Source organism: Leuresthes tenuis, unplaced genomic scaffold, assembly GCF_036924035.1.
Source record: "Leuresthes tenuis unplaced genomic scaffold, fLeuTen1.0.hap1 SCAF_2, whole genome shotgun sequence".
NCBI classification, from domain to species: domain Eukaryota; kingdom Metazoa; phylum Chordata; class Actinopteri; order Atheriniformes; family Atherinopsidae; genus Leuresthes; species Leuresthes tenuis.
In genome coordinates this window covers 12,152,025-12,212,972 of record NW_027325356.1, presented here as the reverse complement: position 1 = coordinate 12,212,972, position 60,948 = coordinate 12,152,025, and the positions used below count along the sequence as shown (strand labels likewise).

Genomic DNA, 60,948 nt, shown 5'->3' with positions numbered 1-60,948 from the left:
ACTTCCCCAGTTCATTCACTCCTTGTCAGATTGTCTTTGCTGTGCCTATGCAAGACCTTCCAGCCTTTTTTTTCGCTGGTTTGATCACCTGTTGCCAACTGTGCCCATGTCGTATACATCCTCTCTGTCTACGCCTTGTGCTTCTCTCTACGAGTATTGCATTATGGACTTGTCTCAGCATTTTTGGTGTTTCTGTGATTTTGACTGCTGGCTTTTCTTTGTCTGCCTGATTCCTGTGGAGTTTTTTGCCTGCTTGGATTGTTAATCTGGTTCGGACTTGTTTTTTACTGCTCCACTCATTCAGAACTTTAGGCAATAAATTATATTTAGAACTGAGACATCTTGGCAGTTTAATGCAATTGTGTCTTAACAGCTCCTGTTATACAAAATAGACCAAGATATAAATATATAAAGTAATACAAAATGGCTTAACTATATCAATATTTCACGTAAGCGTAAGCATGTCAAGGCACAGATGAGTAACAAAGGAAGAGACATGGAATGGTTATTCGTAGTAAGCTGTTATGAAACACCCTTAGCTCTAAAACCAAATGTGTTTATCAAGTTCCTCACAGGACCAACATTAAAGCGAAGCTGAAATCACATGGCCATGAGGTGTGTTTAAGAGAAATTTTTTATTCTTGTTGTGTGAATACTTAAGACTTCTTTTTTTACAGTTGTCACTCACGTTCAACAGGATATTGGTATTGAACACAGTATTTCTGTAAACATGATCCATGAGATCCAGGGTGTATTTGCTCACACTCATACGTGACAAAGTAGCCCAAGGTAACACTGAAGATTTTCTTTTTTTCTCAATAGTTCATCTTAGCTTTACATCAAACACCATTTTTTGACTATGGACAGTTACGTTTAAAATACTTTACATTCACAATTTGCTATAAACAATTTGATAAATACAAGATTAGATATAACAAAAGAATATATTTTTATGTCTCCTTATATAGTCCACATATGGTTTTTTTTTATTAGTGGCTTTAATCCTTTGAGTAAGGGTGTTTTATCATGATTAAAGATTCAATTTAGCTTAATTCCAATAAATAAAAAAAAGAGAAAAAAATATTCATATCACATCTAAAGGAACATGCTTGCAGTTCCATGGTGATGAAAAACACCACAAGTTACTCTATGTTGACAACTAAAATGCAAAAGGTGCTGCCGTGCAGTTATCAAAATTAATATACAGTACAGCGAAAAGTCTTTTTCGGTTTTCATTTCTCAGTGTACTGTACACCAACAACAAACTGTATGGTGGCAACAAATCCCAACACACACACACACACACCTCTCATTGTTCCTTTGGAGGAAAAGCCACAGATATTCTTTAGAAAAACGGAAAAGACAAAAATTTGAAATCACATAACTATAATACAAAACTATCTGTAACAGTAACGCCATTTGTTTTGGTGAATTTTCCCACTGCACTCTGATCAGCTAGGCGCTGACCAAGTTCCACATTAGTCTGTCTTTCGGACTGGGCTTGATAGATAGTCCAGCTTTTCGAAGCATGAAAGTTCATGAAGTCTGCTGAAGTTCTTTAAAAGCTTGGCACGGCATATGTATTATTCCCTTTTCTGTAATACAATGTGACACAAAAACTTTATGTCTGGCCTGTTTTTCCTTTACTGAATAGCTTGAACTTGATTAGCTGTTGATCTCCAGCTCTTTAATGTTAACGTCAAAGAGTTGAGTCAAACACAAGAGATTGCCATCCACAAATAATTTAGACTTTTGTGGGTTCCTGAGTCAGCACAGTTTATTCTATCTCTTTCTGTATGGACTATAGGAAAGATGGAGAGTCTCACTTAATAAGGCACTGACAGAGATAGGTCACTGTGCTAACAGAATGGGAAGAACAAAATCTTTTTTCCTATAATAAAGCAATAATAATTTATCACTGACCTTGATTATATTATTATGATCCTTGTATAGTGATACACAGAGAAGTTAAGGAGTGGTTTGGGTTCAAATTGTATTTCTTATCCCTCCCAAGAGGTAATAGTGTCAACACAATTTGTCTAACATCATGACTAAAGCTATGATTTGTCATAGTAATACTTTAAAACTATAATTATGTCCATGTGGAAGTATCTGTAAATTTCCTCATGACTTTCCCCTCCCTTATGAGCTGACGCAGTAGTTAAATTTGGTGAATGGTTTGAGAAACTCTGAAATCAAAGTACTTAAAGCTGCTGCTGACAACAAAGGCCTTGTGTGGTAAATGCACAGGAAGAAGAATGAGGCTGCTGAGAGAGACTGGAGCCTGTTGATCTCCTTGTTTGTCTGACCACCGTTGGCACACAGGAACTCCAAATGATGGATGGCAGTTCTGGGTATTTGTGATCAAATGGCCAACCAGTGCTTGAGCTGGAAAACAGAACAGAGTCTTACTTTTTTTGTGACCTTATGAAATACAGCATTCTCGTTTACTTGTCACAATTGTCTTGCTTAGCAGCTCATGTTGTCAGGAATGAAAATAGATATATGAATAAGAATTAAAAAAGTAATATTGCTAACTCTTTTGCCTGCTCCTCGGCATTTTAATTTCAATACATTAGCAAAATTCAGTGCAGAAGTGAATTCACAAACAACTGCATGTTTTCAAATCTGCATTACTAGCAGCTGCTCACATTATTTCCAGAGTTGTCCTGTAAGAAAAGCACAAAATGTTGCACTTACTTTGAACTGCCTTATATTTCCTTCAGCCACCAAATGATGTTCATGTTCTGGAGTGATGCAGTACGCTATCCTCTGCAACACAAACAATATGGTAATAACACATCCTTCCCGTTTCCTCTTACAATAGATATATTTTCTAAAAACTATAAAGAAACCACACTTATTGTTTCTTCTTTTTTGAACAGTTGCAATGTAAAATAGTTGAGATAATATGAGACATTCAAGAGGAAATGCAATCGATTGTCATCAGAATAGTTTTTGCCAAATTCTTCTCAAGAACATTACAACAATTTCTTCTGACACAAGAACTTCATTAGCGATGTCAGATTTTTCATGGAGATTATATTGTGTCTATCCTGAGAACCAATGAGAAATCTTCAACCTCAACTATCAACAGGAAATACCAATTGGATGTGGGGATTGTGACAGCAGAGTGAAGATGACACCGGTTGGCTGCTGAGAAATAAAAATAGCTGTGCTCTACTTTGATGATTACAATCATAAACTCTCAAAGCTTGTGTTTGTTTAAATTTTTCCCACAAAAGTGCTAGACCTTGAAAATATATATTTTTTTCCTGTGCTTTTTCCTTGTCACTGAACATCAGCCAAAACTTTAAGTCAACATATTTATTTCTCAGATAGCTACACAAATGTTTTCAATTGCTGTACTTTGTCATACTTTGTAGCAAAAATGCTTAGATACAGACCTCTTTGAACGTTCCTGGTACTGTGCAGAATTTGTACACGGCATAAAAGGGAACAAACAGCATGGAGGACATCGCCACACCCCAGCCCAGAACGTTGGACCAGTGAGGGAAGATGTAATCATCATACTTCAGGCCTGTTGAATTCACAGTACTAGCTATTACCACAAACTGTGAAAGAGAGAAGAAAAAAAAGAAAACAGACACATTTGAAGTGTTGCATATGTTTGTACTGGCAATGCTTGTAACATTCGAAGTTCCAGACATTAGAGGGGCAGAAAGTAAAAAGTAAGAGATTGAGAGAAGGAAAGAAAATGTAACGACAAGCGTGGAACAGAGTTAGTGAGGTCAATGGTGAGAATATTTTAATGGACCACATTAAAGTCCCTGTTTTAAGTTCTATAAAATTCTTTTTTTTGGGGGGGGGGTATTTGAACTCAGTCAGTCGACCCTGACTTGGATCTGAGTTGTCCAAGATTTAGTACCGCTGGTAAGTATCCGCTGAATTATGTGTAAATATTATGTGTTAATAGATTATCTTTATATTTTTTTAGAGGGTGTGATCTCACCAATTTATTTTTCTTTTTAATTCAACTGATTGAAATTGAACATAATTGGTTAAAAAAATACTACCAACACCATTCTTTTTTCAAAATTGTACTTTCTGTGCCTTAAACTGCACGGCGCTGTAAATGTTAGGCACTGTTTACATGTTTTTGAAGGTCTAATCCAGTCTAACTATCAAGTGAATAAGAACGGTGTTTTGTTGTTGTTTTTTTTTTTATCCTTGTGCACTGCACATTCACAGGTTGCACGAAAAAAGCTTACTGTAAATGTACTGGAGTATCACGCGTGGTGAGCTATCTTGACAGAAAAACTAAGCCAATATCCAGAAGGAGTCAGTGAACAACTGCACACTTAATGTTTTTAATGGGAAGAAAGAGGGCAAGTAGCAACCATCCGCAAATATGACCACATAGCAGCAGGATGTGTGTTAACACACTGCCAATATATAAAGATTTCATGAATGATCTTAGAGAAGCTGGTACTTGTCAGTATAGGGAGGATTGTAAGATAATTTAAAAAAAAAATAAGGAGTCCATCATTCTATATTGAAAAGTGAAAAATATTCAATGTAGTTTTACAATATTCTCAGAATATTTGTGTCTGAAATAATTTTTGAAACCACAAAAGAAAAGAAAAAAAATAGGAGCTACAGGTGTCAGTTAGCAAGCTAACTCTTAAAGTTAATGGCTGTGCAGTAACAAAAACACTGAACAAGTATGGTTTGTTTTTGGAAAACGAACATGGCAGGACAAAGTTTGCAAAGTTGCATTTGAAAAAGCCACAAGACTTCTGAAACAATGTCGTTTGGACAAAGGAGACCAAAATAAAGTTGTTTGGTCAAGACACACAATGGCATGTTTGGAGAGAACCAAACACAGCATATGAGCACAAACACCTCATCCCAACTGTTAAGCATGGTGGTGGAGGGATGATGATATGGGCTTGTTTTGCAGTCACATGACCCAGTCACCTTGCAGTCTTTGAGTCAACAATGAATTCTGCATACCAGAGTTAAATATAAGGTCATCTATTTGACTGCCAGGCAAATTTGATACAAAATGACTATAAAAAGAAAATAATCAAAGTCTCATACTAACTCAGTAAATGTCCAGATGTCAAATGAATACAAGTGCATGGTAAGAGTGAGAGTTGACCAAAATTCCTTCATAACAATGTGAAAGACTGATAACATCATGAACAAAGGTGGTTTTACAAGCTCCAAAATCATTTTTGTGTACTTAGTTTTGCACACACTACCTCTGCATGTTGGCTTACCTGTTGGTAAATGAATAATGACACTGTAATAATGTTGTATTGCGTTTCATCTGAGAAGGCATTTACCTAATTTCAGAAACGGGAAGGACCAGATGATTTTTATCATGTTCTGATAAGCAGAATTTTAGTGGAAGAGGATGGACTTTCTTTTTCACATGGCTGTATATATAAAGTAGGTAGTACAAAGGCTTCCAACGTATGAAGATATATCTGGAAACAATGGTAATTTATTTTAGAGTTTTTCCTTTTTCTCACAGCGTGCAGTGACATATTAACCTTAATCCTGCAAACTTCCACTGTTGCCCAGGCGAGGGTGCAGACAGTCAATTGTATGAAAGGAAGCACATGGCTGTCGACATCCACCCCAGGATAACAGTGGACTCGTCCATGTGCTTCCTCTAATGCACGTGGAGTCACACACAACTAAGTTTACCTGCCAGCCAGGAACTTGCTAGGAGGTTGGTTCAAACTATCTTCCCCTTTCTCATCATCTCTCTGGTTACAAGCAATAATCTTGACTGCTTATGATTTTATCTGGAGGTCTGTGGTGATGAATGATTGCATTTTCCTGTGTGCTATTTATCTTATTGCATTACTTTAATTAACTTTAGCTGTTGATTCTGATAAAGATGCAAGTCTAATTCCCCATTAAATGTTTGAAATGAGGCAGTCTACATTGTGTTATCGAGGGTCTTATCTGCTCAGTCTGAGTTTTGCTGTAGACATTCTTATGTTGGGATTCCAGTCTCAACTTTTTTCTTTTTTTTTCCTCACCAGCAGAAAAACTGGGCTGACAAATTTCCAGCACAGCCTCCAGTATAGTCCTGGCTTAAAGCCCATCATGCGCTCGATATCTTCGCTGAAGCGGTCCACACCTGCAGAGAGCATGAAAAGTTGAACAGAGTGGTGATAAACAATCAATATTCAGTCGCCGTAGGCTACAGCAAGTTCTTTGTGCCAAGTATGCTGTCTCACTGGAGAGTAGGAGGAAATCTAACATGTGATGGTCTACATCCTCATCTATTGATAGTTTTCTGTTCTGACATGAGTTGACCTTAACCTGCAACAAAAAAATCATGTGCTCTTGACGTTATTACTTAATGTTCTTATCAAGATTACCATGTTGTTTTCCATGTTTATTTAGTTGTTTCTGTCTTCCGGGCAATCCCTCTTTCAAGGATTTTGGATTGGTATCATTCTTGTACTGCTTAAAAGATAAGCCTTTTATGTCATACACTATTCAAATATGAGCCTTCCTACAGTGCTGAATCCCCCCAAATATATGTTGTTTTATTTCCTTGAAATTATGACAACTGGGAGAGTGTTTAAAATGTCTAAACTAAATTCATTGTCATTTACAAACTCATGACAAATGATGTGTTGGAAGTGTTTAATAAGGAAAATATTCTTAATTAGTAGTGAATTTCTTACCATAAAACCATGACACTCCAATGGCCTCGATCAACACACCAAATAGTATAGAGGTCCCTGCTGCATACTTATCAAGCAAGGTCAGAACATAGATCCCACCCTACAGAGGAGGAGGGAGGAAAAAAAATTTAATGTGCCTGAGCGTGTGGCCTGTCTGTAAACCTTTACCCTTTAAGATAAGTAGACCCTTGCATGCCATCAATCAACAAGTGTTCTTCCCACTTTAAAGAGTGTACTGAACTGTTTGTGCTTTTATTGCACTTTGGGGGGTCTGCAGGTCCACCTTCTAGAAAGTCTGTCTCGAAACACATAAAGATACTCCCTGTGCATTTGAGTTTGTGCACAATAAATCTTTTATATGTATCCTGAGCAGTACAATCTTGTACCTGGCAACTTGGATGCAAAAGAAATGATTGTCTTTCTCAGTCATTTTTATTAATTTGATTAGGGGAAGAAACCATGTGAATCACTAACACAATTTTTCATAAACCATTCTGTCTCCAGACTTTGCATGTCTGTAATGGCTAAGGTTTTTCCTTGCTGCTGAGGCCATGTGAATGAACAGGGACCATAGAGAAAGAAAAAACATTTGTTGGCTTCCTGAACACAGCTTTTATTTAATTGCAATTCTTCATAAGAGTGTGATGCAGTAGCTCTTCTGATCATTTCTTTGAGCGAGTACTGTGGCTCTGTTAAACAATTTTAAAAGATCATACAACATGAAAGGCAAGTGTAGTTCTAACCCCAATATTTATCATATTTGAGACTGCAGAACTTTAAGCATATTACCGAATCAAAATATTCAAGACTGTATTCACTCCTGTTTATGAATATAATCAAGTTGATAACTAAATGTAAAGACCATAAAATGTGATACTGACATTAGTAATGCAGATCAGGGCAACAAGGAAGGTTCCAAAAGCAGTGGCAAAGGTGAAGAGCTTTCTATTCCGCTTGAGAATCTTAAAGTCGTCTGTCAGGCCTGTGATCACTGCTTCCATCCCACCCATCTGTGGGACACAAATAGACATTTATATAGACATTTAATCGACATTATCATGAAAAGTTGCTCCCAACTGGAAATGTACTCCGATGGTCAATACAACCAATTTGCTGTCAGTAATTAGGCCAAGTGTGACTGTTGGATACCTGCGCATACCATGGTTGAAATTAAACAGCCAGTATTTTCAGCTCCACCTGAACACCCAAGCTAGGGCTTGCTGCAAGGCAATTATATTTTTAAGGTTACCAATTGCCTTATGATATAAAGGGCCAGATGACAATGACTCCGGCTGTTATATGAATAAGTAGACAACATTGAACTTAGTTTAATATACTATACATTATAACATAAATATTTGGTAAGATTTTCTGAATTACATCCATTTGATAAAAATGAACAGTTCAGATGTAACTTTAACTTGTTTCAGAGGACATACATATGTCTGCATTCTTATGTAATTTTAGTTTAGTTAAATTTTTAGCAACATCCATCCATCCACTTTCTATACTCGCTTAACTCAACCCAGGGTCGTGGGGGGGTAGAGCCTATCCCAGCTGCCATTTGGTGAGAGGCTGGGTACACCCTGTACAGGTTGCCAGTCTATCACAGGGCCACACAGAGGCAAACGAGTCAAACAACCATCCATGCTTCATCTCAACGCAGTCAAAGCAATCGTTTGTTTTTTTACCAAATAATTTCACATTTTCTTAACAACAAACAATGAATATAAAGTTCTCATTTGTCCAGACTAAATCTTTGCCATGTTTCAGGAGTCATCTAGATGCCTTGTGGTAAACCCTCTCCCCCTTTGTTACCTCTCTGATTAATGCTAGCAGGTTTGTTGTGGCGGTGAATCCTTTTTTAATAATGAATTTAACGGTTTTCAATTATTTATTTATTTGCCTCTCATGTATCTTGTCAATATCTTTCAATATGTGTGTTGAAATATATCAATTTGACTATTCCAAGAAGATTTCTACCTTTAATTATATCATTTAATACTAAGGAGTTGTCAAAGTGGTCAGTGGTACTCACCGAGCTGTCAATGCCCAGAGTCAGCAACATGACGAAAAACACAATAGCCCAAATTGTTGAGCCGGGTAGTGTAGAAATTGCCTCAGGATAGATGATAAACACCAGACCCGCTCCTGTACATACAACAGATATTTTGATTTTAATTACTGAAAGATACAAAATCACAGTAATGACAGCTGTGTATGTTTTTAAGCTGGTGATGTAGATCAGGAGTGTGAGCAGTATTTTTTGAATGGGAAATACCAGAACTCACCTTCTGTTGCCACGTCCTCTATTTTCACCCCATGTTTGTAAGCCATGTATCCAAGCACTGAGAAAATGGCAAACCCTGAGAAGAAACTGGTGACGCAGTTCACGGTGCTGGTCAAGAGAGCATCCCTAGTGTAAGAAAATGAAAAAATAAGAAAATTAAAAAGAACTCTGGTTTTCTTATTATGAACATTATACATTCCTAAAAGATCTGAACTGATTTCAGCTTTAGTTTGGCAAATGACTCAATAAGGATTTACCAAAAATATATTCATCCTTCAATACTCTTTATGTAACATTTTTGAACTGCTAAAATCTGTGCTGCTCTTTTAAGTAATGTTAAATGTGTTACTTGACATCTTTCAAGGGTGTCATGGGCTGATCACCACAACACTGTTGATTAAACTGAAGCTTTTGTTCTCTGCTCCTGGTTGGTAGCTTGCTCAGTAATTAGAGCGCTGTTCCATGGCCACTGACAGAATGAATAGGGTCAACTTGACCCCAGCCACCTTCAGGTTTAGGGAACAGAAACATCTCAATGAACAATTTCCTTCCATTTGACTTCCCCTCTTACTTTTCTTCTTTTTTCTATTGTGTATAGGCCGTGAACATTTTTTAAATGTTTTTAACCGACGCTGACCTCCTGTCTGGTCATTCAGGTCACTGGACAAGTACACAAACATGATCAGACAAAGATCATTAAGGCGAAGGAGAAATAAAGCATATTCTATTTTTTTATCCCCCTGCCTAGTCTTCATATTCTCAGCGTTGTTAGTTTTACTTTTAGTTTTTGTTAAGCATAACAATGTGGTCTATTTGCCACTAAACTATGTGATGCACTGATTAATTGTGCTATACCTCTTTTTTACCTTTAAAAAAAAAAAAAGTCTGTTTTTTTCAGTTGTTCTTTTCCAAACATCACTGGCCCAGTCTGGGGTTGAAGAGAATGAAGGGAATGAAACAAGACAAATGAGGAGGATTTCATATTGCTTATAGCATGTAGTACATCACCAAATAATCTTGGAAGGCTCTGTGATGACACTTTCTATTATGTGACACCTACAGGGAGGTCATGTATTTGATAATAACCGTTATATACCATAGTTAACAGTACAGTCGTTGTGAAATTATTTGAACAATCAATGTTGTTGAGAGGTGTGTTGCTACAGTAAGATGTATTTTGTCTTCTGTTTGGTCAACAGCATCTGCCTCCAACAACACCACCACAACCTATCAACATGGCAAAAGATAAGCAAAGCTCACAATGTAAAGTCTGGTTTCTTCTGAGGAAGAGCAGCTATATGACAACAGCCAGTGTGCAGCCTTTGGCTAGTATCTGGCAACCTTTTCTGGCCTGTGGTTTATCTGTCCTTGTACATCCGCACAGTGGAATAAGCAGGGCAGATTAGCATCACCTCTGCTGTGTTATCCAGACACAAAATGAAAAAAGGCAGGCTGCAGGATGTTGCTGTGGACTTTTTTTTCTTTCAACAATTCAGTATAAAGCCCCTACCTGTAGCAGTTGTTGTCAAACTTGTTATAGCTGGCAAATGCAATGAGCACACCAAAGCCTGCTCCTAGTGAGTAAAATATTTGGGTGGCAGCATCAGTCCACACCTATGGGTGGCCAAGAAAAGCAGAGAAAGAAGAGAGCCTTTTTATCAAAGCTAAAATACTTCATAGACACAGACTGAATTCAAAATAAGTTGTAATCTTTATCAATTAATGTTCATTACTCTAAAAATGTAAACCCGTTACACTGATTTCCTTGGAAAACACATTTCTTTTTACCATTTTATCAGCCAGGACGTCCTGGCTCTGGTTTGCAAAATAAGTTGATCACATTTAAGGTGCACAAATGTTTTGCAAAACATAAAGTTTTCTCAACCCTTTCAACATACATGAGATCTGCTGGTGGAAAATTGTATCTTAACAAGGGTTTATAAAGTGTGTTCATTCACATTCTGTACATACAGTCAGTATGGGAGGCACCAATGGAATTTAGCCTTTAGCCCTCAGAACACAATACCTCACCCAGTGGATTACAGTAAAAATGGGAGGGGGCACTTTAGATCAACCTGGACACAAATGTTACATGTAGTATATAAGATAGATGAACAGATGAAATACTTTCAAACAAAAGGTCTGTCCAGCAATGAAATCTGGATATTTAACAGCCTAATCTCTCAAACAAATAATCTTCCACTCTCACTGATAAAAATAATTGTAGTTGACAGGCACAGTCTCTAACCTCTAGATTCTTGAGACGCTTGAAGTCAATGTGAAGGTAGGCTCTGATGCCATCACCAGACCCTGGTAGTGTTATGCCTCGGATGAGCAACACAAACAAGACCACGTAGGGCATAGTAGCTGTGATGTACACCACCTGAGTACAAACACAGATCAAACACGTGAACCCCCCCACCCTTTTCAATGTAGTAATCTTAAAAGGCACAGATAGTGGTTGACAATGTACATTAAGAAAATAAAATCACACTTTAATTTTCTTACTATCTAAGACTATAAGTATTTCATGAATATTTAAAGATATGCAGTTAATTTGTGTTAGGAATCACTGCAGTGGCACTGGGATACATGAGACAAAGTAACTTTGTATTATATAATACATGAAATTATCAAAGAAGAGAAAAGTAACAGTGTTTGTTTGTCTCTTCACTGAATTTATTTGTTCTTTTCTTTCAATAATCTATAGTTGAAAAAGTTGAGCGAGCTAAAAGTAGATTATTTTTCTGACATAAGTCAGCATGAAATGATTCAGGTCTAAGAAATCAACAGTTGTTGTTTGGTGTTCCAATGCTGTACCTTTCCTGAAGACTTGACACCTTTCCACAGGCTGAAGTAGAGGATGAAGACGACCACAACCAAACACAAAGTTAACTCCCAGCGGGGCAATCCCAGGTCATGGATCCCACGACTTTGATGGAGGTTAAGCACACCCCGTCTGCATAAGACCAAGCAGAAAGAATAAAATGCATTTGGGAAGTTTTCTAAAATGCAATTAAATGAATCTCTAATTCTACATTTGGACCGTTTTTTTTCACAGACACAAGTACAATGTAAATGACTTTCAGGATCTTTAGTGATGAACTTAATTTACAAAATATAAACAAATTCAAGATTTGATTCCAGCAACAAACTTAGATGTTAGAGGCAAAGAAATACAGAAAAGTTCATAGAAGATAGAAGTAACATCATTCTGACAGATTCTACAGTCAGCACATTAGTTGGTGAGAGGTTAGGGTGTCAGAATTAGATATAAAAGGAGCACTCACCAAAGGTTTAGTCTGTCAAAACAAGATTGGGAAGTGGCTCACCACTTGGTGGTTTTTCTTTTTTACATTCTCTTTTTCAGAGAATCATTGATCAGTTCAAGTTCAAAATTGAAAACAACTGTGGTCTTTTAACATCTACAGTGCATTCAATTATGAAAAGATTTGGAGATTCTTAGGAAATCTCAGTGTGTAAAGACCAAGACCAAAAACCACTGTTGGTTGCATGTAACATTTGAGCCCTCAGGTGGCACTGCATGAGTAAATATGCCAACATGATAAATACATGGATTACTATGTGTACTGAGATATGCATACTGCATACATACTGAGGTACTATCGATGCAAAGTCACATATATTTCAATTCTAGAGAAACATTTTCCCGAAAGTTTCATAGTTATTTCAGCAACACAATACCAGGACTCATCCTGCATGAGCTGAAACATCATAGCTTCACAGACATGAGTAGAGGGAAGAGAGAGTGTGTTTCACTGGCCTGCTTGCAGTCCAGATCTGTCTCCTATCAAGAATATATGGTACATATTATGAGAAGAATGACTCTGGTTGTCTCATTAAGACCCTTTGGTCCTTTTCAAGCTGGTCAAAAAACTAACTAACACCCGCTAACATTGACTCTTGAAAGTAATGTGAAAGTGTTTCATTTGCACTCAGTCCAGTCCCAAATGACTCTGTAATAGTCATGGGTTTTAATTTATTTTTCTAACCTGTTGTTAAAACTGCTGACGGCTGACATCTGCAGTACAATCAAAATTAACTAGCCTGATTATCTGAAAGAGTTGTGATTATTAAAAACACGTCCTGCAGGATCCAGTGTAATACCATCACTTTTAGACACAAACAGACATGTTAGTATTACAAAAAAGGTACAAAATGGTATAAGAAGTATATAAATGGTAAAGCAAACTCAAGAGTGGTGGAGCACTGTTGTACTATGCAGTAACACAGTCTATGAAGGTAACAAGAAGTATTTGCAACTGTGATGTTAGTATGTATTGATATTGTAGGATGGCCACACTTTTGCTTCTAGCACTTTTACAAATCAAAATGCAACAGTAAACATACTTTGAGATAAAAAAAACTCTGGAAAGTCACTCCAAGCACCTTAAGAATGCATCTATGTATGCATGTAAATAGTCTGAGGTATTGCATGTTGTTCTGTTTTTTTTGGATAGCATGAAACTGTTAGGTTTGTTTTGTTTTTAAGCAGATCCACCCAAGAAATACATCAGTTATGTGAGTCTTTAAAAGCTGCCCAGATGGAAGTAGCAGAGGTGAATGTGGGAGTACAAGGATGAGGGAAGCTCTCTCAGGCGAATCATGACAGCACTCCACCCTCAGTCAACATTTCTGAGTGCTGCTTTTCACATACCCTGAGTTTATCACCTCACTGAGTATTCATTTCAATAACTACAAATAACCTTCAATAACCTACAAATACATTTAAATGTTTAGCAGCGCCTATGTACATTAGTCATATTTTATCTTCAATAAAGGTATCAGTATGGGTGAAAGCAAGGTATATCTAGATTAAAATGCAATTTGTTTATTGGCTCTCAAGATTAATTTTTCTCACCCACATTCACACAAATGCTTTGGCACCATCAGTAATGACTTTTTAGTGGTATTCTTCCACTTTTATCAGCAATTTTCCTTCAGTCAAACATGCCATCATGTCAAGGTGATGGCATGAATAGTGTTATGATATAATGAAACAAGGGAAGACAAATGGTGTCTCTCCCTTCCCTATGCAATTATTGTTTATAGCTGCAAGGTTTTTTTAAGGAATGTCTGCTGTATAGAAGTGGGAAGAAAGTCCACAACTTTAGTTTATCATAGTGGAATGGGGTAACGTTCATGTGATACATTCAATTATTATAGTCAATTTGGACAGAAAAAACAACTCTGTGGAGAGCTGTCAAAGCATTGATCTGTCAGGCTCCAGAGTACTTTATATGCCTTTTGAAAAATTTGAAGTGGACCACAACAAACGATTTACATAAGCCCTTCTACCTGCATCAGATCCAATACGCTCTAAAAAGCATCTGGTGCTATTTTTATAAAGTTTTTAAGTTTGCCATATTCACCTAAAAAGCCCTCTTGAAGTACTTTGACAAAAATGTCTGTAACACTTGTTACGAAGCGTAACGTATACTGACTTATTTGCAATGCAGCACCCAAATGCTGACTCAGGCAGTCATTTACTCTATAATTTATAGATTTCATTCGATGGAAATAAAAATACAACTGAGTCTCTCGGGGCTTTCTAATCTGACTCTGGTCTTGAGATAAGGACAAGGAAACTTGCTCTGTTTTTTTTTTTTTTTTTTGGAGCCCAAGCTTATTCATTTGACCTCAGTTTTTCAGCTGTTTCTGACTAAATTTAGAGATGTTTTTTCAGGTGGCAATTGTGAAGAATAGCTTAGAGCATAGGAGCCAACAGCTTGCATCCCATTTGTTTTACATATGAACAAAAAAGGAATAGTTTCACAATGAAAACTAGTAGAGTGCAGTGATTGTGAGCAGCCTCCTAAATTTGTGCCATCTTAGAAATTTTCAGGTGCTATCGCTTTGTAGAATAAAAGAGGTGTTGCACGTGGGATAAAATTGTACAAATGACACTGTACAAATATGCACCTCTACGTCAAACACCTACTGAGCAAATGTGATCTTTTTACCATAAAATCTTATGAGTGTTAATAATGAAACTAAGGAACTACAACAAGAATAAATGTACTTTCTGCACATCTTTATGCAAAAACCAATGAAATTAGGCAAAACACAGCTATAAAAACTGAGCTAATCTCTTAAGGAAAGGCATGACCATCCAAGCAATACAAATGAAGACTATGTCGTAGTGGTCCAGATGAAAGGGAAAAAAAGCGTACAAAAGTTTATGTGTTCCTGGAAATGTCTCTGGTCTACATGCCATAAGGTATTGTGTCATTCATGAGAGTCTGTTTTTACAGAGTAATTGGATGGTTTACAATAACTGGTATCTCTAAGTTAGAAATATATGTATATATGAAAGGTACAGTGAAGGAAATATTTTTAATTGAAGATGATGTGATGGTAAAACAAGTAATATACAACAAAGACAGACTGCAACAAATGTTCAAAATTGTTAGATGTTGCTCCTGAGCAACAAAGCACTACCAGTGTGTTTCATTTGGACATCAATATGTAGGAGTATAACATTTAAAAGCGCTTTTGTTCCATTTAAATTTGCCCTAAGACTTCCCTCAAGAAAGATTCAATTTAGTTGGCATGTGATGTTATGGGTTGATAAACAGTGGAACTTTATTTGGATCAGATACTCAGGTTGCTTACACAACAGCTCAACACACCAAAAAAAACTTCAGGAACACGCAAAGTGAAGTATGTTCAGACACACACTCCTTTGGGAATGAAGGATCTGTGAAACTCTTTCACATTTATGTATCTTTATCCAATAAAAAAAATTAAACTAAATGGTATGTGCTGAAGCCGATTACATTGAGAAGACATCAGTTTATTTGTCAAAGAAATTGTGAAAGACTGTGCTGTGACCTACAGGTCTCGTGTTAGTGTAGTGTTGCAAAGCCCCAAGGCCTCCTTTTTCATCTGATAGCATTGATAATGCACTTCCAGTAAATGCACACAAGAACATCAGTCTGAGTCCCTTTGGTCCAGTTACTCTAAACACATTTAGTCTTATCATCACTCAGAAAGCTGGTTGTTTTGCTATCCTAACCCTGACTGCTGCCAGCAGTTGGTCTCTGTGTACTTGAGGCTGGCACATTATTGCATGCAGCCTGGTCTTAGTGTTGGTTTTGACAGGGGAAACGGGGCTTGAATATAATGGATAGATACAAAAGATAAGAGGGGGTGTTCTACCTCATTTCCGTCTGATTTATTTAATCAATCACACATGGTTCTGTTCTTGTTATTTTAAAAGTAGTTATTTCAATAAATATGGTAAATTGTGTGTGCAATAGAAGTTAAAACAATCTTCTCAAATGTCTATGTTTTTAGATCTCTTTGTTTAAATTAAGGTGATTTATCATGTCTATTTATCCATGGCATTAAATCAGATGTTGTTGCTTCATTCTGCAATAGATTTAAAGAGAAAGAATATGGGGGCTAATGAAAAATTTAATTAATTTTAAAAATATACACATATATCCCCATATACATATTCATGTGTGTATATATATATATATATATATATATATATATATATATATATATATATATATATGTATATGTATGGCAGGTGCTGATATACAAAATTCACTGATCAACTGTTCACTAGCAAGGGTGAGTACCTCTATAAAAATCTGAAGTTTTGGCAGCTTACTGGTCTGTTGCTTCTCATCAATCTTGGAGGGGATTTAAACAATTTGGGAAACATTCTGCAATAAGAAAGATTATTCACAGGTGGAAAATTTCTCAGACAGCTGCCAATCTTCCAAGGAGTGGAGTCCCAGTAATTTCACCTCAAGGTCAAACTGTGCAATACTCAGAGAATTCCAAAAAAAAACAAGAGCAACACGTCAAAGTTGACAGGCTTCAGTTTGCACATTCAATGTTAAAGTTCATGACTGCAAAATTAGAAAGAGACAACATATAAATTGCGAAAAAGCCAACCCGCCCTTTAACAACTGAACCTTATACATAGGCCTACTAGATGCAGTAGCCTCAAACTAATACCTTGCTAGCTAGCGCCTCTAGCTACATGGTGGAAATGGGTCTTACAAGGATACAAGAATCTGCAGAACATGGGCAATCTACTTAAATCTCAGAGGAACAATGAGAAAGAACAAAGGAAAGAAACTGGAATACCAATAATGTGTAGAATGAACCTGAAGTTGTTAGATCTGGAGTTCTGGATTCTATGAGTAACTACAGTCTGTGGTCACTCTGTTGATTCATTTTGCACAGAACTGCATTGATGGAAAGTTCTCAATCACTGTCAATTTGCACTTCATTTTTCACCTGGTACTTTTACTAACTTTTACCAAAGAAAGCTGATATCAACAGATACACCAACATACTGCTGTGACTTCCTGACTGACTTCTTGCTGGTGTGCCAAAAGACAGAGTTATGGTACATATTGTCAGACCAGGTCTCAAAGAAAGATGTATTTGGCTCTACCAAATTTCCTTAAAAATCTCTTCCATCTCTCTCCATCTCTTCCATGAGTGAGATCATCAGGGGACTTACTTAGCTTTTGCTCTATGTAGATGAAAATGTAAAAGTTACATCTGCTTGTTCCTCTCAACTGCAGTGAATCACTGTAGGTTATTGCTTGAAAATCTGTTAAGTGATGATTTCAATTGATGAAAAATCCAAGCTATCTAAATTTAAATGTGAAGTTTGAGTTTTCTTGCACTAACCACCATAACTACACCAAATTAAATCAACTCTATGAAATACTGAATTAGACACATTTGTTTTGTGGATGTAGAGCAGTGTAAGAGATGAAGCAACTGAATTGTTGACTCAGTTGGCCTCCCTCATGCTGTGCCTTGGCCTTGCTCCTGTACTCAAAGCTTGCTGTAAGGAGGATTTATGGTCCCCTACAGTGTCAAACCCCATGGAAAATGCATCTGAAAGTACCCTATTGTTGTCAGCCTGTCCATGCACATGCACTGATTTCTTTCCCGTAAATTAACTGTATTAATACAACCAGAGTATATACTTTGGATTTTTATTTTATGGACCATATCTATTCTTTGGTTGCTATTGCATCACTATTTTAAAGGTTTGTCATAATTCACAAGGCTAGAGCTTTCATACGAGTATTGGCCTCCTTGTGATACATAAAAAGTGTTTACATACCTATGATATATCAGGTTTGGAGATCCTTGAAAGAATAAACAGGGATGCTTTTTAAATAAACATACCGTATTAGCTTGTGTTGCTCAGCAGAAAAGGAGTGGACAATAACAATCTTAGTTTATGGCTGTGTTACATTCTGACTTTATTCTGTGCGTCATGCTTAGCATGCATCCCTTGTATTGTCCAAGTCATTTCCAGACTTCCTCTGGGCTGCATAGTCAGTCTTCACAGCGGCTGAGGAAGAACTGGCTGTCTTTGAACTATAAACAGAAGGAGCTCTTTTCATTCACTTCAAAGAGCTCATTTGAACTTTTTATGTATACACCTTTTGTGGTGCAAAAACCTATGGGTAGACAATTTCAGAGTACTCTGCTCCCTTTTATGTAACTGGTCACCTTCTTCATATTGACAGCGGTTCACTTGTTTTATGGGGGTTTACACAAGACACTATTTTCTAAGATTACTATCTTATGCTGAAAACATATATTCCATAAAATGCTGTCAATAAGTATATCACATAATGACTCAGCAAAGTTTTTATTTAACACTCAGTACATTTCTATGCATAAAATGGTAATAGCTTAGGTGGGTCATTTAATTAGACTACTCTCCTTGTCCCAGTATACAAGCACAGGAGAGAAGTCAGTTTATTGAATGAACTCTCCTGTGATAGGTGACACTATGCCCCCTTTTAGCTTGTTAATGTTACATGAGCTAATACAACTGACAAACAACTAAGCTTGCAGCATATTAGTATCATGTGGAGCAATGAGTTGGACTTCTGTACAGCTCTGTACATTTTGTACGTGCTGCATTCTGCACTTTATTTTTTCAATAAATTAAATACATGCTATATTTTGTTGTTATTCTCTGTTCTTGGTGTACTTCGGGGTCAGGGAATGGCTAAAACAACACAGCAATAGTAGACAGTAAAATATGCATACATATATAAAATGATTTCTTTTTTGCATATTTCTTATTTATGTCATATATATATAGTGACTTGAAAATTAAGAAAATAACCAAACACTGCCATATGCACACAGTAGCTTCACTGACATGCAGGACAAGTTACTGAAATAATGGTACATTGAACTATTGCCATAGAATTACGTATACTAGACACCTCATCTCTATTTATTTGATATAAGATCTCATCAGTCATTCAACCTTAATGTCTTCATGAAAGCATTACCATAAGGTTGAGGGATCACCAGAAATATTGGGTCACCTTTCAGAAAAGTTAACTATTTGGATACCTTTCACCTGAAACTTGAAAAACGTTAGGTCCACTTAAAATTAGAGTTACATAAAGTCCTGATCATATAGGTTACTTTCAGATTAATTATTTGCTGAGAATTTTAAACATAACTTACTCATAGTACTCTGCTGCTGGGGTGATCTTGTACTTGGCATAAGAGGTGCCGTTGCCAAAGACGGATCCATTGATGGCTTTGGGATCGGTGCAGTTCCTACTGTTCCAGATGTTGTCACAGTTGAGCCATGGTAGTTCACTAGTCATGGAGGAGAACAGGTAGTGGAGGGACCAGGCAATGATGACATTGTAGTAGAAGCCAACATACAGGGCTATGATAATCACTGTGTAGCCCACACCTGAGGAGCACAGGGTTATTAGAGAAGAAGAAGAAAAAGCTCTTACAAAGTTTTAACCATGCAATCATTAGTTTTTCCCTGTTATGCAAAGAAAAACTTGAATTAGTGCATCATTGATGAGGAACACAGGCCACCTGTAAATTCAATTAATATTTACTCTGTTTACTCTGTCTTTCTGTGAAAACGTATTATCTGCTTTTACTATGCGATTTGTTTTGAGAGTATTTTCACTTCAAAATGACAAGCAGTATCCAAATGCTGCAACTGCACTTAACAAAGAAAAGAAGATGCATCTAGTACCCAAGTAGCAAGTCATGAGCAGGACAAAACCAACAGACATTTGAAACAACCATACCTTAAGACTGCTTCATTATCTTATCATTACCATGAAGTTGGCTTACTTTCTCACTGGGGCTTTAGCTTGAAAGTGCTTGTACATAACTGTTATCTGACCAACCTCTCAGATGTTTAAATAATGTTCACATGCACTCATTTACCGGGCATTAATGGTTATTGTCCATCATTTTGAGCTGTTTCTGGGGTGTGAAATCTAGGATGTGTTATTCTATCTCCACTGGAATGTGATGTCCTTACACGAAACAGAGAAGCCCATAAACCCTTCACCCTCTCGTTCTATGCAGGAAAAAAACAAACCCGCCTCAGCATCGAAGCCAACAAAAGCAATGACTGGTGCTAGATACTTGTCTGGCAGTACCTGAAAAAACGTGTTGTTAGTGCTTCTTATTAAGTTAATAAGCACAAATACAGGTTTGTGCAGTTATTTTAAAGGAATATTGATATAGTGTGAATTCACAGCTGTGTCAAGAACTCATTTAACTCAGTGTAAGGATTAGTTCAAGGATGACCCAACAAAAACTTAAATCATGGTGGATTTTATTCTTTTTTTTCCATGATGTTGCTGTTGGTATTAACTGATTCATATGCAACTAAATCAGCCACTGTCACAAGCATATTACAAACACTGACCTAGATTGGTTTAGATTTATTCATCTGATGTATTTTTCACAAGTATACACAGGGGCATAGGGTTGAAAGTACAATCAAAAATGTTTTCTTTAAAAAAAAAGAAAGAAAAGGCAAATGAAAGAGCCACTGTGACAGGTTTTAGTTACAATTGACTCTCATGGACATCAAAGGGGAAAGGACAAGAACAAGGGGATGAAATTAAAGGGCAAGACAGCACTGTTTAAGAGGTTACAAAGAGACTGCAGTCTATAGACATGCAAGTTCATAAGTGAGTAGCATTGGACTTATGTGTGTGTGTATGTGTGTGTTGCATATCACCTTTAAAGGCAGGGCATATTTTCCAAACAGTAGCTGCCCCTTCTCTGTTGTACTGACCCAAGGCAAGTTCCATATAGAACAATGGCATCCCCGCAATAACCAGGAAAAGAATGTAGGGGATCAAAAAGGCACCTGGAAAGACACAGTTGTTTTACATTAAAAAAAAATTTCTGCTATTTTGCCTCTACTTTAAATTTTTGTTTGGAAGAGAACATTTCAAATGTTTGCTTGGCACTGAAACCGGCACTAGATAAAACACAACACCCCTCAAAATGAACATAGACACAGAAGTGGCAGGGGGTCTGACATTCTCTGAAAAAATAACAAACCATAGCATACTCGAGGGGAGGCTCAAAGCTATTTTCATGCTGTGCCTCAGAAGCACATCTATCATCAAGGAAATGACCTCTTTTAATTGAACTGCTGTTGACATAGTCCATCACAGATGACACACTATCCACAGAGATGAATGCATTTTGCTGAGGGCCAGTATGATTGACAGCCTGGTGGTGGAGTTGACCACTGAGAGTACCGAGCATATTTTTGCCCTGTGAATGGATACATGGACAAACAGAATACGGGGCACACCTTCTAGTGAGCACTCTGTTGTCGTGAATATTGAAGGTAAAGAAAAAAATAAAAATAAATCTTTTGTTGGTTCATCCACGCACAGACTACTGTTGTTGTCTCTCAGTATAGTGAAGCTTCAGAGCTTATTAGTTTTGACAACAATCAATAGACACATTTACAGAGTAGCTATGAAGACAAACACAAACTGGAGTAGCCATATAAACAATGTAGATATAGTTTTTAACAGGATATCATCAGACGTATCAGTTTCAAAGCTACACAGGCTTTACATAAGCAAACAGAGGAGTTCTCACCATCACGCACAATACTTTTTTCTTGTTAACTAGCAAAGATGTAAGTGAAAATTGCTTTCAACATCACTGTACATTGTGACTGGGAGAGCATTTTCTCAATTTTCAAATGAAAAAAAACTATTTGAATATGGTATAAAACATTTTCTACTATTTTAATGGTTGTAACCTTTGTCAAGAAATGCATGGAACATTTAAAACAAACTAACAGGAAATCTAAAAATACACTTTCAGCTGCCTCCAGTTACCCATCTGTCAGTTTGTGTGGAGATCTTGTCACTTTTCTTGAATTATCGGACAGACTCAAATTATACAGTTCAGCTGTGCATGCCTTGAAAAATAAAATGAGGCATTTCCTTCATCATGACTGCTAAATGCACTTCCCCATTTATACACCTGGGACTATTAAAGGAGATTAAAGGAGCTCATATTTGAACAAGAACAATACTTATCATCAACTTTACATATACACATCTGAAAAAAAAAACAAGTAGTAATAGTGGCGATTTGCTTTCTATGGCTGTCAACATGTTTTGGAAACATTTGGAATGGAAAACGAATGGAAATGCATTGTACATGTGCCTTTCTATTTATATATTTGTGATTAGCCATTTAAGTATATTATAACAGAAACTAACGGCGCGCTAAATTTGGTTAGATCTTTTAGATTTTTTTTAAGAAGCTATTCAGCTTTACTCACATGAATAAAGAATGAAATAAAAAAAAAACACATTACTTACCTCCTCCATTTTTGTAGCACAAGTAAGGAAATCTCCAAACATTGGCCAAGTCCACCGCGAAGCCAATAACCGACAATAGAAAGTCTATTTTCTTGCTCCAAGTTTCTCGCTCTTCCTCGGAGGTGGACCCAGGCGGACCTGCGAGGTGCCCAGGGGTGGGAATGATTGTAGAACTGGTGTACTGGACACCATTCTGGTCCTTCACCAGTATCAGTTCAACCTCTTTTTTCTCCACATTGCATTGTTTCAGCGGGGCAACCGACGAGAGCTTGTGTTCTGGCAGAACCTGGATATTCATCTTCTCTGCGATGCGTGCGAAGTCCACGCCGGCACGTCGCTCTCAAGGTCCCCTGAGGGTTCTGGTGGAGCAGATGGGCTGAGTCGGGCCGCTGGGTTGAGGATCGCTATCCAAACCTAATAAGCAAGTGTCCACCGTGTAATCTACAGGTGACACCTCCGTGTGCATCGGCTGGGGAGGAGGGAAGACAGATAGAGAATTTGGAGAGGTTTAGTGCGTGTGCGTAAAGTTCAAGTACAGTTACGCACAAGTGGAAATACAGTTTAGGGGTTGGAGACAGGAATTAATTACTTTATTCTCCATACAACAGACATACCCTCTGTCTGTATGATTTAGATACAAATGCCGTATTAAGATAAAACACTGACGTCTTGCGCTCTGAATTTGACAACTTAAGAACATTATTCATAAGGATAATGAAAAAGATAAGTAACTACTTAAATATGACTCAGTTGCTAAAGCAATTTAAAGTCCTATAAAACCGAAAATAAAAAAGGCTATTTGGCGTACTTGGTAAAGCTAAGGACACCTCTCCATGACCCGATGCCGCTGTTGTCCGGACGCATCTGAGGCAAGACTGCCCATTCTGAAGGAACTTTGAGACTCGCCTTCTCAAGCAGAGAGGATAAAAAAATGCGAGCTTTTAAATCAGTTTCCTCTCTCTCTTCCACGTGATATTTTATAATTGAACACTTTTTCTCCAGTCTGATGTAGACTTGGCATGAAAGCTGTTGTCTTAGCGCAAGTTTCCATAAACTCAAGGTAAATATCCACCTCTGATCTGACAGACATATTAGGACTAATCCACATGGAACGGGAGATCATACGATGACTTACTTTTCTACAACTCAAATGTTTTATTTGGAAAAAAAAAAACTTCATAAAGCGTGTTTTCATGTGATGTTTTCCATGAGGGTAAAAGAAAAATCCTATTTCTGTATTGGTATGTATCGGCACTTTGATGTAACATAAGGGATGTAACAGAGATATAATATCACCTTACCTTTAGGTTCCTGTAAAACTTGAATTTATAACAAAACTTTTTTTAATGTTTTAATTTGAACTTATCTGTTTCTTCTCTGCACTAAACAGATTGAATTACAGTTTTCTAAGAAGCCGTAAAAGCTTTGTGTTCCATGTGTAATTCAATTCTACAGCAGCTTTTGCCAGGGGCAATGATTTCTATTAGATATGGTTGATCAGTTCATCCCATTAAAGTCAATGAATGTCCTCTTTGCTCTCCAATGCTTGTTTTATAAAGCCCTAATAGGGCTACTTTTGGGTGTTTTGTTTGTGGAGATTGAATAACTGCAGTGAGGGTAAAGCCACAGACCAGGTAACAATAAAGGACCATGTGTTATTACTGTTGTTTTCTCCTGAATTAATGTTATTGTTCCACACTATTTTGCATTGTGAGACACATTTCAATATCTCTGGCCAAAATGTATTATATGTTGATCGTTGATTGTTTCAAAGTAGATGCTTGATTTTTTTTCTTTCTATTTGACAAGTGAGTTTCTTTACAAATGAAGGCATAAGTAATAAAAAATGTTTATGTGGGTTGATGAAAATGTCCTCATAGATGATCTTTGATGTGCATACTACAGGTGCGTCACTGACATTAGAATCTTAACAAAAAAAGTAGACACATAGCTTTATCCATGGAAAATACTGCCCAAGGCAATGTAATACCATCCTTCATCTTTTTTACGGTGATCACCTTGGATCCCTTACTCTGGTTCTTGAGACCCTCCTTTTTATATTTCTCGTAAGGTCTGATCTCTCGAAAAATAATCTAATGAAAGATGACGCAGCCTCTCAGCAGCCACAGTATAACCCCTGTGAATTTAAACCAAGCATTTGGTTGGAATCACAGCAACGATTATGTTCCTTTCTGTCTTTTTGCACAAAATGTCATGATCCATGGTTATTTGTGTTTTGATTTCTTGTTCTTTGGTTTTCTGGTCTTTTTTTTTTGTTGTTGTTTTCATTCTGTTTTGTGTTCTTGAGTTATTGGTTTGTTATCAGGTTTTTTTTTTGGTTTGTATTAGTCTAGCTTTTAGTTGTTTGTAATAGTTACTCTCATGTTTTGTCTTTGTTAGTTTCACTTTGAGTCAATTAGTCTTGTCTCGCCTCAGTTCTGTTTTGTTCTTTTTCCAACTTTCCTCCAGTAGTCATCCTCAGATTCCCTGTTCAAGTCCTTTGCTCCACTCACTCACTCACTCACTCACTCACTCACTCACTCACTCACTCACTCACTCACTCACTCACTCACTCACTCACTCACTCACTCACTCACTCACTCACTCACTCACTCACTCACTCACTCTGTCTCAGCTGCAATCATTCACTCATCAGTTCCTTCACAGTAGGCTGCCTTATTTCTGTCAGTCCTTGTCAGATCCTCATTGTTATCATCTCATGTCTATGTAGTCTTTCCCATGTTCTTTGTCATGTTTTCTTTAGTTTTTATTTTGTCAGTTTAGTATTTTTTTTAATGTTCCAGCTCACCCAAGCTTTTTATTACAGTTCTTGAATAAATCCAATCTAGTTCCTTCAACTTCCTGTCTGCATCCGTATCTGCATTTGGATCGACTTTTCGCCACCAACCATAATGCAAACATGCACCATGAAGGATGTTAGATTTGGAATGCACTCGCTGATACCTCATTGAAAGAATTACACTTTGACACTAAGGAACTTCTTAAATGTAAAATAAATTAAATTGCGGTCTTTACTATTTTCACATTTCTCAGATTTTAAGTGGCAGGTCATAACTACATGGCAGTCAGATCGTGGTATTAACATTGAGTGGGGTTTGTTTTGTTGTGCACGCCATGAAGTCTCCCTGGCTTAAATCTCTCTGGTTTAAATCTCTCCTGGCCTCCTTAAATTTGCAGTGTCATTAAGCCTCTCCCTCTGGGCTTTCTCATATCTGCAGAAAATTATGTATCTCAGCAATGTTGAATCTTTTTTCCTGTATGATGTACATATATGGTGAAAAAAACAATAACGTGAGCTGTCTGATGACTAAGAAACTTTATTCTTAGTATACAGCCCATCTGGGAAATGCTGGGTAATGTTTAAGTGTGTAGTGAAGTAATTTAAGCTTCTCTGCCTTGGACAGCTCCAACATTCTATAAAGCAAATGTCCTCAAATTGGTCTGGTTTGAAATGATAACCAGGGATGGTCTCCTTTGATTAGTTTGATCTTTAGGGAGTTCCTACCCTTTCACATCACAACAGGGGGAATATATGAGTTGAGGGTGAATAGTGGGGACTAATTAAGGGGCATAAAAAGCTAGGCCTGACTGCATGAGGATTAGCAAGGCTGCTGTTTGAAGTGGGAAGAAAAAAAGATGTCCTTGGCTGATTAATACATCTCACAAAAAAACACTATCAGAGACCCATTTGAATTTCCACTCAGTTTATACTTTTCTGTTCTGAAAGTGTTGCATAAGACAGTGTTGAGCAGTCATAAACACTGTAGCACATCATCATTTTCCTCGCTTGATTCTTAGAAGTGATGAGAAAAACATTAGGTACAATGATGAAACAAGTTTTTTCCCTGTCCCCTGGAGTGCATAAGTTTGGTTTGTGTTTGCTTGGAATAAACACTTCCACACCTTAGTAGGTGATTAAAAGATAATTATCTTTCGACAACCTCGGGTTGACCCATCCTCGAATATTACACAGGAAACGTTGTTGCCCGTCAGCCCAAAAAAATAAAGGAGTCAAATAAAGAGATGTGAAACACCCAAAACATTAAATAAGAAAACAAACCTGGGCTGCAGATACTGGCACAGATAACACCATTGAACAACACATGCTTCATACAGAATCTCAAACTTTGCCCTCACCAGGACCTTCACCGTTCCTATAAACCATCACATGGGAAATAGGGAACAATCATTTTCCTGAGAGAATAATGGGAGAGAAATCAACAAGGTGTCATCTGGTGCAGTGAGGAAACCCAACAATGAGGTTTGGAGGAACTCCCTGAAGAGCTGAAGGAGACAGGCTGCCAGGCTCAAGCCAGCAGCAATCAATGGTGTGTGAAGATGTGTGCATGTGAGTGCTTGGATCACAGCACAAATGTATAAAAAACCCACCACGCCAGAATACTTAAAACAAACGTCCATCAGCATAAAAGCATTTTCAGCTAAGAGTAGATGGACAATGTGCTCTGAGAGCAGACCAAACAACGGATTCATCTTTAAAAAAGGTATGTCATGCTGCCAAGCATTGTTGTAAATATGCTGACATCCTAAAATGTGTCTAATGCTCATTTTATTAATTTAAACAGTGTACTAAATAATGTAAAAGACCTGTACTGTGCTTCCATAGCATAGCTAACATTGCAGTGAGGAACAAAACATTCTGGTCTGAATAGAAACTGATAGCCTGATACAGTACCTTTTCAAGGCTTTGTTTCAGACATGTGCGGTATGGAAGGAGATACATTTCTTCACACCTCAATATTTCTTTGTTATTTCCAGCATTAACACTAATGGATCTTGCTCAGATGTTCTGTCCAGCAAAGTTCTCCACTTTTCTAACCTGTTAGCTAATGTTTGTGCATATTGCGCTGACCTTTTGAAACTCCACATCCATGTTCGTCATGCAGTATGAAGGCTGAGTCGAATGAGTGTATGTGCACGCCCAGGTATCCTGTTGTTATAGGCAGGAAAGTCCATTCTATAGGAAGGTGAGGCAAGAACAATTTAGATTTTTTTTCCTCTTATGTAACATTCTTAAAACATCCATGCCCTAATGACAGCCAATCAACTCTCACTTCTATTTTTTAAAGATCTGTTTACACTGATGGTGAATCAGCTGGTTATTTTGTATATTTGCAGTCAAACAGGTCAGACTTGAATTGGTTCAGTCTGCATATACTGTAGAAATCTGAAGGGCGACCCCTCCAAAAAAGAATTCTGTACAGTTGGTACATTTCATCCAAACTGTTCTCATTTCCTTTATTTACCTTAGATATTGACAGTCAATCAATTCAGCGCTGTAGAAAGTGACACTCAACAATGACTTTTCCTTACTCTCCCTGAAAAAGATGAGCTACCTGTTTAAACTGATGCATATAGTTGTGCCACATCAGTTTAACAATGAGGCCTGTTGATTCTGACCTTTTCTTCCAGCCTGACACGGTGAGTCCCCCATCTGTATGAGACCTGTGTCCGGCTTGTCTTCGCAAACAGAGGCTCCTCATTCACTCAGGACCTGAGGAGACCAAATCAAATTACCAACACATATCTCCCACAATCTACTGCGACAGGATCACCCTCCAGGCAGGGCTGAAATGGATACAGCAATATACAAACAGGGGAAAGCGGGAGGATGGAGGAGCACAGGGCTGAGAGAGAGAAGAGCAAACACTGTGGGTAGGGAAGGAGTCAAACTGTTGTAAGCACGGCAACAATGTGATTTAATTGATTCTATGCCTTCTCATCAATTTTGATCAAAATGAAATGAGCCTCTGTACGTTAGAAAAGGTTAAAACAAATTGAACGTGGAAATCACAGCTGGTAATCACAGTTTGTCTAACAGCAGGCTTTTAATGAGGAAATCCTCGATCCATCCTTCATTTCAGCCTCCTGTGTGTGGTACATATCTAGCAGGACTGTGCAAGAACATGTGTTTCTGTGCAAGTGTGAGTGCTGTCAACAACTTATACTAGCATCATGCCCACTTCTTAAAGCAGTTGAGGAGGAACAAATGGTAGGTTAATATCAACTCGTAATCCTAGCAAAAATAAGCAGTGTTTGGATTAATAAGGAGATATCTGAACAATTTCCACACAAAGAGGGAGCTTTTTAATGAAACTGTGTATTTTCAATCCTTCTTCTTCTTCTTTCAAATCCTTCTTCTGAGAACTTTTCCACACATTATAAAAGAAAATGGTTGACAAAATAGATATAATATATCAATACCCAAGTCTTGAATGCCCATAAATTTGCTACTTTATTGATTGAATGTTTCTTTAGCGCACAGATGCTGTAAATGTCCATGACACATAGTGATAACACTTGGGGTCACAGAGAAGCCAGAAGAAGAAATGGAATGACTCACAATCTTACACCACATAAATCATGATAATACAATTATTTTCTTAACAATATTCCTAAGATCAACTGTAGTTTGAACTATTTATGTATAAGATTAAGGTTTCTGCTGTTTTTTTGCTGGTGTGGAAATATAAAGACGATAACAGAAATCCTCCGGGTCATCTCTCAACCCCTCTGTTTTAATATCTGCCCGTATCCCTGACTGCACACAGCGTTTGCTGAAACTTGATTGTTTTCTTTGCACAATTAATACCAGAGTTTGAGGTATTTGAAATGTTTTGATTCACACCGAAACTAAATTAATCTCCATTCACACAGAATGCCGACAGTGATACAGTACGTCTGTTGCATTCAGTTACGTAATGTATCACTCTGTTAGAGTATGCCTCATGGTTGAAAACAGGTTGAATATCACACGCAAACTGCTGCATGCTCATTACCATAAAGATTGATGCCTGAACTCACAATGTCAAAAGTACAGCACGTATGACAGAAACTATTAAAACTGACATATAACACATACACTGGAATTGTAGCAGATAACTGCTGGCACCTTGTGGTGGTTTTAGAGATGCAGCAGTGAAACTGTATTCTGCCCATTGCAGTTGGGTCTCATTAAAAAAAAAGTGAGTCTGAGAAGTTTAGAAGTTTCCTAAGTGATGAATATTAAAAAAAAAATAATAATAATCACACACACACAAACAAGGGAATGGTGTTGTATTCTGGTTTTATTTTAAAAAGCAAAATTTGCAGTGTTAACAAAAAAGGGAAAGCCACATAATTGCAATACACCCTGCTAAATAAATAACAATGCCTCTTGTTAATCTCAAAGCATACCCCACTGGAATATGCTGCTGTGAAGACGCACTGTTGCCTTTTTGCTCACAAATTGCCCTATTTTCAGGAGTTGATTTGCTTAAGTAAACCTAAAACTGCACAGACACGCTGCTGTCTCAGCAACAACAGTCTTCAGTAGAAATGCAAATAGATAGACATGCAAAGCAAACCTCTGGCTAATTACAAAGCCGTCTTACATGGTTTGTGTCCCTGAGTGCTGGAAAAAAAATGTAATGCACAGCATCTATGCTCTTTATAAACATAGCTTTAATACAGAGGATACATCTCTGACTTGCCAGAATGTGTAGCTCTTACCAAAGGAAACACTAATTATACTGGAACACAAAAGCACGTGAACTCTTCACTTATTTTTAAAAACATGTTGGTTTGGCAATTTTTCCTCTCAGTTAAAGACAATCCACAAAGTATAAAAGTAATTTAGGGTGTGTTCATCTCAGAGCAAGAGCGGGTGAGGTCATAAAAACTGTTGAAAATGTGGTGTTGACTTGAGAAAATATTCTCAAGTATAGCAAAAAAAAAACAGTCTCTCAGGTTAGATTGAAACTTTGCAGGGTTTAGATGGTTAATAAAAAAAACACAAATATAAAACATTTAATCTCATCCTGTCTTACTGGACATAAAGTATTCCTTATGCAACAAGCTAGGAAAGTTCTCATTTAAAATCTCAGGAAGGCACGATTATCAAAAACAGAAAAAATACTTGATATGAATTTGAATTTGTGAGTTAGACTACATAGAAAAAATGACAGCCTTGCATTTTTTCTGTCAGGGCAGCCGAGCCAAGTTCACAATCTGTTTCAGTCTCAGTCATCTTTTTTGTCAGATGTGCTGTCTTCATTTTTTTCCCCTGAACTGGTGCTGCCAGCCAATTCCAGATCACCCGGTCTTGCTTCTCGGATCGCTTGGAATCTCTGAAGCTCCAGGTAGGTGGTAAAGAGTTTGGCATACTCTGGGTGGGTTGTAGCGAAAGCTTGAAACTCATCTGGGGAATAACAAGCACGGAGAAGACGAAAAAGAGAAAAAATAAATAAATCAGGATCCAGTGTGGCTGAAGGTATATATGCATTTATTTACTGCACGTTTTCCCACCTTAATATAATACCCAAGTGGAATTACAGAAGATTTAAAGACAGAAATGTAGCTTTGTCCCAAAGGAGAATCCACTTACTGAAGGTGATAAAACCAGAGCCATCTGCATCAATCTCCTTGAAGAGTTTGGCCATGTTTAAATCTGACACACCCAAAGCAGAGCGCAGCAGAGCAGTAAATTCATCGTGGGTGATTTTCTCATCTTCATCTGTGTCAAACAGCTGCAAGAGGGAGGACAGCAAGTCCAAAATTTATATGGTGTCTTTTAAATGTTTGCAGGCTCAGGAAAAAATATTTAAAAAAAAACAAAACATAAAACTGGGACATGTGGTGAGATAAACAGAAAATACAGTGTATCAGCTTTTGACAAATTAGTCACACAAAAATAAGCGTTCAGTTGCTGTTTATTCAAAGCCACGTCTATCCTGATGGCCTGCAAAATGACTCCACACTTTACACGACAGGCACACTTTCTTAACTTGACATTATCCATGCCTCTCTGAATGCTGCCTCTGTTCTTTCTGCAGCAGTGCTGCTGCTGACTGCTGCGCACAGACAGGAAACACGGAGCTGGGACCTTCATCTTTTTGCTTTAATTTTGTTTTTTATAATCATTTTAACTTTTACTTTTCATATTCAGTATAAATGTAAATATTCTATGTCTGTATACAGTATATATACAATCTGTCTAAATGTACTCTTTACCTTTAACAATAAAGCAATAAACCCCAATGCAATACTTACAACAGCAGGAAATGTATAATGCAATAGAACAACCATGATGGATGTAAGAGAGTAAGTGTGGCATACAAGCCTTATCAAGCTGTATGCAAAAGAAGTCCCACCAAGTACTAGCTTTGGGCTTGAGTGAGCACATTTGTTGGATACCCATTTGTTGGATACCAACAGATTTCTGTGCAGGGTTCTACATTGTTTACCACTGTGCAGTCTTGTATAACATTCTGTCTCTAGCAGAAATACAACAGTGTCATCATTTTTTCCCATCCTACCTGGAACGCCATTCGTAGCACATCTTCAGTGTTAGCAGGTCGACACAAGATGGTCACACCAATCACATACTCCCTGAAGTCAATGGTGCCGTCTCCATCCTAGAAAAGTCAAAGAGACAATACTGAGTGTTATGATGGGTAGTGCTTTATAATTGATCCTTTCTGTCTGGAATCCAAAAATCATCAAATCTGATCATAAAGACGATGGGATCGGTCTTTTTTCTAGTTTGAACGACACTGACTGCTTAATACAGATAATATGCTATAAAAGATCATTAACAAAAGATTTCTATGAAAAGCGATTCTCTATTATGGAAAAAATGTGAGGAAAGAATTTTGGGAACAAATCATCATTTTACACAGATTTCAGAAACTGTTTTTGTTCTTTTTTCCTCTTAGAAATGTTCCGTTCCTACTCATACCTTTGGCAGCATTATCACGGAAGGAGTAAAAACAGCTTTCATCATAATTTCCTCTCATAATTTCCTCTTTCAGGTTGCATAAATCCTGAACCCACACCATCACCACCCTTTAAATTTGACTTACACTGGTACAACTGATATGCAGTGAACCTATCCTACTATAGTGTAGATTTATTGTTACTGGCATTGTTCAACTATATGCTGTAAACACTGACTGTTTGTTCAGGCAACTTTTTCTACTCTATTAAGACTCAATAAAACAAAAGGAACTTCAGCATCTTATTATTCATTCAAACTGGTGTTAATCATTGGCCTGGGTTATGCAAGTTGTATAAAAAGTCAACCAAATATTTAATACACGTCCTCACCCTGTCAAACAGCGCAAACAGCTCCTGGAGAACTGGGTTGACAGGCAGCTTCAGGAAACCGGCAAACTCGTCAATGGTTATACGGCCTCCCTTACAGGCGCTGGCCATGGCTGCGAAACTCTCAAGCTCCTTCCTCACATTGTCCCATTTCAGACTAAGTCAAAAGGGCACAATAAGAACCATTGTTATTGGCATTAATATTCTATTTTGATTTTATCATTTGTAGATGATAACTTCCAAGCCTCCAAATGCCTACAGTGTACCTTAATGTGATGTTCTTACTTAAGTTTGCGGCTAATTTTGGTGAACTCAACCAGACCAGCCTCCATTGGAAGTGTCAGGTCGCCAGCTGAGATCATCAGGCGACAGTCTTCATATGTGTGGTCTGTCACTGGAACTCCCAAAGCTCTGAAAACAGACAGTCTAATTAGGGGTCGGCTGAAATGCTTGTGAGGTGTAGGAGGGAGCAGTCGAGAAAGATATTCGAGGATGTGGGAGATCCGAGCAAAGCAGAAGCCAAACTCAACACACACAAATGTGTTTTTCATCAACTTATGCACATTATACATGTTTTCCACTTTATTTATTACTTGTAGAAATATATACTCTCGCTTTTCTATGGAACTTTGTTCTGCTGTGCACTCAAGGGACACAGAGGAATGTGCAATTCAAAGCAAGGAAAGTGTTTTGTATAGTGCCATTCAACAACACAAAGTGCTTTCCACAAGGCATAACAGGCATAAGACCAATGAACACTCACTGGGCCATAGTTTGTCTCACTCTGCTGGCAAACAGAGCGGGGCTTTTCTTCTCCTCTTCTGTGGGGATGTGCGGCGGCAGGAACTGGAAAACAGAACAAACAGAGAAGAAAGGTCACAAGGAAGGTCAAGCAGAAAGTAGAGTTCTACACTTGTGCATGAAAGCCAGAATACACATCTCTGCAGCAGGCTGATACGGTACCATAACAGGTAGAGCATAAACCGAGAGCAGAGAATGGTCATTTAACTATACAAAGTATCTGAAACCACTATAAGTCTTTCTACAACCTCACATCAAGATGCACTCAGCAAGTAAAAGTAAAACATTTTTTTACCTCTATCTCGACGGTGGTGTAGAGCTGGCACAGTGTTAGAAGCAGCAGGGTCTTCCTACAAATAATACAAGGATGGTACTTTGTTGTATATACATATCTGTCTATCCATATATATATATAGATATATATATATAGAGAGAGATAATAGGGCTGTCAAAATGAACACGTTAATAACAAGTTACTGAAAATTCCTCTTAACGGCACTCATTTTTTCACGCAAGATTATGGTGGGCATGTTCTAGAAATATGACTGTTGGTCCGCTCTGTAGTTTGAGAAGCTGGCAAAATAATTGGAGAAAGAAAAGGGTGTTTTGAATGGCAAGTTCATCTTTAAAACCCTGCCAGATGGTTGTCTCGACAGGACCAAAGTTATCTGCCGTTACTGTCAATGTGAACTGAGTTATCCAGTTGTCCATTATTTATCAGGACAATTTGTTTTGGGTTAATGTAAATATAAAATTAATTTGCATAAATAACGCATATTTGTCTGTTACCATGTTGGTAAGAGTATTAAAAAATATCTATTATTATTATCGATAATAAAACATTTATTTTGTGATTAATCACGAGTTAACTATGGAAAAATTGATTAATCGCGACTAAATGTTTCAATCGATTGACAGCCCTAATATATATATATATGTATATGTGTAGTAAACAGTGACTTAAAAAACATTAATCCCCCTTGGTGTTTTCCTGTCCAGAAAAAGTATCCAGAAAAATAGATGTTTTGGAGAATATTGTGTAAAAATCCACAAAAAATAGTCCAGTTTAAGTTCTAAAAAAAGGAAAGGGGTTGTGTGCTTAAATGTAGTCACCGTCTTTGTAATGAATCCCCAGAAAAAGATTTGGTGCTATCAATTCACTTCAGAAGTCACTCATTCTGTCGGATAAGGTCCACCTTATGCACATCAGTGTCACATCTTCTCAGTATGTATAGACCTTATCGAAAAGGCCCCAAAGTCTGCAACAACACCAACTAAGAGGCACCATCAAGAAAACAACACCATGACGATGAGCGAGCTCTCCGAAACCTGTCAGAGACAAAGCTGTGGAGAACTAAAAAGCAGGGATGGCATTTAAAATAAGATCCAAAACTTTGATGATCCCACAGAGCACCATTTAATCTATGATCGCCAAACGCAAAGAATGTGGCAGCACAACAAACTGCTTAAAAAAAAGGAAGAACACCAGGGGGGGCGAATCATTTTGTAAGCTACTGTTTTAATTAGTGTTCACTGTCTACTGAAATGTGCCAGACGACACTGCCTTGATGGAACATGCATACTATGCTGTAGAAGAAACATCAAGAGTCGCAACTCACGAGCCGAAACCTTGCCAAGTCCATGTCACTGTATCCTAAATGAAAAAAGAATGGAATGAATAAGATGTAAGATAAGATGTACACGTTAGCAGCCAAACTTCTACTACTGAGGATCCATTGATTTTGCTGGGATGGAAGTAAACTGTTATCATTTTCTCATTCCTGTCATTCATTTTCACCTCCACCTCTTCTGTGATAACTTAGAGGTACAATGTAGTGTCTACTATTGGCTCCTAAATTGTGAGGTGAGATGTAGCAATGGTGTAATGGAGTCACAGTTACTCACCAGTTTGTTGGGATATCTAATGATCATAGGCTGCACGGGGACCCCTGGGATAAATGCACCTAAAAGAGGACAAATATTATGACTTTATTGCGCCAACACCTTGATCGGAACCAATTGGATACAAGTCCATGCGGAAACAAAATCACATTCAGAATGTTTGGAAAGGTTCACCATCAAGTGGCTTTTTTGTTGTGTAGCTTTTGTGGCCAGCAGATTAGCTTTAGGTGAAAATGCTCAGAGTGCTTTAAGCAGCAGCAGAAGGAACTATTAAACAGGAACTATTAAACAGGAAACAGCGCTTTTGCCTTTTTACCGAGCCTATTTTTATCTTTTATGTGTTTTTATGCTGCATCACTAAAAAGCTTTTTAAATCTATATCATGTGACAATATATATCTTTTTAACTTACCTTGCTTAAATGTGATAAGACAGGAGCGATTTGTACATGTTCCCTCTGGAAATATCAGAACCTGAGCAACAAAACATTATTACTGAATGTTAAAATCATGTGTTTGATCTTTTTTTTTTTTTATCAAATAGGCTGCATAGGGTTATAATACCCAAAGAGCACTTTTAAACTAATGTGAGTCAACACTGTACACCTCTTTCTGGCATAAAGTTAAAAGAGCTTGACTTATGCAGTGTGGTCTTTCAGAACTAACATAAGAAACTGTGAACCAAACCAACATCCTGAGTTCTGACTTATGGTTTCTCAGTTTCTGCAACTGAAATGTAACAAACCTGTGGCCAGTGGCCTCCTGACTTGGCTCTATTGTCAATCTCCTGGATTGTGTTCTTCCTAGAGTCTGGGTCATTTCTGGAAACCAACACTGGCTGGAGACACCGCAGAAACCCTGCAGAGAGGGCAAAACATCACAAATATTTCAATGTGTACAGATGTTGTTTTTTGACATATTTTTTCCTCAATTACTTCATGTACTTTCATTGTTTTTTTGCATTTAAATATGGCAAGGCCGTTTCACTGGACAGTAACTTACTCATGTGACAGTTATTAAAGTATCAAAGTCACTGATATCCTACAGTACAATGTAGGGATCATAAGTCACACAAGCCCCCTTCATAGAACGTGTGCAATTGTGAAATCAAAGTAAGACAGAAAAACAAGTTTCCATGCTTATGTTTGTTCTTCACAAGTTCACACATACACATTGCACATTTTGGATATTTTTACAGCAAGCATGGTTTCCTCAAGCACATATGCCCCAACCTTCCTGTCTTAAAAACAACAAACCAATGAAGAGCATCTTACTGCCAAAGATGGGCGTAGCCAGGTTCTCAACACGTGAGACGGTGGAGGGCAAGCCAGCTACGACGCACACGATTCCGTCGAAAAAGGTGGAGTGTGGTGCCACGGCCAGGATTGGGGCCTCGTTGCTGCTGACCTGCGTACCCTTCACTACGACTCTGAAGCCCATGCTGAAGTAATAAGCCCTTCCCAAGACAGCCATCACCTTTTGACACATCAACCTGGAAATTACAGAAAAAAAAGACTAAGGATTACTGAATTATGGAGATTATTGAAAATGTAGAAAAATAGACAAGGCAGAAATGTGTTTTATAAAGTATTTTAGACATGCTTTCAGCATATTTCATATTTTTCTTCAATGGACTGAATGAAAGGGTTCTAGTAATAAGAATTGGTTTACTTCTCTGTTCGCTCTCGAATGGCAATGTGTTTTACCTTCACCAATTCCTCAGATCATAGAGAAAAGGTAGGATATCATAGCTCAGACTGAGGCACAGGGACAAAATGATGAATGGTGCTGTGGAACTTTTAAAGCTTGTTCAGAGATTACAAGCTCATGAATATTTAAAGCTGTATTAATCCTGCTCTGCTGGACAGGGAGCTTAATATCATGTTGTGCTGGTTTCAGAGCAAAAAGCTTAAATTTGTATCAGTTGGTCAATTTTATATGGCTAAGACACGGCTTCCTGCATTATACAGAGGGCACAGAGCAACATACTGTAAGACAATCACAAACAACAAATCTGCAGTAGAGGGGCACGAGTGACCTTTTCTCATAGAAAAACTTCAAACTTTTTTTCTTTTAAGGGTTTGAGAGCTTGAACCACCCTGAGAATATCTAAGCCTGTAATCTGCAAAACAGTAAATCGATTAACTGGAACAGATAAGCATTTCCCTTGTTCGCCACCTACAAATGTGGTTATAATCATATCGAAAGCTGTGGTCACAAGATCTACGTGCAAAACAGAACAATGAGTCAGCTATTATATGCAAAGTTGACACTTTCAAAAAGAGCTAAATCTACAAGCAAATATTTTACATTTAGTATGATATATTAATCATCCAAGATGCCTTTACATACTGTATTCACACTACAAAGCACTAAATATGTAACATGATCAACTGCAAGACAGTTTTCATTTGTTACATATATTGATACCAATAACGTGGTAATATTACTTTAACTGTTTTAAAGTGGGCTTCTTCATAAGGGCATAAATTATGTTTTAAGATAACCTTAAGCCCCTGATAATACAACTGACTATATCCTTTCTGAGTACTGAGGGGAGATGAGCTAATGTTACTTGTGGGGCAGATAAGATCTAGCTAACCATGATTCTGCAAAAGTGAATGCAGCTGTGCATTCTTAAAGCCATGTCAGGAACTATTATTCTGAGAATGCACTGCCTCCACTTGTTCCATTTTATGAAGCAGGGAAGCATGCTTCCTCTGCTTTTTCTTGTTTTAGTAAAAGAATATCTCCAGTGTTTAAAAACAATGCGATTCTTTGGATACTGTGCATTTCTTGATCAGTATGTTTACAGCGAGCTTCCTCTTCGTCAAATGAGGTTTTGGAAATGTTACAAAGATATTTAGTCTCCACTATGTCACTGTATATTAGGATAAAAAAAAAAAGAAAAGAGGATTATCTCAAGAACTCACCACCACCATCTTAATCAGTATATTTTCTAAAAGAGTTAATCAATGTTTGTGCTCAAATGAGCAGAGAACTGCTTTGTTACATAGCTTTGTGTAATATCTGGTGATGAAAGCGTTGTACCTGTTGGGCAACAACTGGGTGTATTTGCATACATCGTAGGCCTGTGTGTGAAATGTTAGCCAACACAGACCTAGCTTTTATTAGAGCCACAGCATGTTTAAAAAAATATGTTTAGTATGTCTTTTTCAGTCACCCTGTGGTGTTACTGGGGCAAATGCTGCCATAGACTGGCCAATGGCAGGCCTACATGCAGTGGGGCCATGAGTGGGACACTTGCTTAGTGCTTTGTAATCCTGGAGTTTTTAAACTACATTTTTTAAAGTGACTTATCAGAGGCGGACAGGGCCACAATTGTAGTCTGGAGACTGATGCCCTTTGTAGCGTGGACAGCTTTGTGTGAGGGTTTGCTGAAGTGGCACTGAGACTCTGTCAGTAGTTACCGTCTCCATCCAGTCATTGGTTCCACAGCTCCCTTCACAGGATGCTTGAGAGTTATTATGGCAGCCACCGGCCATGTCACCATCAGGACCAGCGCAATGAGGATGGCTCGAAGAGGGACCAGGAAAATTCCCAACAGGAAACACTGCATGGAGAAGGGGGAATTAAAAAAAAAAACATAGGCACGTTAACCAATAAACTGTAGGCCTATACAACACTGTCAGCTGTCAGTGTCAGCTGCACCTTGGTTAACGTTTCACGTTCAAAAGGCAGAAAAATGCACGACTCTAGAAATCCATAGCACTGGTCATCTCTCTAGAAAAAGCCACAACGGGTCTCATTGTGTTTGTGCGGCAAGCCGATTGTCAAAGCCGCCGGAGAAGATTACAGGCCCGGTTACACAGTAACCCGTGTGTGTGTGTGTGTGTGTGCGTAATCTCACACATCTGAAACAAAGTGAGCACTGTGTTGCCCGTTCCTTAAAAATATCCCTTCATCACCGAAGTTCAACACCGTACTCACTTTGATAAGTGTAGCTTTGGTCAGTGTGGTATCTTGGACGAACGGGTTGATGACTGCAGGCAAAAGCAGGGATTGCTGCCTCGGCAAAGCGAATACTCGCTGCGGCGGCATTGCTGTCCTGTCCGCAAAGAAACGCGCAAATGTTGCAGTCACGGCGGCGTTATGTTGTCATCTCACTTCCTCAACTGGGGGGCCCGTTCTCATTTCTTCAGTATGACGACCTATGAAGCGCAGCGCACGCACTCACACACACACACGCGTACACAAACTAGAGCGCGCAAGCACACAGGCCACCGAGAACGGAACCGCACTGGCGTGAAGCTCCTCCCCCAACGTGGCTGCATCCAGTGATTATAGCCCCAAGCACTTAATAATTTTCTGTCATCCACGATTGCTCGTATTTAAATGAAATGTTCCTATGCTTCTCAATTGCTTTTGAATACATTTCAAGTCAGATCAGAGAGACAAGTAAACTAGTGTCGCATGTGTGTGGAGATATTTGGAGACACTGGGAGACACAGGAATGCAGGAAAAGCTTTCCAAGACATTTGTAGAAATGCACAACGAGCAACCAATAGTTAGAAAAAGGGATTATTTTCAGATATTAAAATGCGTTTTCGAGCTCTCATGAACGTCCACAAGATGGCGCTGTCAGATAAGGAAATTTGGTTAGACTAAATGTCTTTAATCAGTACCTGTAATCTTTAAGCAAACATATGCCTGAATATCCGCAGAAATAAGCGCAATTTAACAAACTCAAACTAGGATATTTAATAAAAATGTCAAAATCTGTTGAACAACGACAACAACAAAGACTTTTGCATTTGGTTGCAGAGCCTTTGGAATAATAGCCTTTTAAATGCTTCTTGCACAATCTACATCCACATCTGGAAGCTTCTTGCTCCTGTACGCCGGTAGTTTGTGGTTGCTATGCGCTTAAGTTCCCAGCAGTGGACAGAACAGAATTACATAGGATACAGTAAAGACGGTTGATGACAGAGAAGCTGTACTTGCGATGGCAGATTTCAGCAGTCCCCCAAAAGGACTCAAAATTGGTCAGTATAAATCAATATTTTGCTTCTTAGATCTTGGTGTGTATATGTAAGATCCAAGTCACTCTCCTGCTGAAAGACCAATGACCTTCAACCCAAACCTAGTTTTCTCAACCAACACATTTCATGCTAAAATGCCTTTGAATTGTTGGTTATGTTTAATGCCCTTGAAACCAGAGGAAACAATTCAACCCAACACCATAAGAAAGATTCCCATCAAGTTTCAGGCCTTCTGTAGGTCGGTGTTTTTCTCCTGAAAAAATCAAGGTGTACTAATGCTATTGACCAGGACTCTATTAAGTATTTGGTTTATGAATCCATACAACTGGTGGTGAGAGCTCAAAACTGTATCATTTAAGCATGTGAAATTCATTATATTTTGATCATCTTTATTGATGACAGAAACAAAGTGCACAAGCATTAAAAACAACACAAGACATAATGACTATATTGTTAAAACTCAAGATTGAAAACTTTATATAAAAAAAACATCAGTAAACAATGCTACTGCAGTAATCTTATCATGATTCCATCATCCAGAAAACCTAGACCCTTCAGGCAACCTGTGCCATTAATCTGTACCATTAGTGAAGGGGCAATGCAATATGGAGTTGCCATGGCAATATCTGGTCTCTTTATGGTGCAGTTGCCTTGTATAGTCCTATACAAAGTGCTAACCAAACAAAGAAAAATGTGTGCCTGTGAATGCTACTTCCCAACCTCCAGAGGATACTAAGTAGTCCTGTCAGACATAGTTACACATAATATAAAACATATGGAATATATGTAGGACTATATGCAAAAAGTGATTTCTAAAAGCACCATTTTCGGTCACATTGTGCAAATTCATTTTTTGTTTCAAATGTATTGCACAACAATGAGAAAATTAATCAAAATGGATACATTTATATAACTAGACTTTTTACAATGGACATAGATCATAGCCACAGCCAACATCCTCATATGGTCTAAGTGTGTCTTCAGAATCAAATTTTCATAAATCAGCAATATCTCACAGCACATTATAGCACTGCGTTCAATGCAGTGTGGACATACCCGATGTCAAACTTTTTCTATTTTTATTTTATGATTAAAAAACATTTTAAAAAAACAACAAAACAGGGGGTACATATCTTTATAGATCTTCATAAACATAACAAATTAAATGACATACGACACAGAAATAAAGCAAATACCCAGTTGCATATGTTCAGCCTGAGTAGAAGGTCATGTTGTGCCATTCTACACAGCTGGAGACTGATTATACAGGCTGGGGGGACATATGTCCCAGTGAAGCATGCTGAGTTGCCAGGATAAAAACTTATAACTGTGTGCACTGTGGCAACCTCAAGTTGTGTGCGATACAATGATGACGTCCTCATGAGACGAGACCTTCATTACCTGTTGCAAAACACTTTAGTGAATGCTCAGCAACCAAGCCAGTCCTTTGTGATTTCACCCAGCTTGACAATCTTCAAGCTGCTGTCTTCTAGTTTGAAATAGTGGTTTCCTTTGAAGAAATAGCTGTAATCTGTTAAAGGCAAGCACAATGGTGTTTAGAATTTCTATTTTGAATTGGATTGTGTTAAAGAGGTGAAACTATTTTACAACAACAGTAAAACAATCACATCTGTATAGAATCACATCAGCAGCATACTCAGTTTCAATCAAGGAGCCAATCAGGCTCTGCAGAAGCTGAAGTTGCACATGTCTCTCTCTGAGTTATGCTAATCAAACAGCATACAGAGGCACCTCTGTAGATGGTCACAGACTTGCTTTATATAAATCTGTGTGGGGATGGGGCTATGTGATGCTTACAGTACTGTGTGTATATTAGAAAAGTAGAAATGGAAAAATCCCAAGGCAAAAATCTGCATACCCGTCTCTAACCTCAGGGATACCTGGCTGACTGTGACTGCCTCACAACAAATTTACTGGGATTTCCATGCCAAAAATGTACCATCATCTATGTCTTGCACCAAAACTTCAATAGCCTTCAACCCAGCAGACAAAGTCATCATAAACTCTTATGTGTCACTTACTTGCTGCAAATCAAATTACTGAGTCAGCAACATGAAGCATCTGTTCTCCTACTCACAGTCCTGTCTTCCATCATGGTCAGGCTGCAGATCCCTCCTTAAATTTCAAACTATTCACTTTCCTCTTTCATTTGCTTACATTTTTGTGAGGGCAGCTCCCTCTAAACGGACCTCTGAGTTCCAGAATATTGGGAGTTTTACTGTCAGAGGCACAGTTCCAGAATCACTCATAGAGCTGATTAGATGTTCCCTACAACTCACCAGAACGAAGATGCAGACAGTAAAATCTGCAGTGTTAAAACTGTAAAAAGTCTAGGGATTACTATGCCAACCAGTTCACCCTTTGGTCCAGAACAAGATATCTCAACAACCATTAGACTGGTATTTTTCTTCTTTCTGTGAAATTCTAGTTGGAAACAGAACCCTGCATGGAACTGTTTTCTTAATCTAGAGTATCTCCCTCTGGATTTCTGACCATTATTGCACACTCCTGCAAGATTTGCATCATGTCCCACAGGGCTCCCAATCCCAATGCCCCTCTCTAGTGATAATCATCTAACAATCCCATAGCTATTTATGGCAATAAATACAGAAGCAATAAAGGCACAAACTCTTAGGATTTACATAATTAGGCACACTGACAACACAGTAGTATCACAAAGCCACAGTTAAATAAGCCGTATAGAAAATGTGAAAGTGCGATATGCCGTGTTGAGTGCTGGCACGAGACTGCGTGGTTAGATTTAGTTTAGTTTGGCAAAACATTGTAAGCTTAAAACCTAGTAGAGAGGGGGGTGGAGATTAGATTAAACAAATTATAGTACCTAGCAAAACATTCAGCGATGTGCTCATGTTATGGAACCGTATGCTGTGGGTTTTATGAGCATTTTAATAACAAAGTTTTTCTTAACTCGCATATATATTTGATATGTGTTCATGAGGATTAGAAATGTAGAATTCATTTTAAAGGCTGACCTTACAGTTTGAGCTCAGAAACACTATCATGAGGATATAATTCATGGTCTGTGAATTCTGTGTGTGTATAATGGAGAGCAAGCAAGAACACAATATGGTTTCCAAACAAACTGATATACGACAGATATACTTCACATTGTGTACTGGTGTCGTTTGCTTGCTAAATCACATGCAAGGAGTGTGTTAACATTTCACGACTACTAGCATGAGGTTAATATCAATTTCCTTATGTTAAGTATTTTTCCATCTTTTGCAGAGATGGACATACATCTACTGCCAAAGCTGTGACTGATGTGAAAAACAATTCAGCAAATAATTGCATGCTAATACCATCCTTCTTATTGTAAACAAGTTAGCTGTACTCAGATCAAAGCATTGCTGTGTTTAACAAAGTTTCTAGCATGGGTAGACTCTTAGCCTCTTTAAAATGTAATGACTTGGCTTGAATCCAATGCTGCTTAATGGAAAATGCTGTTAAAATATATGGTTTATTTTGAAAATCCTTTCCATATATGTCAGCTATGTTTAATCTGTAGAGTTTAGCACAAAACCTTTATTTTGGTGTTTTTCAATTTTTGTCAATTCATAAGGCTTACTGCTCGCTTCAGGTTAGATTTCACTCTGCAAATCTTTCAGAAACTCTCACACATGATCAATCAGAAAGAAATATATTATCATGTTGTTACCAATGCCATTCAGGCTGAAGGCAGAGTCGATGCCGTCTGGGATGCCATTCCAGGAATCAGCAATAAGTCTGGGAAAGCCAGGGTCCATTTTCTTCCTGTCTTCATCGTATCTGTGCACAGATAACAATGACAGATGAAAGTGCATCTTTAAAGCAGTGCCTCAGAGTTCCTCCACACATATACATAGACTATTTTTTTCCATGGCGACAAAACAGTGAGTCACCTGCACTACAAAATCCCATGTTGTGTAAGATCTAACAGCTCTATTGTGCTTGACAGTGCAGTTAAAGACTTAGCAAGGACTAACTCAGTCCAGATGTATACTGCAATAGGAGGCTATGACAGCAACAACTAAAGCTATGGTGGGTTAGGTAATGGGTTTAGGCTTTAAATGGTTGCGTAAGCTTTCCCTCCCCTTACCTCCAGAATTTGTCCCCAGCAAAAAGGTAAGTTTTCCTGTTCTTCCTGAAGTTAAAGGCAGCGTCGATTTGTGACAGATCAGTGGGTAAGTCAAGGCTGGAGAGCCTCTTTGGATAGCCTCTCTCCAGCTCATCTGCTTTGTAAATCCATATCTCATTGCCTAGGATAGAAGAGCCAGAAAAAGAGTAGAAACTTAGAGTCATGTATTAAACTAATGGAAAGAACATTTTTTAACACAGGACTTTCTAAATCAAGCAGTTATTCCCTATTCCTACAAATCTAGAGTGAGATCATCGGTCAGCTATTCACCAAGCCATTAAATCCTCAATTATATTTTGTAAATCTCATCAGTATTCAGGAAACTTGTCATATTAGGACGATGCTGAGAATGTATCACATACCACTAATAACTATGGTGGAATATCTCAAGTGCTAACCACACACACAAGAGTGCTCAGCCAACATTCCTGATACTCCTAATATTTCAGTTCATAGAAATGGCTGATCAAATGGTAAAATGGTGGTGAAATCGTGAGGAAAACGCTTTATATCTCACACAAAATGGATCTGCTTGCAAAGCCATCATTATTCAGAAAGATCTAGACTTGCACTTTCTTTAGTTTCTTGCTTTCTTCTGCATACCTGCGAAGAAGACCGTTTTCTCCTCCACAGGGTTTTCATAGGCAGCATCAATCTTGGCAGGCAGGTCAGGCCAGTATGTGGCCACTAGCATAGGACCACTGGGCTTGCTTCGGAAGTTGACTGACCTGAACAGGAACCTGGCAGAGAGAGAATGAGTGGGTGAGCGATCGTAAGGTAGATGAGTTGGAGATGAAATCAGAGTGAGAGTGAAAGAGGAGCAGACGGGGGTTGATGCGAAGAAAGGGTGTGTGTGTGTGTGTGTGTTTGTGTCGTGGGGTTTAGTGCAAGTGCTTCACTGCCCCAGCCAGCCACAATGGCCTGATTCATGAGCATCTGGTTCTCGTTAGGACTAACACTGCAGACGCCAGCGGAACAAGACCCATCTTGCCTGGATTTCCAATATACAGCTGCACAACAGCAGCAGCTTCCCAAACTCTTTTCCACTGACCTATTTTCGAGCAGGAAAAAAATCTGCCTACAGCAAAAATAAGAGTCATAAAGATGACGCGAAGACGGGAATAAAACTAACGAACATATATAACACATGCCAAAATCTGTAATTTGTCAGGATGAAAGATGAGGCAAATCCCAGCCTGAACTAACAATCTGCAAATTTTGTTATCCTAGATGTGCTCCTGTGACTCACTCTGCTAAGTTCATGTCAAGCACAAACGATATCCAGAGGGTTTCAATATGTATAAAAGCTTTGATTTAATCTTTTCCCCTGTCTTTTAGTCCCTTACATATCTAATTTAAAGTAAAAAACAATATCTGCTTGAGGGCTCGCAGAGAGGACAGACTCTCAGGACACAGCAAGAGACTTCTGCAAAGCACCAGTGATAGTCCAGATTTTTGAACCTCTTTTTCCATTCACTTTGTTTTACCTTTCATTTAGTACAGTTTGAATACATAAATGCTGAGACTACTCTTCTCTTTTAAATAGACAATCCATTTATCTTGTATTTGTAGATGTAAAGTAGCATTATAACTCTGTATTAAAGACGGTTGACGACAGTGTGATATGACACAGCTCTTGAAGACATGGCAGCCTCACTTATGTCCACTTAACGGGATTTTAAACCCCACTCAAGTTTTATGTTGTGAAAAACTTTAGGAAAATCTCATGCTGAAATGTGTAAGGGTGGCAGGTTACGTAAAAAGACCATCTGACAGTTAAAGAGTGTCTGATTTATAGTAATTCTGTTTTTTCTTTTTAAATGATACCCCGTCACACATATGATTTCTTCTGCAGCCATCCAGCATGTGTGCGTTCAGCAATGTCTTGGCTAAAAGGCAGTTTTTGTTGGTAGAGGTCTTAGACTGCCTTACATTTGAAGAAAATTGTTACAGCATCAGGATGCAGATGTGGGTTATTTTCACATCCTTGCTAATACAAACAAAGCTTAATACTATGACTTGTTCATTTCTTTTATTAAAGTGAAACACGGCCACACAAAACACAGCCGTTTTTATCACTGCTGTAAGCGTGGAGCACAGTCTTTCATCAAATATGCTGCTTCAAAACGTAAGCAACCTTAATATGTTGTTGTGGGGTGCACGACTCATGCAGTGTGCAGCACAAAATCTGAAGGCAGTTGCACTTGTTTAGAATGAAACTTTCATTGGAACAGCAAATGTTTAGTTGACTGTCCTGTCAACAGGGACTCTTTTCGGCCCTCTGTTGTATTTCTGGCAGGGTGGTGATTCAATGAGTCTTTCAGTATAATACATGCGAGTGTTGGTAAATTGAGCAGGAATTAAACCTTTTAAATTCTGTTGTAAAGACCCTATATTTGCTATGCGCTTGGATACAAGCAAATGAGTGAGTTACTTGCAACAGATCTACTCTGCAGGTTGTTTCTATAGGGCAGACTTTATAATAGCCTTTTCCTTAAGCCTCTAGACAGACAGACGCACATTTATGCTGAGCTAAGAGAGTGCTACAAGCATTACTCACTGCACCTTGTTAAGATTTGTCCTACATTGTGCTTGTGCTGATTCAGCAGAAAGACAGAATCCTCTTTTACAACGAAGGAGTCATGTAAGTGTTAGCCCCATAGCGAGAGAGCAGATCTACTTTCGTGAAGCTATAAAACTTTGCTTGTACCAAAGCTCTGCAGAACACAAAACTGACATGGCCTTCAGGCAACTCATTAAGAAAGATCAACTTGTATACACTGAATCTTTGCGAGTCTGAGAGTAGATGGGTGCCCTTCTCTAATTCATGTCAGTGGCTTGAAATCAGTCTTTATTTTGTTACTATTCATTTTATTTATACCACCCTGGGATTGCAGCAATATCCTTGATTGTGATGCAAAATACTCCCTTAATTCAACTGGTTTTCTCATATTTATTATTAACTGTATGTTTATTCATCACTATTTAATCATCAATTAGAGAAATGGCCTCATAACTCAAATAAGGTATGCAGTGATAATGATTATCAGCTCTTCTGAAACCCAACAAGACTACCCCATAAGTATTCAGATGGCATGTTTGAACCTGTAGGCCACTTTCAGAGATCACAGAACAGCAACAATGGTGATACACAGAAGGTCCGTGTTTCTGTGTCTGTCTAAATCTTTAGGCCAGTAAAGCTTCAAAGAGAATTAGGTTTCAGCTCAGCTTGAGTTCCAACAAGTGGCCCAAAGTTTCACGGTCCGCAGAGCACTCTTTGAGTCTTTGTGCTGCTCTGCTGCTCACAGCAAATGTGTGGATAAGAGACACAGCCGGGTGAAATGTAAATCTGCAAATCTGCATTAAAGGAGCATGTGTGAGCAAGACTGTGGCTTGTTGCTCTCGGGTTCTAACTTAATAGCCTCAGCGAAGCAAACTATAAAACCGAAAGAGTCGACTCTGTGGTGGGGAGATCTGCTGGTCTGTTTGTTTTGGACTCATTCCAAAAAATAGCTGCATCACATATACAGTTCTGCTACCCTTAAAATGACAAAGAGTCAATGTTTCAACACTGCTGCTCATGCTTTGTTTGTGCTTTCTAACAGTTCCTATTCAGCCACATTATTATGTCTTTGTCTCTCGGAGGAATCTGTCTGTAGCAAAGTAGCATTTTCTGTCCTTCATGAAGGAAAACACACTGACTCACAAAGACACGCAGCACTTCATGAATCTCTTCTCCTACGCAGCCATAGCCAGCAGACACACTCTAAGCTTACAAAACTTTGGATTCACTGGCGCCGGTGGAGCAGAGGATTGCAGACTGTGTTTATGACTAATGACTATTTTGGTTGTCACTGTGTGAGGAAAGGAATATTTTTGTTTTGCCCACTTTCTAATTGCCACATCAAACATTCAAACCACACTGTTCAAGTGAAACAAGCCTACAATATGACAAACAACAATCTCACTGAAAAATCATGTATAACTGATCATTGTTTACGACTGGTTTAAAATGTTTGAGGCTGCCTTATTTCAGTTACATGAATGATAAAGCGGAACTGGGCAATTAGGTTTGAATGTGATTCTTCTTGTGGTTCACTGACGGGAAATTCTACCAGACTGTGGCAATGCCTGTAAGGTTCAAAAGAGTCAACAACAGCCTTCACATTGCATTTAAGACTAAAAAAAAAAAGATAACGACAACATCAATGCTTGTATGCCATGTCAACACCTGAAAATGTTCATGGCTTATGCATTGTTCCTTGGCCCCATTGACACAACATTAGCACACATCCTTTTAAAAGAATTACCTGTCTTTGAAGAAAAAGGTCTCTCCTCTGATTTGTGCAACAGCATCAAAGACAACCGGCTCTTTACAGATGTCCATTGGAGTGACAGGACCCTGGGTTGGATCCAAAGGCTTGTCTGTTGACGCACCTGTCATAGGATTTATCAGAAGATTACAATTTTGAGGGAGAAACCACACACTCAGTGTAACCTAATCTCCACTGGTGACAAATAAAAAAAACACACCATTTTAGCATGATGGTACACGTTATAGTTTTACTCACCATAGAGCTCTTGGATGCCTTGGATGTCATCATGAGAAAGTCTGAAGTCTTTGGTAAAAGTGTAAATGGGAGCCATCAGTGCTCCGGGGTCCTGAGAATGTTCCAAACCAAGAGCATGGCCAAACTCATGGGCTGCCACAAGGAACAAACTGTAGCCTAAAAGCAAGTCCAATCAAATGAGTGTATGAGTTATTTCCTAATGTCTCCTAAAGGAAAAAAAAGCAAGTTTCTTTGAAGGTTTGCATGACTTAATTCAACTCATCCTCACATGTCTGAATTTATTTCACATAGTGCTTATTTTCCCTGCTAGTTGGAATGACTTTTGACATTGAGATAGACCAAAAAAAACAAAAAAAAAACATCTTTGTTTTGTTCTTTGTGGTCATTCCACTTGGCAGCTGTCACCTGAAACAATAGCAAGAACTGCTTGGAAATACTAATGACCAATACATTCATACCTTGATCAGGACAGAAACCCCATTTGCGGTCATCATCATAGCTCTTGGTGGTGCTGCACCACATCTTGCCATCGCTGCGTCCTGAGGTAGTGCAGGAGTCATAGCTGTCTCCGAGGAAGGTGAAGGGAAAGACACAGGGGCTCCCCTCTGCATTTCCTCCCACTGTTGACATCGCTAAACATTGCAACACAAGGCAACATCTATTAAGATGATATGCTTAGTGAAGTTTAGTAACTTATGAACTGATTTGTATGCCAAAACATGTTTGTCGTTGCATTGAACTGTGAAATGAGTACAGATGATGTTGAAAACAGCACCACGACAGCAGCTGGCACAACAAAAATACCATCAACAGCTAATCCACAAGGCACAAACCCAAAAAAGCACCCGCCCAAATTGATTTTCTTTCAAAGAAAGATCATTTTCAATCTGGCAACACTAGTTCTGTGTTGTTCTTTTTTTCCTTTTCTTTTTTTTTTTAAAAAAGCACAAGTTTCTCACAGAAAGTTCTGCAACAAAGCTACAGTCCTAATCAAATAAAAAAATGATCATACTGTTCTTTGTCTGTATCCCCCTCTCCTGCTCTCCCTCTACTCCTAAAACCAGTCACACTGACAGAATGGAAAATAAGCTCCATCATTCCATGTTAAAATACTTTCACAGCTATTTAGCCGACCATGACCAAGACCAAATAACCCCAGCTGGAGAATTCCTGTAATGTGTAGTGATTCCAAGGTAATGTGCTGATATGTAAAGGGGAAATCAGAGGGTTGACGATGCCACATACCAGTTTCGGGGCAGAAGCCATAGGATTTGTCACGGTCATAGTCTTCAGTAGTAGCACACCAACGGTAACCATCATCTCTGCCCTCCGTAGTGCAGCTGTCATACTTCTCCCCCTGAAAGGTGAATGGGAATTTACACGGAGCACCCTCTCCATTCCCACCAAGGGTGAAAAGTACTGTAAAGCAAAACAAACAGTTAAGTTTTATAGAGGACCTAACGGCATTACACAGATTGCAATCTTATGACGGCAATACATCTTTGTTTTTTCTTTCTTTAACAGAAAGGCAGAAGCCAAACAAAATAGGCAACTCTGCTGCAAACAGGCCTTTGCTCATGTTCACATCATATAAAACAACGTTGTACATGTGTACTTTGGCTGTTGGTTGTAACATGCTTATGATAATGTTAGTACCACGGACAGCAACATTAACACAGACAAACAAAACATCTGACAAAGCCTCCGCTTCTAAAGTGGGGCAGTAACTTGGAAAAGAAATGTTCCATAATCCACTTCAAATGAAGACAACAACACTGTCCTGGCATATGGTTCAACCTACTTTCTTCATGTCCAAAATCAGAGGAACAGCTGTGAATATAACAATAATCTGATATGAAGCATTTGCCAGCTTCAACTCACCAAAACACTAAATGTTCTATAAGATGCAAGCTGGATGTGATACCACTGTTGCAAAGATAAAAAGTGGCTACAAAGGCATAAATCTTCAAAGATACAAAAGTCAAATGTGTTAGGGGACACTGCAGTGTATACATGTGTTTAAAATGGGAGAACCAGTTGAGAAACTTACATTCATGAGGGCAGAAACCGTATTTGCCATCTTCATCAAAGTTGTAAGAGGTAGAGCACCACAGGAAGCCATCATCGCGGCCCTGAGACGTACAGCTGTTGTACTCGGTGCCCATGAACAGGAAGGGGAATTTACAGAACTCTCCATCAGCATTTCCAAACTTCGCCTTCACAACTGTTAAAAAAAAAAAAAACATGCCTGTACTGATGCCTTTTAATGCCCTAACTCATTTACCATAAATCATGCTCTACAGTTTTATCAAGCAGCTTCCTGCGAGAAGTAAGTCACTGCCTCAAGAGTATTGAAAGCTGTTAAAAAGAAGGCTTTGAAAACTACTTTACCTGACAGTATAATGTCAAGTCCACATGGAGTAACATTTCACAATAAAAACACATGCTCATCGAATATATCACCTGTTTTCAGGCTTTTCTAAAGCACAGGGAAAAAAATGCTTCTGCACAATTTGTAAATCTAAAGACGAGGACATTAATAATGACAAATATTCAGAGAAAAATTATCTGGGTCACTGTGTACGAATACAAATGTGTGCAATGGAGATTTTCTTTTCTATTCCGCTTCCAGATGGCTGCACTTTCATATATCAAGTGCCACAAAGTTCAAACAAAGTTAAAGCAATCAGACAAAACAAAGTCAAAATAGTATCATCAATGTCCTAATCTCACCTGAAGTAATAAAGCTGATTTCGTTGTTTAGTAATAATTGATGGCAAAATCCTCCTGATAAACTGTTACAGTGCAATACATGAACAGCTGCAGCTAAATAAGCTTTTTCTGAGAGGCATTTCTCCCTTACCTTGGCCCTCTCCCAAGGTCCACTGCTCATCATCATCAAAGTGGGAGTCTCCTCCAATTCCTGGCCCCGGGGCAAAGGCATGAGCCAAGAGGCCATCCTTGCCATCAAAAGGGTATCCATCCCCATGCTCTGTTGATAAAATGTCAAGGAAAACTGAGAAAAAAGTCTGTTTTTGGATGTGATGTGACATTTGCATGTGTATTCAATGTTCCTGTTTTTAAAACTACAATTTAATCAAGTCTGAGCACAGCATTTTTGTTTGTCTTCCCCTGTTATTACTGGATTCCTGTCTAGCTAAGGCTAGGCCGAAATATATTACAACACTGTAAGTAAGTATCAAGTGCTTATTTTAGCTGGAATGACTGGAATGACCTGTGTTAGGACCACAATTTCCACAGTTTTATTATGTGCTCCTAAAATATACGATAGCGGCGGGAAGAGCCACAAGAAAACATGAGTGTTACTGCTCCTCCGCTATGAGTCTACAGGCCAGTGAGCTTTTAGCCAACTGGTTTCTGGTTGGTGGAGTGCTTAAACAGTGACTATGAATTTTGATCTTACGTGTTGTTTATGTTGAGAAACACAGTTACAGTTTTGGGGGGAAAGTATCAACATTTTGCTAAGTCTACATTTACAGTACGTTTCACACATGAAATTACACAAAATATACACGTGGCGTACCGTTGCGACCAAAATTAACCATGATGTCAGCCTCTCCGTCCATGATGCGGGTGAAAGTGAGCGGTGTGACATCGCTCCACACTTTAAAGGCTCTAAAGAAAGCGTCATTTATGACTTCCTCATCCAGATCAGGAGTGTATCCCAGGATTCTACAACATGTTCAGGGTAAATAATTAGAAATCATGAAATAGAAGGAAGGTTTAAACAGATGAGATCAGAATAACAAAAAGCTGTTGTAATCAGCTTTTAAAACTTATTCTGCAAAGGTGGTGCTCGTGTCTCAAATTTTGCAAAGCTAGTTCCTCTCTGTTTTTAACTTAAGACAATGGAAATGAGGCCGGACAACACTCTATGAGTCATCTGTGAGAGCGCTTCCTGAAACTTTCTTCAGCTACAAACCAACGCAATCTACTGTGCCTGTCTACCAAGTGCTTTTCCTGAAAACAGTCTGAGATCTCAGTTATTGTTTTTGGCTTGCAGTCCTTCTTCCAAACACAAAGGCAGACGGGGCTGGAAAGATCAGGGCACACAAAAAATGCTAATGTAAGTAAACTAAATCCACACTGTTGTCAACCTCAAACAGAATGAAAACAAGGGCCCTGACACATACTGTGTAGGAATGCTGGTGTTAGCAAGACATAAGAGGAGGGGTGACTGGAGCTGAGGGAGGGTGGTTGTGTTTAGAGGTCAGGCGGGGGCAAGAATCATTTCACAATAACTCAAATGCTTTTGTTTACGGGCAGCTTTTGGGATGGGTTAAGACTGGCAAGCATCATACTGTACATTAAACCCTGATGTGACAGTTCGAAGAATTTAGCAGATCCGTTTGTCCCTTTTTTTCATGGACAAAAGAGCCTCCATCATATCATCAATTGAGCACTAATTCAGAGTTAACATGCACTGGCAGCCACCTCCATCAATACATTTGTGAAGGCGTCACCAGAAAAATGAAGGTAATTTAAGCGTCTGACCTGTAGGTGATGTCTTTTTTCTGCCACAAGGGCTTCCTGTGGAAGAAGTTGTAATTGGCAACATCTGGGACGCCACAGCGGGGCTTTTTCATGATCTCCACAGTTTTGGCATCAATCTCTCCAGTTTCTTGCAGAGCAAAGAACTTCTGCATTTTCTTCAGGGTGTCTTTGAGCATCATGAGGTTGCATCTGTCTTGTGGGCATCCATAAAACTTATTCAGATAGTGCTACAAGGGGGTTAAAGTAAAAAAGAAGTGGTTCAAGTGAATTATTATTTTTTTTAAATAAAATAAAATGTGTCAAATATTACCTAACGGTTCACTTTTTCTTCTTTTAAAGTAAAGGCCTAATTCATTTACTCACTTAGACATATTGCTGGGGGGGAAAAAAGACCATAAACTTACCAGAGCAACTTCTTTGTCTGTTTTGGGGGAGTCGTCTCCGGGAAACCGGATAATGGGAGAAGGACGAGCATTTGCTGCTTGAAAGGCTATGAACTGAACCAAAAACACTTTGAGAACAATCCGACGACAACTAAATATCGTCGGAAAGTCCATTTTACTCAGGTTAAGTCTATCTTAGGTGTGTTGAATGCCGTTTGTTCTGAGTTATAGTCTTTTTCAGCCAGTCAGCTTACTGCCTCCGCTCCTCCTTGTATATTTTTTTCCTCCTTTTCGGCACGTCCTGCAACTCGGCTCTCTGAACTTTCTCAGTACTGCTTGCTAATGCATTCCCACCCCCCCAGCGATACTTTCTGCGCAGTCTCCAGGTTGAGAATGAGGGACGGAGAAGCCTTCGGCGACACAGTGCGATGCACTTCTACCAATAGTTTTCACTTAGCCTCGTTTCTGCAACACCAAAACCAATTAAAAAGTTACTTTTGAACCGAGTGATAACTATGTCACTTGCTTGCAAAGTCCTGCCTCTCTTTCAGACTCATACACAAAACAATTCGCATTTTAAAGGGCCAGAAGTGGGTGTTGCCATTATCCTGCACATCTGTTTCTTCCAGCATCCCTGCTCCACCCTTTCACTTTTCGAACTTTTTCACACGACTTGAGAAACCCTTTCCCCCTGCAGACAATTGTCTGAAGATCACAGTAATACCTGATGCATTTCCACATAATCGGATGAATCGCTCTCGCAGACCCATTTAATTCCACTGACTCTTCTTGAGTACAACCTTGCATTATGTGTTGTAATGCTACTGGGGACCGCAGCGACACCCAGCTGCGGACAGAGCAAACGTTTCTAAAAGCAGTAGAGGTGGTACGTTGACATCTGGTGGCATGATGTGAATAGTGACTCACAAGCAATCAAACCATTAAAACACAATCACTGAAGGGATCTCTATCATTTGTACATAAAAATGGCAGCCTTAAAAAGCATGCATTGTAAACCTTCAAAGCTTATGATAGAGTGTTAAAATATTTTGGCAAAAATATTATTTTGTATTGGAAAATCGGGATTAAGGACTACTCCAAGAATCGACTAGAATGTAACTTGACTCGTGATTCACACTTCCTGATCAGGGGAGTGTTAGGGACTGCCTCGTGTATTACGAGATTTACAGTCAGCAGAATTGCTGCCCTCTAGTGGTTGATATACGCCTTGCATCACTGTATCTAGTGGTCTTTTTTTTATTATTACAGTTGCAGTCTGTTGCGTAGATTTGGGATTTACTGTAACTCTCTTTGACATAGTTTAGTTTCCGCTTTCATGATGGATAACTCTGAACAGAGACTTTAATAGGGAGAGCTGAAGGACTTCTTTTTCAAAGAGATCAGACAGGCGGATGTCTTGCAAACAGGATTTTGTGGTATATCTAGCAAAGCAATTTCCCTTCCCTTTAGCGAGAGTACAGTTAATTTTTCATAGCGGGGGTTGCTGTTGGTGGTTGAATTTAACATCCATTTGCCAACAATATCCAGGGCCTGTCACTTTGGAACAGGAGCTTTATTTCATGCACTGATACATGCTGCCATCTCCTCCAACTGACACACTTGCAGTGATCTCTCGCAGAGCTGGGAAACAGAATGGCTACCTATTAAATGTACATGGGCCTGCCTCTCCAAATAGAAAATGCTGAGATGTGAAAAGTTGAGCCACAGCTACAGTAATTGAATGCCTTTGTGCATATGAATGCAGTTTTGCAGGAGAAAAAGGCATAAAGAGATTGAAACGATAACATTCGATTTGCATGTAAATTGTTTTCATCTTTTTGCCCCTTCTGAATGTTTAAGCTGCTTCTAGGTTTGAGCACTGCACAATATATGTATGCTTGTGTGTTTCGATGAAATTCTGTAGCCTTTATTAAAAAAGGGTGTTTGCTGATTGTGTGTGCATCTCCTCTATTTGTATTTGTTTGTGGCTGATAGGTTGATTTAAACACAATCAAGGTGTTATGGGATGCTTTACGCTCTTACAGCTGACTTGTACTTCAATATTTACACTACTGTACGTAAATCACATGTGAAGCTTTTGTTGCCAGAAAATTATATCAATTTTACATTTATATTACAAAAGCAACCTACTGCAAAGTTGCAACATATTTGCTCTGGTCCTACACCACAGAGGCTCATGTCATGAATTATGAGGGTGAGTGGCTTCCTCCAGCCAGCCTATGAGGCCTCCACTTGCAACTGGGAATGGGACATTCTGGACATGAAGGCCAGTCGTATTATGACTCTCCAGCTGGCTCTGGATCTTCAAGTCAACCGATTGACCCCCATCCAGCTGAACAGACCGCAGACCTAGATGTCACCCTCTCCCATCACCCTGGTCTTCTGGCTCTTTCGAGGACACTGACAGATTCTCTGATGGGTCATCAAACCAAACTCCCTCTGTGTCTGGCTAGCGTCATGAATGACAAATATCACAGTCCCTCGGCTCTCCTCTCACTCCAACCCCAAGATGCTCAGTGTGTTTGAGAGGATGGTGTGTGATGCTCTGTGGTGTATTATCTAGGCTTGAATGTATAGTTAGCCTGGGTGTGTAGTTAATACTGACACTGAGTGGTTTGGAATCAGCCTATTGGCATTGTTTGTTTTATTGCTTTGCAGGAGTAATTAAGCAATGGTTGCTGAGTAAATGAATGCAACAACGGCCCTGTCAATAAATCTGTTTCAAGATAACTTAATTTGGCGAAGCACTGTGTTACTGAATACTGTGACACATATTATATCACTCAGATTGAAACATTCTGATGATGAATTATTGAACATAAATCCATTATCTTGAACATATTTTATTTATGAATCCACCAAGACACTGGAGGACTTTAACACTGCAGGGTAATTATTGTTCCACATTGTGTCACCACTCCTCTCTCAGATACAACTGCCAGAGCAAACTGCGATGAATCAAAGTATTGCGAGTTTTGATTGACATTTTGTGTGCGCACGAGGCCCAGAGCAACATTAGTCGAATTGCTTTATTTAATGCTTTCTCCCTCATTCTGTTTCTCTTTTAGCGCGCCTTGTAAACACTGATGCAATAATGCATTCCATTATACAGAGGAGAAGAGATGAGTGTCTCGTGTGGCTCTTCTCCATCTCAATAATAGGTCAACAGCTGTATTTAAAAAATTAATCACATTCTTGGCAGTTGCAAAGGTTAGCCGCAGCGCTCTGAGATGCAATATTGGAAGCTCAGATCAGCAGCAAGTCTCGGCGGAGATGAGGAAGACTTGCCTTTGATGAGTACAGCATGTAAATGATTTGTGTGTGTTTATGGGACACGGGGCTGGCCCTGCCTCACTCCAAGACAGCAGCGTTGGCACCACTCTGTGGCAGAGGCTGGCAACAGCAGATGGAAATAAGCAGGAGGGGAGGGTTGACCCCACTACAGCACTTCACAGTTTGTGTTCTCTTTCAGCAGAATGTTCATCTTTCTCCTTCATTTTTTAAAAACTGCATCAATTATATTCCTATTTTGTTTTTTATTTGTACTTATCTTGATCCGGCATCCTTCACATCACTCCCATTGTCATTTACAAAGATTTGTTCTCATTCAACGATTTCAGCATCATCAAGAGTCCGTGTAATGCTAAACAGTCAAAGACTGTCCCTTCAGAACACATGTATGACTCACAAGTTTAATCTGAGGTTTGACTCAGGTCTCTTAAACAGCTAATTTGTTAATTCTGTGTTTCTAGATGGAGACTGTATAAGCCTGTTTGTGGGATCTTTTAAGAAATTCAAATATTGATGCCTCCCTCACATCAAAGACAAATTACTCTCAGAGATATCTTGAGGTGCGAGGACACGCATATGAAATATGTATGCTCACCTTGGATTGCTTTTAGTAATTCTGAAATATTTACAGTGGTATTTAGGAGTGCCATGGCTCTTGCTTGTTGCACGCAGGCTGACACTTTGGGATGAATTTTTCATTAAGGATCTGATTTTGCCGTCACACTAAATGGATAGTCCAGATAAGTCAGGAACATTGCTACCTGGACTGTTGGATGAAAATGAAATACTGCATGATGCAAGTGTGAGAAATGAGGGTAATGCCGAGGGCAATTTTGAGACCTGTGCGTTGGCTTTAATGCTGTTTGTTTGCAGATGTCAGGTTTGGAGTTTTAGGTCTTAATGGTACTGTTAGCATATGAACTAGTAAGCCTTTGGACAGTTATTATTTTACACCAGTATTTCACACTGCACTGAAACTACTTATCTTAAAAAAATGGTCTCATAATCTGAGGGTGCTACCTTGGCCATAGTTCACATATTATCACCAGTTCTGTAATGCAAATGGTGATTTTGATTTATTCTTTTACCCTTGGAGTGTAATGAGAACTGAAAAAAACAATCACAACTTAAGTAATTATCTATTAAATGAAAATGAGAATAGTGTTTCCAAAACAACAGAGATCCATTGGGAAATCACATTCATCAGCTCTGATTACTTTCATTCATTAAAGGAAAAAGACATTCAGGCCTGGCAGCAGCTTTCCTGTCTTCTTTAGAACTGCTTAGCCTCCTTTTAACATATTGTATCACACTGCAGTATTACTATCTGCCAAACTAGAACAACTTTAAGAGTCAGGTATTTATTGTCAGTACATAATACACAGAAATTGCTGCAGTACTGTTTACTGAGGTCATCAAACTTCTCAGGCCTTAATTCATAAAAAGTGTAGTACACTCAGTTTCAATCTGATTGGAGTTTACACACAATCGGTTTAAGAGACCGAAGTTGGTATGACAGATGTCATGCAGCAGGCATCAACAGCTGGACTTGATTAAACCTTTTAATTTTGCTCTCTCCACCCAAATTTGGATATCAGTGACCTTTTAAGTGGATCAAAGAAATCCCTTTAGTTCCCTCACCAAACATTCTTCCTGGAAGATAACAGCTATGCCTTTATAGCTCAATAGGTCATTCATTATTTTGGTGTGGACTCACCAACACAATTTCCAGACAAAAGTGAATTTCCTTTTCCCAGTCAATAACAAGCTCGATGTCACCTCGGAGCTCAAAGGAGCATGATTCAATTAGGTTTTCTTTCTTCTTTTTTTCAGTTTGACCACATGTCACCTTGTTAGTAACACAGAGTTGAATTACAGTTTTTCTGGTAAGTACCCTACAGGCCTTATTAAAAACATACAGTGACCCTGTATTGGCCCCTCATAACACAACCCGTACGCAGCTTTTGCCACCGTTTAAAGTCCTTGCAACTCTTTAAAGGACAAACAGCAAAGAAATATATATGCATGTGATTGTGAGGGGCTTCTAGACTTCACTGCATGAAAACAGCTTTGTTGCAGAGGTATGTCAATGTATGAGCCAGTGTTTTGCCCACGGAAGCGGTGCCTCCTTCTATTGCTGCTACCTGTGATCTGAGTCTTGTTGTCAGGCTACATCTGCTGCCAACAGGCCCCCTGTGTTTTGAATACCGGATAACACGCATGTCACCGCTGTCTGTGTTTGCAGGATATTGAGAAAGACCTTTGGTAGGAAGCTGAGGCCCACTGGTCGTTTGGGAGTTGTGTGCGTGCTGTTTCAGGTGACCATATCACATTTCTGTCTACATCCTAATAAACAGCCCAGTTAGTAGTGTTATAGGTGATCCTCAATAGGCTCTTTTGCTTAAAAATTCTTAAGCATGTGAAAGAAACTAAACATTCTCCTTCTTGCTTCTATTCTGAGTATGTTTGTTGCCATATAAAATGAAACCAGGGAGACTCACATATCTTCCTGAGTGCATTGTGTTGGCGGCATTGACGTGCAGCTGGAAATGAATCAATGCACAAGCTATCCCATTTGCCATTACTATGCAAACCAGATAGATGGCTTACATTTAATTTATATAATACTCCCAGAAGAACGATTTTTATTACTGGGGGATCTTGATGGGAATATTTGGCCTATAAAGAAATTAACTTTGTCTCTTTGCTAAGTACACCAATGCATCAAGCCATTATCTCTCTGATAGATGAATCATATGTGATATTACACAAGACAAATGTATTCAGATTGCATATTTTTCTAATTTTTCCTGTCTGACCATCTGTGTGTGTTACGTCTTACCAAGATTAATCCGCTGATCCTACAGGGATAGAGGGCAGGAGTTTTTTCCTATCACACAAAAATAAGTAATCTGAAATCAGAGCGTAATCCACTATATTATATTTTAGATATTTGTAATGTATCAGAGACTGTGATTACTATAACTGGGCCATATTGAAACCTGATTTTATCCTGTATTTAATTTCTGAGTGTATGTGTCGCATTATAACCAGGCATATGGTGGCAGACTATGGCCAGAAAAGTCCTATGGAGAGCATTTAAAGTATGAGTGGCATATGAAATATTACTTTGTGTTCTTGGATCAGAACAGTAAATCAGATCAGCTGAATGACAGGATTTGACGGAGAAGGGAAAGTAAAACTGGGGCCTATACTAAGACATGACTGACACACAGGTCAAAGGTCCAGATTCCATTTATCCTCACCTACAAAATTTATATATCTATTTTTTCCGGGAAACTCCAGCATGTGATCTTAATGCCTCTGGGTAATAGCTGTGACTGAAATCAGATAATGATTAACACAGACAACACTCACCCAGCAAACCACTTGGCCCACGATAGTCACTGTCTTACATGTGCCCTCCTAAATTCACTTATGTAGAACACTTGTCTTTCCAAAGGCGTTCGACAGGGTGAATGGACGCACAGACAGATTGCAAACTAGAGTTAATGATCGGCCTGTCAGGCAGAATCTGTATTACT

General features: G+C 38.6%; 3 protein-coding genes across 3 annotated transcripts; all 3 read right to left on the bottom strand.

Annotated features, from left to right (window-relative positions):
* Positions 1-663: 663 nt before the first annotated feature.
* Positions 664-23,516, bottom strand: slc6a2 (solute carrier family 6 member 2). Its single transcript, XM_072380199.1, has 15 exons — positions 23,446-23,516; positions 22,638-23,106; positions 21,017-21,148; positions 19,474-19,711; positions 11,788-11,926; positions 11,216-11,350; positions 10,478-10,581; positions 8,969-9,093; positions 8,716-8,828; positions 7,559-7,687; positions 6,678-6,777; positions 6,021-6,121; positions 3,408-3,575; positions 2,701-2,772; positions 664-2,388 (listed from the first exon to the last, which is right to left on the bottom strand). Exons 2-15 carry the CDS (start codon positions 22,933-22,935, stop codon positions 2,365-2,367), a joined length of 1,878 nt encoding a protein of 625 aa, XP_072236300.1. The 5' UTR covers positions 22,936-23,106; positions 23,446-23,516; the 3' UTR covers positions 664-2,364.
* Positions 23,517-29,725: 6,209 nt separating this feature from the next.
* On the bottom strand, positions 29,726-39,703 carry lpcat2 (lysophosphatidylcholine acyltransferase 2). Its single transcript, XM_072380198.1, has 14 exons — positions 39,412-39,703; positions 38,892-39,034; positions 36,735-36,952; positions 36,206-36,318; positions 35,874-35,934; positions 35,466-35,524; positions 35,180-35,214; positions 33,856-33,910; positions 33,523-33,605; positions 33,045-33,170; positions 32,763-32,916; positions 31,973-32,071; positions 31,042-31,183; positions 29,726-30,855 (listed from the first exon to the last, which is right to left on the bottom strand). The coding sequence occupies exons 1-14, from the start codon at positions 39,520-39,522 to the stop codon at positions 30,677-30,679; spliced, it is 1,578 nt and encodes a 525-aa protein (XP_072236299.1). The 5' UTR covers positions 39,523-39,703; the 3' UTR covers positions 29,726-30,676.
* A 1,132-nt stretch (positions 39,704-40,835) lies between these two features.
* On the bottom strand, positions 40,836-54,647 carry mmp2 (matrix metallopeptidase 2). Its single transcript, XM_072380197.1, has 13 exons — positions 54,113-54,647; positions 53,709-53,935; positions 52,738-52,886; positions 52,057-52,185; positions 51,244-51,417; positions 50,439-50,612; positions 49,652-49,825; positions 49,194-49,349; positions 48,933-49,059; positions 45,226-45,362; positions 44,584-44,743; positions 44,164-44,273; positions 40,836-41,994 (listed from the first exon to the last, which is right to left on the bottom strand). The coding sequence occupies exons 1-13, from the start codon at positions 54,263-54,265 to the stop codon at positions 41,891-41,893; spliced, it is 1,974 nt and encodes a 657-aa protein (XP_072236298.1). The 5' UTR covers positions 54,266-54,647; the 3' UTR covers positions 40,836-41,890.
* Between the last annotated feature and the right edge of the window lie 6,301 nt (positions 54,648-60,948).

Bases quoted from the DNA above. Each gene is read 5' to 3' on its own strand.
- slc6a2 (XM_072380199.1), bottom strand. From the start codon at position 22,935: ATGAATATCCAGGTTCTGCCAGAACACAAGCTCTCGTCGGTTGCCCCG. The intron at 10,582-11,215 runs GTTAGAGACTGT...GGCCACCCATAG, and splicing joins AGCGTCTCAAGAATCTAGAG to GTGTGGACTGATGCTGCCAC. The intron at 6,778-7,558 runs GTCAGTATCACA...CCTCCTCTGTAG, and splicing joins CCCTGATCTGCATTACTAAT to GGTGGGATCTATGTTCTGAC.
- lpcat2 (XM_072380198.1), bottom strand. From the start codon at position 39,522: ATGCCGCCGCAGCGAGTATTCGCTTTGCCGAGGCAGCAATCCCTGCTT. The intron at 36,953-38,891 runs GTAACTACTGAC...TGTAATTTCCAG, and splicing joins CCAATGACTGGATGGAGACG to GTTGATGTGTCAAAAGGTGA. The intron at 32,917-33,044 runs GTAAGAACATCA...CTTTTGACTTAG, and splicing joins AAAATTAGCCGCAAACTTAA to TCTGAAATGGGACAATGTGA.
- mmp2 (XM_072380197.1), bottom strand. From the start codon at position 54,265: ATGGACTTTCCGACGATATTTAGTTGTCGTCGGATTGTTCTCAAAGTG. The intron at 52,186-52,737 runs GTACGCCACGTG...TTTTATCAACAG, and splicing joins GGTTAATTTTGGTCGCAACG to AGCATGGGGATGGATACCCT. The intron at 50,613-51,243 runs GTAAGTTTCTCA...TTTGCTTTACAG, and splicing joins CGGTTTCTGCCCTCATGAAT to TACTTTTCACCCTTGGTGGG.